The sequence below is a fragment of the Dermacentor andersoni genome, chromosome 7, assembly GCF_023375885.2.
Source record: "Dermacentor andersoni chromosome 7, qqDerAnde1_hic_scaffold, whole genome shotgun sequence".
Classification (NCBI taxonomy): domain Eukaryota; kingdom Metazoa; phylum Arthropoda; class Arachnida; order Ixodida; family Ixodidae; genus Dermacentor; species Dermacentor andersoni.
Window position 1 is genome coordinate 136,967,489 of NC_092820.1, and position 72,089 is coordinate 137,039,577.

Below are 72,089 nucleotides of genomic sequence, written 5' to 3' on the forward strand. Positions count from 1 at the left end.
ATGATCTATATATATATATATATATATATATGTATATCATTTGTGGGTGATGTGTTCATGCAGACAGGTGAGTGTCGTCGTCCCCATCAGCAGCGGCTTTCGTCGTGCTGGTACATCGTGTCATTCGACATTTTCCTCTACGTGAGAAGGCAGCATCAACTTTCATGTAACTAGTGTGAATTACAGATGGGCAGATTTGTGCATTCCTCCGCAAAGAATATTGAAGAAAGTGTGAAGAATATTCATCGACGCAAAATCTGCTATGCGGCTACTTATAGGTATAATGAAAGAAAGCCCCTACAGAGTGCTGGCTCTTCGAAGTGGCGGGCTAATACACTTCGGCAAATCAATGTTACCGCTATATGTTGGTTTAAATGGTTTTTATGGGACTATTATCCACTTGGAAGTGAACTAGGTGATCCAGAAGCGAAGAAGGCTCTCGATGGCTCAGTGTCACTGCTTACAATCTAATTTTCAAGAATGAACACGAACTGCCTTCTCTAAAATGTCATGAAAAGAGCGACTCTAATGCATTGCGACCATGCGGAATATCGCCACAGAAGCACCCAGAGACTGGTTATTAAGTTGCCATTTAGGATACCACCGAAACTTCAGCGTAGCGATTCCAGTCTTCTGCAAAAACATATGCTGCAGCTGGAATTTCCTTGTGCGCTACGTGCACTTAATGCGACCCACCGAGTTTTCATACTGCGCAATGCCGTACGCTATAATCCATGAAGCAGGTGCTACACGACAGCCCTCAATGCTTGGAAGGGCGACTGAGATCTATTGGTGATGTTGCCCGCCTCGACCACCTACCGTTCCGAGAGGACGTTATATCAAGAGGCCCTGGCGTGGTTAGAGATCTCGTTCTCAAGCCTTCCAGGACTTGCTTAAATTTTTCCAGTGTACGGGTCTGGACTGTAGGCTATGAATAGACGTACCTGTTATGTGGTTTGCATCTCCCTTCCAAGAATGAACACCAAAGGGTGGCGGTAAGACATCTCACCAAGCATGCTTGATCAAATGAGGTTTTGCTACATCTATAGAAGTCTAGCATTTTGCCCATCTCGCTTCCTTCGGTCATTTTCATCAACCACCTTGTTTCCTCTTCTTTCCCTTTTGCTTTTCTCCCAGCTCAGTGTAGCTGGCTACTCTGAGCTATATATATATATATATATATATATATATATATAGAGAGAGAGAGAGAGAGAGAGAGAGAGAGAGAGGGAGGGAGGGAGGGAGAGAAAGAGAGAGAGAGAAAGAGAGAGATCAAGCAGCAGCCATGCCAAATCCAGAGGGGTAGACAAGGCGAAGCTCCGCCTCAAAATTCAAGCGTTCGGCCATGACCACGCCCCGTAAACCTCCTCTCCAACCGCTGTCTTGTCTGTCTCAGCCGCTTAGGAAAACTTTCTAGCTGATGTTGCGCCGCGGAGTCTCCTGGAATCAAGTGGCTCATCCGGATGGAGACAGGTTTACATTTTGAGTGACTTTAGCTTTTAGTTGGTGATGATGATGATGATATTCGCGTTCCCTTGGAAAGAGGGTGGCGGCAAACATCACGTAGCCTGCTTGAATAAATTAGGTCCTGCTACACCTATAGAAGTCTCGCATTTTGCCTATCTCGCCTTGATTTTGAAGACAAGGTCTTTGCCGACTTGAGACGGATTTGGCGTATCTGGGATCTGGGTATCTTGCAACCACTTGTAGAAATAAACAATTGGTATGGCGAGTTGTAGATGTCGTATGAACATGACAATGATATTAAATGATACCTCGTCATGCCGAGAACACACAGCAATAGCCATCAACTATAAACACAAGAAAAGGAAACGAGTGTAAGGAGCCGTAAACTGGATTGAAAATAAGCCTGAGTCGATGTCATCCTCTGCCATGACGCCACCAAGTGCGATCTAACTTAATATAGATTAACTTCACTCGTCCGTCTTCGACGTATCCGACTCTGCGTCTAGCCCTAAACTATCGGGCCCGCCAGGAGCCGCAGGACGTCGAGCAGCTTTATCAAGCATGAAGACATAGATAACAATTTCGGGGAGCTGCTAAGTGAGATATATAGAGACAACTGAGTGAAAATTGCGCGGGAAGGCAGAAATTGTGATGAAGTGGTGGAAATTCACCGAGGACTGAAGTAAGGATGCCATAGCAAAGTGTGGGTGTAGGCCAGTTGGTGATTCGTGTTGTTGAACGGCTTCGTGTTGCCCCTTCTTTCAAGTCTTGTGTTTTTCTTGCAGCAACCTCCCCCCCCCCCCCAAAAGAAAAGAAGGATGCCCTCTGTCTCCAATGTTGTTCACCCGCCATGGTTGCTTAGTGGCTATGGTGTTGGGCTGCTAAGCACGAGGTCGCGGGATCGAATCCCGGCCACGGCGGCCGCATTTCGATGGGGGCGAAATGCGAAAGCACCCGTGTACTTAGATTTAGGCGCACGTTAAAGAACCCCAGTAAGTCGAAATTTCCGCAGTCCCCCACTACGGCGTGCCTCATAATCAGAAAGTGTTTTTGGCACGTAAAACCCCATCATTTAATTTAAGAGTTAGGTGCATGTTAAAGAACCCCAGGTGGTCGAAAGTTCCGGACTCCTCCACTGCGGCGTGCCTCATAATCAGAAAGTGGTTTTGGCACGTAAAACACCATAATTCATTTCCGTTGTTGTTCGAGCTTTATGTTACGGGCATAAATATACCATTAGAAATCAGTCAATGAGGATTTGATTTATCATACAGCCGTAATGGGCAAATGGTGTAACAGAAGGATCCCCCACTGACGTATGCGGACAGCAACTGCCGGACAATGCAAGAGATTTACACACAATGATGGCCAATATGTGTGGCAACTCAACGCCAAATCTAGGCCTTAAATTCAGCACAGAGAAATCGGGAATTATCTTTAATGAAGAGACGTGGTTTCGACTCAACAGCAAGTTATACCCTTAGTCAAGTGATATAAGTACCCCAGAACATGAATAAACGAAGGAATGGCTTACTCAAGCACCCACCGAGATAATCTGAAAATAAAATGGAAGAGGAATGCAGCAATAATGAAACATAGGGCCCTTTGGGGTCGCAATATATATGAGGTGGTGCGCGGAATCTGGAAAGAAGTTGTGATGCGAGCGCTGACGTTCGCAAATGCCACTGTGTGCCTAAAGCCGGATGCATTGTCGGGGTTGCAAGTTGGACAAAGATCAGTGGGCCGGTTGGCTTGGGAGCCCACGGCAAAACCAAAAATGGGGCAGTGCAAGGGGACATGGCTTGGGCCTCATTTGAAGTCAGAGAAGCGCAGAGAAAAATTAGTTTAGAAGAGGAACTCAGGAAAATTGGTCAAAATAAATGGACGGCTAAAGTGCACAATTATCTGTCTTTGAAAAGCGCGGACACAGAATGGAGGATGAGATCAAGAAAGTTGGCAACCAAGTATGAGGTAGCTGATAGTGCAGATAAACAAGTAGGATTGATCAGCAAGAAAGGGAGAGCAACAGAGACAGCGAATCGGACGCAAAGAGTGGAAACGAAAAAGACCACGGAGATTTACAAGGGAGAGAAAAGGAAATTAGAAGGGAAAATCGGTAGGATAACACAGAGGGCAGTGCCTTGCTATTTGAGGCTGGAGCTGGTTGCCCAAGGACAAAAACATATCGAAGCAAAAATTCGTAACAGCATGAGGCTTGTGCCTGCTGCAGCAAAAATCCGGAGACGACTCGGCACATTCTAACGGAATGCGAAGGGATTCATCCAGCGAGACCAACATGTAATGTACAAGTTCCAGAAGTGCTTGGATTTAAAGTAGACGGAACTATCAACGGATTAGCAGTCGAGATAAGGAAGAGACGTTTGGAGTATTGGTGGAAAAAAATCACGGAAGAGACTGATACGACCGGATCTATTACAGGCATAGGGAAAGGTACAAGGTAGATAGATAAGATTAAAATATTTTTACAAGAATGCTGGAAGGAAAAGCATTGATGGCATACTTGAGTAACTCATCAGGTTAGGTGACGATTTGAGGCCGCCCCGTTTCAAAGGAGATGCCGCATCATCATCATCATCATCATCATCATCATCGTCGTCGTTTGGGGGCCCTAGCGGAAGACATCCGCCCAGTACAGACGCGTGGCTGCCGAGACATCTGAAGAATACGAGTGTCACCTACGCAATAGGCCGGCCATGGAGATGCGACAGGCATAATCATAATTGCGTGTGAAATACAATACCAGAAGATAGTAATTAAGTGAGTAATAAACGTGAACCATGAATAACATGATTGATAAACACATAGCGTGAATAATAAACATGTAAACTTGTGAACATTTAAGCAAACATGCTAGAGACAGAATAGAGACATAAAATCAACATTTATTCATCAAATCACTTGAACAACCATGTACAACTAAGGTAATATAATTTAGGTATATTGAAAACAATTATACCGAACTTGGCCGCTCAGATGACTATCAGTACGTCGAGTTTCATTTACTTGTCGTCATTAGTTAGTTCACAGTGCAGTTGTAAACGTTACAGAATTCCCGTCTGCTGTCAATGCATGGCCGTCTACGGACGGAGTATGGTTACAAAAACACGGCTGTAACTTTGTTTTCTCGAAACTGTTCCAAAACAAATCAAAATACAATTAGTCGCTAAGACTACTCTAGCATTACGGCGAGTTTCATATACTTTTTGTATTTACGTCGTTGACAGTGAAGTTGTAAATATTGTGGAATCCCCGTCTGCCATGCGGTGGTACTTGCACCCTTCACTACTTCATAAAAAAATAAGAATAAGTCACTCCACAGTGAAAAACTGTATTTTTTGTGTGTGCCCCTGAATAATAATAATAATAATAATAATAATAATAATAATAATAATAATAATACCTATATGTACATAGATGCTACGATTAAGGTAAAACACACCACAACTTCGCTGCTCGTCCTTCTTCACAGAGTGGAAACGCTGATGATAGCTTTTCTGCTATTTAGCCGAATGTGTCGATAATGACTAGTGCACATATTCTATTTCTTCCCCCGTAGAATACGTTGTGGTACTTTACGTTGTACGACCTTTGGGACTATTCACTGCTTCAAGAAAACTTCTCGCAAATTTGGAGAGGACATCTTGCACAGAGAATGTCTTCTTGGGCTAGCTGATGTTTGCTGTATAAAACATTGTTTTTGTAGCGCAGAAATTTACGAAAGTGAAAAAATGAAGAAAACTAGTTGAAGAAAGAGCAGACATAAATGCAGTTGCTAATAGAAGGGTAGGTCCTTTCTTGATGCCTGCTCTTTTCTTTTACTAGCTTTTTCTTTTTCCGAATTTCTGCGCTGCCAAAAACCATGTTTTTTACCAAAGTTGGAAGGGGATAGCATGGAGCCCTCGTGGAAATCTCGCGGGCGTGGTCGATGACATCTCGCAGACACGAGATACGTGTCGTGAGCGCAGTGAGACGGACGAGATTTAAGGCAGCACTAGTTCTGATTGCACTTCCCTCTTAGCGCTTCAAAAACGCGAGTGTTTAAAAGTCTGCGAACTGCAATTAAGTGACGAACAGTACAAAAGTCCCTGCTCAGTGTCGGCGGCCAGCAGGTGGGTATACAGATGTGAAACAATCACTTGCCGATTTAGAAACTCGTATTCCACTTGGACCATTAAACGGTTTAATTAAGGCTATTCATGCGCCCCTGCTACGAAAGTTCTAGTTTGTTATTATTCTGATGCTATATTTTAGTTTCTCTTTTCACATATTGAAAGGTCTACGGTGTTCTACATTTTGTACGTTCTTCGCACAGAAAAACGTGCACTTTGCCAGAAATATGTCTATCCGCTTCGCTCTTCTGTTGTTTTGTGCCGTCGGTAAGGCATTTTATCAGTGACCTTTCTTTTGGGGGGGGGGGGGGGGGGGGGTTCGATCTGGGTTTCAACTCTCTTGCTGCAGCCGGCACTGTTTTTAAACCATGCCTTATCAAGCGTTACGGATTTGTGTATATCAGCATATCGTGTGCGTATCTCAGCAAGTCGCGCAAGTGATTACTTCACTGACTTGGTGCCCTGGTCTATGCTGGAAAGAAAAAGAGAAAATCTTCTTCAGTTCATTTATTTATTTATTTATTTATTTATTTATTTATTTATTTATTTATTTATTTAATCAATTAGATTGCGAACCTTTAGTATTCGTAAGAAGATCAAGAAATGCGTACCCGCGGCTAACAATCGTACACCGAAGTTCACGCTAGAAATTTATGCCTCAGAGACTGGAGACTGTAGCCTTATCAACATACACGATATTAAAATTATCGAAGGATGCCTGCGCAACTATTATCCAAGCAAATTCGTTCTTCGATACTGCGAGGCTCCCGTGCAACGGTACTTTGTTGAAGGAAACCACAGCTATTCACCACCTTCAGACCATGCATCGCATTGCAGCGTCCCTGCAGGTTATAATTAAAGTGCTGAAAACGAACGGGTTGCGCTGGAGCTTACAGGTTGACGTGGTTAGGTTAGTAAGAACGACGAGAAATGTGTTTCTTATATCAGTGTCGCGAATAAGCACTGCGAGAGTCGTATGCTGACAAAAAAAAGAAAGAAAGTGCAGTTTAATGCCGAAAATATACCACGACAACTCGTAACTTTTAACGTTCTGTTATGAGCGCTTCAGAGAGACAGTAATGTCTCGTGTTGTCGAATGGGCAGAAAGTAGCAAATCTGGTGCTTCCTGCATTCGACATTTGAAGTTCATTTGAAGTTCGTGTGATTTGCGCCACTTTTAAAAATATTTCAGGGTCAAAAAAAATATCGCTTAGGCTTGTTTTGTGCCTCGTTACGAGGCACAGAACAAAGCAATGAGGACAAGTGGTTCTCCGCTATCAAGAGCCCCGATGCCGGGGCGCAACTATGGGCTGTCCAGAGGGCCCACGATGCGGCGGTCGGGCAAGGCCTGACTGTCTCAACGTGGGAGCGGCCCGCAGCGCGCTGAGTCGCGTACCTCAGGACCTTATTAAAGTTTTGCATCCATCCATCCATTAGGCCATCGGCTACTGAATTTCAAAAGAATTTTGCCCCCCGAGTGTCGCGAGAATCTTTTTTTTTTCTCACCCTTCTCGTTCAACATTACACAAAGAAATATGAAATTTTTTTTTTTTTTTCAAGTAAGGGTGAAAGGGGGGAGGGGGTTGCAAGTGCCGTGCCTTCCTGGCCGACGTTCTCAGAATGCAGCCTGTTGTGTCTCGCCAAGTTCTGCGGTGACGTCTCGTGCCAAAAGTGACGACGCTATCGTTAAGAATTGCCTGCGCACGAAGTTTAGAACTTAAAATAGAAAAAAAAATCATCACGATTGATGAATTAAGCGTTAATTATGCTAGGTTGTCCGGTAATGGTAATGTACAGTGGCTTCGGAGACTCCTTACAAAGCAGCAGAATATGTTGGCGCTATGAAACCACCTTTTCTTTAGCACCCTGACACCATGCAGCTTGTCCAAACAATTTCAATTTAACGTTCTTGTGTCACATGTGAACTGCTGCAAGATTTTACGAAACACGCTCACCTTGCCTCTACGCACTATTTTCCACGCAGAACTGAATATCTTAGTGCCCTAAACCGAGGAGAACCTTTGTGACTAGAATTAGACAGCATCGATACTCCAACTTCAGTGACAAAAATAGTGCTGTCAGGACTCCAGTTGAGCGCCCCGCAACGCGAATTTGCGTATAGCATTGTTCTTTGGAAGTAGGCTTTCACTCACGAACAGTGGCAATTTTTCTGAAGAAGAAACGTACGGCGTAGGTTGTGAGGATGAAATGTTTACGTGATGTTTCAGTGTTAGAGATAATGATTATGTACAATTTCACAATTTTTACATTGTTAGAATATGTAGACACGTGTAAACCACTTGACAAATATACTCAATGCCCATCAGTTCACTAATGATTGCTTTGACCGTCTCTTGAACGGCGACGTCACAGGCGGCTCCACGGGTGGATTCACTGGTTAGGGCGGAGTAATACCAGTATGGCGTCACTGCTGACGTCAACGCGCACTTCTGGAAGAATCCAGAATCCGAAAGCGGTTGTGTGAAGCGATAAGTGGTTGCGCGCTCTTTCATTGGTGGTGTACCGCGTCTGAAGGCCACATCGTGCGCTATCTGGGCTTTTGATAACAGCTGTACGCTCCAAGTAAAGTCCTAAGTCACTGGTCGAGCCGCTGCATTAGGCATCACTGCCACCGGTATCGGCCCACGAAAACGGTTACATAGCCTGCATGAAGAACCTGTCTACATTTGGCAAGAATGTGCGTCAAAAAAAAAAAAAGATATTGTTCTTTCTCGGTCACAAAAGCCTTGGCGTCATCCGAGTACCCTCGTTATTCAGGTAAGTTGTCGCTGTACGTTCTTTCACCTTCCTTCCATTGAAACCATTATATGGCCCATAAATAGACTTAGCATCAAGTAAAATATAAGCTTTACAATATCACAGCCTAGATTCGAAAATAGCCCGTGTAACCCCCGTATTCAGAGATGCACCTTAACTCGAGGCCCGCCCTTGACTTCATCTAGACGACGCCTGACGTGAACGTGCCAATGTTACTCATTGATTTTCTTTGGGCTCGTTCTCGTCAGGCGTTATCTTGAGAAAGTCAAGTATGTGCTTCAATTTAGGACGCATTTCTGAATACGGGGGTAAGATTTCTCTCGGACTTAGCTTTGTCGCAGGGCCGATACGATGGCAGAAAAAGTTCACCTAACTGTGATAAAAAAGGTGACATCTGAATAGTTTTTACGGTCCAAGTGATGACTTGGTTATGAATTACGAATGACGCCGTAGTGGGATGATTTCATTATCTTTTTACGTAAGAATTCTCGAATTCGCTTCCATCGAAATGAGCCTTTGTACCCAACGCAAAACTGTGGAAGCTATCTCCTTTATATATATATATATATATATATATATATATATATATATATATATATATATATATATATATATATATATATATATATAGTGCAACTGATGGTGGTATTCTCCAGACAACCGGCCGCTGCACTTCGCTCCTCGAAGAGGCAGGAGGTGTGTCGAGCGAGCTCCTGTACAATACTGGAATTAGGATGAAAGTGGTTTAAATCCTGTAATCCGGGACCTCAAAGAGGTGCGACGTGCCGCTTGTGCATTTCTCTCAAATTCACGGCTAAATCGCCGCAGAATGTTTTGCTCATTCTTTCTTCTTCTAAAGAAGGAATTTGATATTGGAAAGGCCGATTCTTTTTACCTCCTGATGAGCAATCGTCGAAAGTGAGTCGTAGTTTCAAGAGGCTTCACGAGATCTTTGGTTGGGACCTTACTGAGTATTGATGACATGACTGTAGCATTTTTCGATATCATTACTTTATTTATACCATCGATTGGATAGCTACCACGGGCTTGACACGTTAACACTGTAAGTGCAAAATGAGCGTTTTTGCATTCCACTTTCATCGGAATGAAGCCACTGTGGCCGAGTATCGAAACTATGGTTTTGTGGTAAGTTCCACGGCGCCATATCCTTTGAGCCATCAAAGTGGATAAAACATCTGGAAACACGAATATTTGACGAAAAAGCTTATGAACACAAATTTTTGAGATATCCTTGAATTCTCTGCTTTGTTCGCTGAACGTTAAGGCTGTTTCACATGCTGCGATTGGAGCGCGAAATATCGGTGCAGTCGCACGCGTCGTAATGCAATATTTATAGGGCTCATTTCACACGATTGCGATTCCAACAATAAGGCGCGCTGGCACGACGCCCAGGGTTGCTTCCGGCCAAGTATTGTGGCATATGCCACAAAATGTTCGAAATAATAAGAAAAACCCTTTGCACTATGATATTGTTGACCTGTTGTTAATCGGAGCAAAAATTACGCGTGTTTTGTCATTAAAAAAACGATTTCAAATTTCAATTTGTTTTGGAATGCGCAACAGCGATTCCTGAAGTTCAATGCGAGGAGACAGGGCGGACGTTCATAGTGGTTCGCAGCTGGTCGTTCAGCGCTGTCCATCGTCTCATGTGCCTTCTGTGCCCGTGTAGTTCTGCCTGCGCTGCAACAAATCACAAGATGACCTATCAACAAGCCCACATGGTTATCCTCGTCGCATATGCAGCATTCGGAATTCGGCTGCAGCGAAATCGTCGAGTCAGCACTAAGAGGCCTTCGCGCTATACCCGTGTTTAGCGTCAGCTTCCTCGGCAGTTATGCGTACTTTGCTCGTAACTGCGCATAAACGGCGCTTGCTCCTAACCCTATTCTTGTACCAAACGCAGCGGCAAGCACCAACCCGAAAGCTCGCGTCTGCCCCTAAAGACAGTCACGAATAATGTGTGCGTGTGTGCGTGTGCGTGTGCGTGTGCGTGTGCGTGTGCGGGTGCATGTGTGTGTGCGTGTGTGCGTGTGTGCGTGTGTGCGTGTGTGCGTGTGCGCGTGTGCGTGTGTGTGTGTGTGTGTGTGTGTGTGTGTGTGTGTGTGTGTGTGTGTGTGTGTGTGTGTGTGTGTGTGTGTGTGTGTGTGTGTGTGTGTGTGTGTGTGTTTACTGAACGTGGAAATGAATTTGTGTTCTGAACTTCAATCTTAGGGCGAGCCTGGTTTGTCCATCACGGCGCGTGGGCTGTGTTTACGCACAGAAAGTCCTCCTTGAATATTTCGGAATGCGTAAAAGCCGACACTAATGTTCTTTACGAGCTGCAGTGCCTTATGCTTAGCATCATGGCATTGTGACGTGAGTGTCGTCTGCTTACTTGCCCATGTGTCTCGCGCATTTATTATACTGCGAATCTGTACCAAGAACCTACATCAATAGGGTGCGGTACGTAGCGATGCGACATATATTTCCCACGGCAGACATGAAATAAGTTTTCAGGAGTGGATTTGTTTGTTTAATAATAAAATAGAGCACTACAATTTCGCATTCATAGTGGCAAGCGTAAAGTAGAGAGAAGAAAGAAGGGAAGACGGAAAGGCAGGGAGGTTAACCAGACTGAGTCCAGTTTGCTACCCTACACGTGGGGAGGGGAATGGGGAGTGAAAGAGGGAGAGAGAGAACTTAGGTGTAGGATGTCTACAGTCGGGCACTCAAGTCTGTTGCCCTCAGGTAGCGAAAAAGCGCTCGAACTGCTTTCTGGGCCAATGAACTGTGAGGCCAGGCTCCCAAGATCTTCGCTTCCGTAAATGGCCTGTCATCCAGTCTATTTAAGGCACACTGGAGAGTCTCGCGTTGATTATCGAAGCGAGAACAGTGGTACAGAAGGTGACTGATGGTCTCTTCACACTTGCACTTAGCGCACATTGGTGAATCCGCCATTCCAATACGATAGCTGTAGGAGTTGGTGAATGCTACTCATACCCACAGCCGACACAGCAGTGTTGCGTCACGTCGTGGAAGGTTCGCTGGTAATGTAAGATTTAGTGATGGGTCGAGGCTGTGTAAACGACACTTAGAGTTCTGTGGTGTATGCCAGCAACCTAACGTGATTGTACGAGCGAGATTCCGAAGCTCTCTTGCAGCATCGACTCTGGATAAAGGTATAAGGAGTGTCGGTGAGCCAGCCTGGGCGCGTCGGGCAGCGTCATCGGCGAGGTGTTTACCAACGATGCCACAATGTCCCGGCAGCCACTGAAATATGATATCATGTCCTCTTTCAGAAGCGCAATGGCAGGTTTCGTTGATTTGTGACACCAGTTGTTCATAATTGCCACGTCGTAAACTTCGCAAGCTCTGGAGGGCTGGTTCGTGCTTGCTGCTGCGTTGACGTGCGTATGCTTCTACCTGCTTCGACAGATTGTCTTAAAGTGGGGCTGAAAACCTCGGACTACCAAATACCTACGCGACTGGAGCAGAGGTCACGGTTCCCTCACTGCAAATTAAAGCAAGCACCGCAATCTGTTAAGCTAGTCAAGCACTTGTACTGCATCAATGTTGGAGCGTGCTAATAGGAGACATTTCGAGGTAGATTTTTCGTTGAAAATGAGAAAGTGCAAAGGAAAGCCTCAAGGTATAATCTAATCTAGTATTCCCGAACGGAATGTATGGGCCAAATATTACGCCTGATTGAATTGCTTGCATTAACCTAATGCTCAAAACGTGGAAGGCTCATTCCGTTTCTTGGTGTCGAAAAGCTGCTTGAATGTCAATATCAAACTACATATTGCAATATTTGCAATATTTGAAATATCATACTACGACCTGCAATATTTTATACGAGCTTTCTTTGTGAACTACAATGGAATAAAACTGCTTACCTTTGCAAGCATTAGAAGCCAAACATTGTGAAATATTTGATGATATCACATTAAAGCTTAATATATGTACAATAAAAGTGCGCCTAAATACAAGTAGACTGAACACACTTGTCTAGAGTGATTGAGTGGCCGGCTGTGGAGAGAGAGAGAGAGAACATTTATTTGTCACGAGATTGGGCGACTTCCTCGCAAGGTGGACTGCGCGAGCGTCCGCAGATGCTACTTCGCGGTAACTGCTAGGCTCCGCGTATGTTTTTTCCTGTAGCCCATAGACCCGGCAAGCGGCACGACCATGCGTGGTGTTATTGCAGTATAGACCTGTACTTATTTTGCGAAATATGAGGACCAATTTGACTGATGTGCGATCCCGTCTTTACATGTATTTAGCATTTGTCTGCATCTTATTATGCGCGTATGTTTGCGCCATGTTCTGACTCTTCTACTTGCAGGGATGTCCCCTTTTTGTTTTAAGTCTGATGCACCACACTCATTGCAACACAGTCATGGGGCCACACAGTAATGGCAAAAATCGCCAGCACTATCGACAAAAGAAATATGATGGAGATCCAATGAGCTTGTTGGAATCGCCCTGAGGCGAAGGTTTGATGCAACCGTCAATTAAATTCTGTAAGACGAACTGCAATGTGTACAGTTATGCTTCTTTTCATCTGATGTGGCACAGCCTCGCATGCGATGCTTGCTTATGCACCACACAGGCCACGACTTTAACGTCATGTAATGTATACAAGGGTCGGTGAACTCACTCAAGAGTGAGCTCACTAAAACTTGGACCGACTCGTGAGACTGAGCTCGTGTGAGCCTGGCTGAGTAGAGTTTCGGTGAATATGAGTCGGAGCAAGCTCGGCTCTGTAGAATTCTGGCTGATTCAGCATCCGCGTGAGCTAGGCTGAGTAGAGTTTTCGGGAGTCTGCAAACATATGCCAATAAATAACTTCACGGAATAAATCAGTACGCCACTGCATCTCAAAATCTAACGAAACGAAGACTCAGATACATAAATGCCATGCAGGCTTCGTATATATATTAAAAGTTGTATGACACTTTAATTACAGAGACAGTAGTGACAAGATATGGTTACACGGGTTTATGCAGTAATACATGCAATTGAAAACTCCCGAGGAACTTTGCTTCTCTGTTGTTGGGCATGGCTTATGCCTCGTGATGCGTCTTCACGCTTGATTAGCTGTGGACATGCAAAAACCACCCGCACTTGAAAGGATGCTATCATAAGCAGGAAGGGATGGAACTGGCTGACCTCCCTACAGGATTTTGATTTGCTTTTGTTTGATATGTGACATACTATTTATAAAAAGAATGTGTTTAATGGCTTCCCGCATTGTTACAAGTGTTTTACAGGAGGTAGAGCTAGAGAAGCAAGGAAAGGCAGGGATGTTTACGGTGAAGTAGCTTCTTAGAATACTGTTGCATGGCGTGACCAGAATAAAGAAAAAAAAAGAAATTTAGTGGGTAAGTGCCGGTGCGGTGAGGATACAAAGTCTGTCGCCATATTGAAGGGGGACCGATTCCCGTGCGGAAAGAAAAATGATACATCCGAAAAAAAGCGATGAGACTGCTTAAATGATGTTTATCGTGCATTAACTCTCCTAAAACAAATTCAGGATGCAATTAATTCCTATTCAAAGCGTTAAATGTGATTTTGTAGGACATTCATTACGATGTATAGTTTGCACGTCCACTTTGCGAGCTCGATAAGCACCCACGCCTCGCAGTGGAAGTAGCAAAACCTTGAAAGGAGACGCTTAATTAACCGTAAAAAATACGCGTGATCGCTGACACGACCAGGCAGTGACTAAATGGTCGCTGCCTCTTTCAACGTCACAGCGCGACGTTGAAACTTTGAATACTATATGCTGTCATGTCATATTCCATCAACAGAGCATTGGACCGTAGTTGCGTATTCTTTAGATTGCCCCGTCCGTAACCGCACACCACACTACAACTGTGACGTTTCTTTTTTTCTCATATTGCCAGTAGCTTGTAAGCACCAAACCAGAATATTGGGTCGACATCCAAAGGTCACGTCTCCTCGTGAGGGACACCTCGTACGATTTCTTTACTACTCGCACTGCGTGTAAGTTAACGAAATGCGCGCAAGAGTATGTACTATCAGCACCCGAAGCGAATGTGAAAAAAAAAAGGAACGTCGCTTGATTAGCACAATAGCGTGTCAGCAAATGCATAGAGACCGCAGAACCGAATATTACCTAGGAGGTTTTGTCTGCCTTGTTAGGGTGTCGGCGCTGACGGCGCGTACCACTTGCGCAATCCATGGCTCCAGTGCTCCCATCCAATGCTTCTACGGCTTCGGCAGCACTGTGAACAGAAAGGATGGAGACGCCATAAGTAATGCTGCCTCTTCCAGCACCGGCAATTGGACAAGCGGCTGTAGCCTGAACAGATGTTGATAGTGCTGCAAGTGTCACTGTGCTGTGCGATGACTGTATGCGGTGACAGTGACCGATTGTGATTGCGTGTCTATGCTCCTTTCTTTCCTTATCTCTACTTTGTTACCACTTTACCTCCCCCTCTCCTCTCTCCCCAGCGTAGGGTAGCAAACCGGATCTTTTTCTCTGGTTAACCCCCCTGCCTTTCCCCTTTACCCTCTCTCTCTCTCTCTCTCTCTCCAGCACCGGCAAGCTGTTCACCCTAACTCTAGCCGACTCGGTGAACCGATCGGCCGTGCAATTACCCGTTTGCTTTTTCCGTTTCTCCCGCAGAACTGTGGGAGCGAGCCCGCACAGCGCAGCGATGTTCAACGGTACGTGACCAGTGAACACAATCTGATATGCGGTTTGTTTATATTCTACGTTATTCACCACCATATCGACCGCTTCACTTAGTTGACAACTGCGACCGCGTTGCCCACCATCACACCTTTCACGGATGTGCCGTTCCCCGGGGAGGAACTGCAGCCGACATTGAGAATATAGCAGGAAGGGGGAAAAAAGCAGAAGGCAGAGAATTGAAACAGATAATAGCCTCGTTCGGTACCCTTCTCATGGGCAGACGAACAGTGGAGCGGAACTATTAGAGAGGGAACGGTGGAAGGGAAGACGCGTGTACGCGAGCAGACGGTGCCGTGCAGTCAATGGCGTTTCTACCCTCTAGCAGCAAAAAGGGGCCTTCACTGACTCGGGGGTGACGTGTGATGGGGCGGTGTTCAAGCAGCGTCTGAACTCGAATGCAGGAAATAGTGCACAACGGCTGCCGGCATGACTGTTGGTCAACCAGGCATCAGCTTCTGGCCCGGATGAAATCAGCTACCATCGCGTGGCCGCAACGGGGAGAGGCGGCACATGCTTAGCACCTTCGCGTCTTCATACGGTCCTGAAGCAGTCACACCGTCTAGAGTCCATACATTTAGAAACGAGATTGCATCATCGCGGCCTACGATATTGCAACGCCGCACCTTCGCGTTAGAATCTCGGAGGCCATCGCATCATAAGTCTTTCGCAAACCGTCAAGTATCCGAAGAAAGTGGACTTCTATCGCCTCATTGCTCCTCTAATTTACATGGGCAAGCACATTAAAAAGGTTATGCTTCTGCGGTAACACTGCGATATAATGAGCTGAGACACCTGTCATCGATTAAGTTAAAATAAATTATGAGTTTTTACGTGCCTGAAAAACAATGCAGTTATGAGGCACGCCACAGTGGGGAACTGCGGATTGATTTTGGCCATCTGTGGCTCTCTAACGTGCACCGAATTCACGGTAGACGAGCACGTTTTTCCACTCCGCCCCCATCGGAATGCGGCCGCCGTGGCCGGGATTCGATCCCGCGACCTCGTGCTTAGCAGCCCAACACCATAGCCACTAAGCAACCACGGCGGGTCGGGGAAACACCTTGGGGTATATTGTCACGTGGTAGTGACGGTGAAGAAAGAAGCAGTACGGTGGAATACAAAACTAGCTTTTATTGGGCGAACCTGTGCCCACAAAACAGGCTACACTTATAGCACAACGAAAGCGGCGAACACAGTCGGCGATCGTCGAAAATCTGATCAGCGGGTCAAGCGCGTCGGCTTTTACAGAGCAGTCATCGAATGTTCCAGACTAAACGTTGGGACCCGCATGCCTTCTACAAAGATCTACACCATTCGTGTCAAGCGATGAAATCAGATAATACAAGGTTCGGCGACAACAGACAGCGGATAGAAGCATCGATAACTTTCCAGAAACTTCGGGTACATGCAGGCGCGTCCATCGCTGTGCGATTACAGTTGTTAAGCGGCGAAACGTGGTCGCCCGGTAAAGATAAGTACACGTGTCAATATTGATAAGCGGGACAGTTTCCTGTGCAAAAAGGTCTTGGAAAGCTGCAAAGATACTTTCATCGATTATATGCTGAGTAAACCGGAAGAATTAGGACAAAATGACACGCGCATGACGGTTTTGTACTGATTCTAATTGGTTAATAAATTCTTGACTAGGATCCCACAAAACACTTGCATAATCCAGCTTAGACATTGCAAGTGTTTTATACAAGATTAATTTAAGAGACGATAGTGCTCCCGAAAAGGTGCGTCTTAAATAAGCTAACGTGCAACTAACATTATAGCAAGGCCGTTCACATGAGTTTGCCCAGGAAAGTTAGCCCATATGTGAACTACGAAACACTTATAGAAGGTCGCTTCGTCTAGCACAGAACTATCAATGTTATAAATACTAATGTTACATGTGGCCGATCTTCAGATGATCTTTTTATTTTAGTCTTTTTAGCATTCAAACGCATTTGCCATGTGCTACACCTGTTAGTTAAGGTGAGTCGAAAGTGCTATAGGGTCACTGTCTGCAGATATTACCCGACAAATTACGCAGACATTATCATATAGCCTAATAGATGATTGAACTGCATTAGTCAGGTCGTTAATATAAGTCTAAGATTAAAGGGGTCGGACGACAGAACCCTGCAGCACACTCGAAGCAACTGGGCAGGAAGGGAATCAAAATTGTTAGATCTCACAAATTGCGTTTTGTTAAAAAGAAAGTTTTCAATCCATGCAATAACGTTAGGATATATGTTTCATATGCTCAATTTTAAACACAGTATTGAGTGAAAGACAAGACCAAATGTTTTCTGAAAGCCTATAAATATGCAACCAATGAAACACGTGTTGTCAAGAGCATCAATGAGTTCATTAGTAAAACAAATTAGTTGCACCACACATGAAAATGATTCACGATACCCATGCCGACTAGTCGTGAAAAATGCAGTAGATCCGCGGAAGTTAACTACACTTGAGTAGATATGTCTTAAGGGTTCGCAGAGGATGCCAGACATGCTATAGTATGCGTGTAGGTAAGAGAAGAATGAGCTTCACCAGATTTGAAGAACGGTTCTTTTTTGCCAACCTTCCAGTGGCCGAGTAACTGAACAAAAGCGATGGACTGTGAAAAATGGTCTCTTCATATTATCGAACTATAAATTTGAGCGTTCTTCAAGAAGGTCGAGTTAACCATCCGTATAAGGATGACAATTTGAAGTTTTCAATTATGTGGAACACATCAAAAGGGTCTATGAGCCCAGGATGGATCGGCAGGTAATTATTTATACAATACTTGCGAAGATTAACATTTAACGGATGGGGAAAAGACATGGCGAACATTTCATTCAATACAGAACAACACTGTGAATGCAGAACAGGGACAACACTATTGTTCAATGCTATTGCCTTATCTTTAGAATCACCCACAATGTTCCAAAATGTTATAAGCTTTATTGAAAAGGAAAGCCTCCTCCGTGTTCCAAGAGGTTTGGAGGGATCTTTATGATCACCATTTTCAAAACTATGGTAGCTGGTTTCACCACGTGTTCGTTATTTTTAATCTTGTGCTGCCCTTATGCTAAGGCTGCATGGCTGGTAGGTAATACGAACAAACCGCATAATTTTAAAGTACTTTATGGTCATACCTGTAATGTTAACTTTGTTCTGTAGTGTTCCCTGCCTTTGCGCCACCAATTCTCCTCCTTTTGGTAGCAGTTGCAAGCCTGCTCCTCGCTTTTCCTTTCCTGTCAACTGTGCATATGTGTTCAAAACAAATAATAATAAATAATAATTCGCCAGCCGCTCTTTACTCTCCTTCCCTGTAACCGCCCTCTCCTCCGCTTTAGTAACCATTCCTCCTGCGACCTGCAAACGCCAAGGTCTCTGGCTGAGCTGTTACGCATTTATTTACCTGCGGATGAATTTTTCTGCGCCTAACAAAAACAATCTCATCAATTTCTGCTGCCCGACCTGCGGCAGATTCCATACTTACACAGATGGTAACTGAAGCATTTCGCGTGCACAGCCAGCAGTAAAACTTTGGAGACCAGAGAGGTCACGAATTCATCATTTTGTAGCCTAGGCATGGAGGTAGAAATGGAGTATACAGAGCACGTGGACCTGTTCGAAAACTGTTGTGCATTGAGACAATTACAGCCTGCATGGCAGTGCTACACAACATTTATATATATATATATATATATATATATATATATATATATATATATATATATGCCCTTAATTTGCTGTTTTGTGTGCTCCGCATTCCAGGACCGCGAGTGCAGTCGTGGACGGAGATGTGTTCCTCACCGTGACGTGACAATTGCGTGCAGGAACGCCAGCTTCTGTAAGTTGTTCGCTCGTCGGTCTGGTACGTTTCTGGGCGCGAGCTTACAAACTAAAACATGTGTGATGGAAAACTTGCGCTACTGCGATAGTCAGCATAAGCTATGGGGAGTTTTGTGTTCCGTACAATACCGCTGTTCACGATGGGACAAGCGTTCACAGGAAACCTCCTGGAGATGTTTCGCCCTGCCACAAAGTTACTCTTGGCTGTTTCGGTACAATCATTCGTGGCGATCTGTATAATCAACGACCGGAGGTTTAACCTAGCGCGTATAGGTAATGTTTCAACGCGCAAGTATGATTTTCGTGCCTATTTATTGAATTTCCATTAAAGTCATTATGCTCATTGTCTACATACCGCTCGAAGTGCTCTTAGCGAGGTAATAAAAAATTAAGAGCAAGTATGCAAATGCACTTCTCCTCGTGATGACGCAAATGTAAGTTATCGCGCGTAAAGCTATAGTCTTGTTGTTAACAAGCAGCATTTCGAAGTGAACAAACACTAAGCATGTGTTAATTTGATCAGTCACATATTATTTTGTTCAGTAGGCTTTTGCTTAACAAAATAAGCAAGCCTCGGTCAAGTGCCTTAACGAAAGAAATACGAGACAAACACGTGATTCTTTTCATTTCATGCAGGCGTCAGAGCGGACAAAGACACCTGCGACGTAAGTGAGACTGGATTCTTCATCACTCTTTGTCTCTTACGAAAGGAAGGGTAACGATCTCAATTCAATTAAACACTTGTTTGCTTACTTTCACGGAGCATGAGCATGGTTCTTTGATCAGGACTATCTCGTCAACGCCCTTGCGCACGCTTTCTGACGCTGTAGGCGAGATGGGGCACTTGCTTCACACCTTTTCTGCGTCGTTCAGACAGTATGCGTGAAAGAGAGATAGAATGCCTTCTTGAATGATGTCAAGGGGCACGGAATGTAGAGCAGATGCAGGCGCCACTGGTAGGCAAAATTTTCTAGCGTGGGCTTTACATTGTCCTCACGCACCCTGTACTCGTATTGCTCACACTGGAGGGGCCTCGCAACAAACGCCTTTAAGCCTAAAGGCCTTCAACTGGATTATACTAAGTGTAGCATCTAATGTCAAATTCATAAAAAGCTTAGTTCTTAAGACCGGCCTGCAATTGTCTTGCCGACCACTCTTATAACGTAGTCGCTACTCACGAGTGTCTAGCAGCTTTAGTATATGAAGGGCTGAGAGGGCGGGGGGAGTAATCACCGTGAATTCGGGCTTCATCTTGCACGCATACGATGATGCCGTTTCTCAAAAAAAGCCAGTGGTGAAACAGTGCAGGCAATGCAAACACTCGTTTTTATAGTTCTCTCAAGGTGCAGCCGACTGTGGAGTCGTGTTTAAGTAATGAGATACGTCACAACCAGCCGCACTAGGCAATCTTTTTTATCCGTTGCCGTTCACACAGGATTTTCTAGCGCTGCAACAATGGGGTGTTTGCCCTCTTGTAAGTTGTCCGTGTTACCTCTGGCGTTCCTCTGTGTCCAGATGCAAGCAAGCATCGAATGTACTATGAGAATGACATTTTGCTGGTGCTCAGTGTTCCCATTCTCCGCAACGCCGCTGTGACCTCCACACCGCGTAGGTGATGACGCAAGACGAGCAATAGGTACTGCCTTAGCAAGCTCCCTGAGCGTCAAAACATCAACTCTTCAAGATTCTCCTACACCTGCATGAATGCGTGTCAACCATGCTGGTGATTTTGGCTTAGACACCATATCGTAAGCATTGCCTTCTATGTATTCATTTCCTTTTCCTTCTCTCGTACCCGTCTGCTTATGTGGCGCAACAATCTAAGGGGCAACATGGTTAACATCTCTATATTTTCTTGCTTTATTACTCTCTCTCTCTCTCTCTCTCTCTCATCTCCCCTCTATTTGCTCGATTTCGTTATACATAGGTGCTATGGGGACATTGAGGTAAAGAGTACCCGGCTTTTCTATTTTTCTTTATTCACAGCAAAAAATAAAGGAATAATTGATAAAAGTCACAGCCCTGCGCGGCCCACGCAAGACAGTCACAGCGCAAGCTGGAGGAATGGCTCTACAAGAGTTGAATTTTTGGCACCAAGCACTAAAATATATGTAATACTCAAATATGTAAAGACATAGCGGTTGGATGCCCTGCGGAGCAGAGCTCTTACACAAAGGCTATTTAAGAAATACTGGAGAAAGTGAATGTTTACGAGTTTTAATTTATTGTTCGTGTATATTGCAGCCATATGTCTAAGTGCGTTTGTGTAGATTTCACCTCGTTTCCACATTCGTTCGCACTTTAGAACCTTACGCTGTCGTTCAACTACAGGCTCCTTGAGCGCGTCTAAGTTTTCATATCATATGCATGACGAGGCAGTCTCGCCATTTCGCACGTCTTCCGCACGACAACCGAACCCGCGCACCAAACTATTTTTTTTTAAAAGAAAGGTATCATCGTAACGGCACATATATGGCGCATTTACAGTGCCTGACCGGTTTCACCTGCCGACGTATGAACTGCAACAAGACGAATTTCGAATGTGAGTTTCTAAGTAGTTGTTCAAGAATCGCAAAGAGCTAAAGCTAATATACTGCTTTCGTAATGTGATAATGCATAATGTATAGCGTGCATACTGGGTGTCCAACGTAACTTGAGCCGAACTCTGAAAATATGCTGATGTCATGTACCTGGTCGGAACCAAGGTGATGCTGTTTACCATCGCTTTGGAGATAAATTACTTCTCGCATTCCACCTGATTACATAATTAGTCTTAATTTATCAATTTCTCAAATGTTATAACCAGATGAAATGTGTCAATGAGAAAATTGTAGTGCAGCATGGAATACTGCCGATACAGCTTTCTATCACTCAATACGGGCTACATAAAAGTGTTATTCCATGCATGAGAGAAGCCCGACCGCGCATGCGCGCCAAGGCACGAGCGGCCAGTCACGTGGCAATTTTGCGTGTGTTCGTGGGCTTCTTTCATGCTTGAAAAAAAAAAACATTTTTTTATATAGCACCTGTTTAGCAACAGGAAGATACATCGGGAGTTTTTCGGGTTGTTCTACAATTTTCTCATCGAAACTTTTCAAGTTGATTAATTAATTAAGATATTTACGCAATTAGGCGGAACGCGAAATATAATCTGAGGTTCTCCAAGCGACGGTAAACAACATTACTCTGGTTCTGTCCAGCTACGTGGCATTTGCATATTTTCAAGGTTTGGCTCAAGTTACGTGGGACGCCCTATTTATAACACTAAATGTATAGACATGCTCAGGAATTTAGGACATCAACAAGAATTCACGTCAACAATTGTCGTCACATATCTGCCGATCAGTGGGTATAGCATAAAAAACGACTCTTCAGAATTGTAGGCTGCCTGCCCTTCATGCCACTGTTTTGCATAATGCTAAATAAAGCCGTGTGGCTTTCCGTAATTACGCAACACGTTTGTCATCTTTTCTTGCAGAAATTAAGGAAAGTACAACAGAGAGGAAAATGAGAAAGCTGTGTACAACCCATCATTTGCGCCTGCTGCTCCCAATTTGAGAATACACAAAGAGGAGGCTCGATGAGAGCCTGACGGGGGAAAGTTAGTGGAAAGTCCCATTGACAACACACAGATACAACAGACCGTGCAATGGCCATCACTGACAGCCATGACACTGCACCGCCAGACTTGAACATGTTTGTTGAGAAGGGTTTGAGCATGTTAGTCCGGATGAGTTTCTTAAGTATGGCATGAGCTGCTTGCAGCAGAGCAGGTTGAAAGGTTATCACGAACTGGTGGGTCACTTTGATTGCATAATCTGTAGGCTATATTCAAGTTTGGCACTCCTGTTCGCATTAAGTGAGAACTCTTTAGCAACATAAGAGAACTGAATAGGGAGGCGGTTGCGCTAAAAGAGTTCTAATGATGAATGTTAGCCATGTAACCCATTTATTCGGTTTCCTGTAGTAAATGTGTTAAGGACATAAAAAAATAAAACACTTTAGCTGGTGCTGCATTTCAAAGCAGTGACTCAGTGTAATAGCTTTGAAAATATATTTTAAAATTTTAATTTGAAGACATTACGTGCCAGAACTACGGCATGAATATGTGACGCGAGCATTCGGTTGCAGACGGAGACAAACATGGTCGTCCGCACACTGCCTTTAGCTTTCGTCTTCCTTCACTTCCAACTACCGTTCATCTTTACACCATTACTAATATGCTTCCTAATGGCCGTTTTCGTCCCTTAATATTCAAGCACTCTTAAGATGCAACAAAGCCTACATTTACCTGTGTAGTTCTGAGCGCTGTTAATATATTGATCAGTGGAGGATCCTGTCTGCTGTTGTGCTAGCTTATGCTGCTGAGACTGACAAACGTAATCCTAATACATAAATTAAATCAATTGAAACCATAGCGCTGGATCGACACGAACATGAAAGACGACAGGACGTGCGCTAACTATCAACTGAATTTTATTTCAGAAAAGCATGGTGTTTATACCGGCCCATACGAGTGCAAATTATCGCACGCGCAACCCAGCGTTTTCCAGATAGTCCGTTTCCTTTCTGCTCAGAGAGATCGCCGGAGCGCTGACGCCGTTTGCACCTTCTTTTGCAATCTAGCTAACTTCTACATTCTTTCTCGAATATTTATCTGTATTTCTAAAAACGACTACACAATCCTTAAACAGTGGTCTACACCCGCAATCATCACAATGCACTGAGAGATGCCCGTCTCGATAACAGTTCAATTTTCGCTTGCGTTCCCTTAGCCTATCATTGAGGCATCTGCCTGTCTGCCCTATGTACACTTTGCCACACGAGAAAGGGAAGCGATATACGACGCCTTGCGCGCAATGCACAAACGGCGGCCGATGGTTCTTCGCGCAGCCTCGGCACGTCTTTTAACGGATCGGTGGCCTTACATATGCTTGATAGCTTTTGTAGAGCTGCAAATACGACGTCCACTTCCACTGTTCGAGTCACCTTCTTTAAACCACGTGATATCCCATGCATGTACGGTACAACCACCTTCTTTCTGGTTTCATGGCTGTGCTCGTCCTTAGCACCCGGTTCCGCTATAGTTTTCTCAGCGCATTTTCGGCCACTGATAAAGGTAAACGTGAATAGGGTAGCTTTCTTCCAGTAGCCGCTCTTCTTGTCTCAGAAAACTCCCAGGCATCCGGTGGGGGCATGATTTGCGGAGCGCATTCACAAAACAGAGGTTTGCGATTGTTCGCTTCACCAACTTTGAATGTGACGAGGCATGCGCAAGCAGCATCTTTGTTTCCCTAGTGTGGTTTTCCGAACAGCAATGATTGGCGGTCAAATTTAGTTTGATATATAAAAACTGGATAGCATCATCGTTAGGTAGCTCATCTGTAATAACCAGATTGTCAAGACATTCATTGAGCACGGCAACAATGTCATTCTCTGTTTCAGCGTTATTTGAATTGAAATCATACGTCACGAAGTAGTCGACCCTGTATCTAAAGGTTTTTTTAAATATTTAGCGTCGCGAGTTTTTTCTTTAGACGTCTGTCGTGATGAGCGAGAAACAGGCCGCTCAAGGCAGGGGCCAAGCATGACCCGATACACCAGCATCATCTATCTAGGAAGAAGTGTATTACACACACGCGCACGCACGCACGCACGCACGCACGCACGCACTTACAAGCAAACACGAATGTATCAGGGGCAGGCAGAGTTTCCCATGGTATCCGGACTTTTAGTGGCGCAAGAATGATTGATAAAGTTTCAGTGATTCCAAGTTTCATGGGACAGGATGTCAGCAAACATAATAATTGCATAAGTTATCTGCACGAGTCTCAGCGCTATCTCGCTTAGCAATCCGTGCTCACTGACCGACGCGGTAGTCGACCGTGGCATTCCTTCGTCCATTGACAAAAATTGCTCTATGCGCACACGATCACCGATTGAGAGAGCCGCTAGCGAATTTCTAGAATTCACTCCTCTCTTCCATCACGTAGCCTGGATTAGATTCAGTGATTTAGTAGAGATGGTCATTGGTCTCAAAGAAGAGGGTCATCACGGGTCACCTGCTTCTTGCGTCCAATTTATGCGTCTTTTAAGGGGACTTGCATTTAAAAAAAAAATTCCCGACACTGCCCTTGCTCCAATTTCCCGTTTAATATTTGACTTGCACCGTCCTTGTAGAGTTCTTAACAAGCGTTTTTATTTCCGGTAAGCCAAGAACCTGAGATACCAGTATGGCGTACTGCAGTGATGGACGTTCTTATAATCTAACTTTTAACCAGGACCGTACACTTGACTTGTGTTCGCCCAGACGTCCCCACAAGATGGCTGTTTCTTTTTCCTTGTTTATGGTGGGCTGTATTGAGATAAAGCTCGTGACATGATTGTTTAAAACATTACATGGTTTAACATCCTGAAGCCGCAGAGCGGGGTCTGTCCAGGGCGCCGAAATAGGGAACTGTGGTATAATTTCAACTTCATTGGGTCCTTTAACATGCACCCAAAGAATGATACATGAGCGGCTTTACATTACGTTTCCTTGGAAGGAGTCTACCGCGGCCGGGATACGACTCCACGACCCCGTGCTCTGCAGCTGAATACGATAACCACTGAGCCAGCCCCGCTTCCTTTCTTTTAAACCTGTATATGACTAACCTTCTGTAGTTTTTTTCAGCGTCCGGCAAAAGAAACAGACTTAGCGATTTCTAACAAACCCATACGGGTTCAGTGCGGAGGCGCAGATGTCAAAATGCGGAACAGATTAGAACGCTCGCCGTGAGCAATAGCGTGACGTCACGGTTATCGCAGTATATAAGCAGAAGAGGTATCGTCATTAAAAACAGCTACGTTATGGATGGGGCGGACACGTATGGCTCGTACACCCGAAGAACAGCATGCGTACGAGGAGCGACGGGGGGAACAGCGACGAAAATGTAAACGTCTCCGGCGCGAAACGACCACCGACGAAGAACGTTCCCGCGATGCTGAACGAAAACTACCGCCGCGAGCCCGGGCGACCACTCCACTCTATGAAGACGGAATGTCACGGAAAGGACTTTGCTTTTCGTTTGAGAGCTTTGACTGTCGTCAGCTTCCGCTGCCATTCTATCTTCACAGAGTGGAATGGTTGTCTTTTTCTTTCTTAATTGCCCGTAAAGCTTCAGTGCAATCCATTCGCAATGATAGAGATATTTTCATACGAGTGGCTTTCTTTAAACACACCGTCAGCAATTAAAAAAGAAGCAGCAGAGGAACTTGACATTCCTCAAACATGCAAACTCATCTAATACAGTGAGCCAGTGTGGTGGCGGGATGGGTATTGTTTCTTTTTCTAAGTTCGTCCAATCTTACCGTTGGAAACGGTCAGCAAGACCAGTCTGTGGTTTACCGCAAACGGTTCGCTTCTCTAGTATCAACGCACTCGTTACGACAATGTTATTTCTTTATCTTTTTCCCCGAATAAATAGGGAAAAAAATGCCAAGTGGGCTTTACAGATTGATTACAACAAAAAGTACAATAGCGTTGCCAAACTTCAGCGAAGCAACACAGCAGTAAGCTCTAAATATACTTTCCAAGTTCTTGAGGCTAAGTAAACATGTTTGCAGTGGAGCTCCCGGCTCATACATTTATTTCTGGTGATAGAATTAGATATATTAAGAAACAATACAGCTTACCTCGCTACAGCGACAGTTAATTCCTAAATTGAAAGTTCAAAGTCCTTAAAATGACACCGGTAGCAATATACTATAACATTTATGAGCATCCCCGGTGCAAATTATTCAAAAAAATAAATCACGACAAATATATTTGAAGGAATAGCGCGTTCTACAAAGGTTCAATACGCCTCGGAAGTTGATTCTTGAACAATAATCGCAAAAATATAATATAGCCTCAACTACAGGCGAAGAACAAAAGAAATCTAAACTTGTCTATCTGAAACTTCACCGCAGGCATAAAAGTGAAGAACCTGGAGACACGCTGCCATTCCTACAGGGTGAGTTTCGGCGACCACGAGCCCTCTCCCCCGTCTCAGCCACCGAGTTCCGTACTAGGACGCGTACAGGGAATTACGGCGCTGTAGTTTCCCAGTCACCGAGGATAAAAAAAATGAATGCGTGGGTAGTTCTAAAACGGTTCAAAAAACACGGCGCGAAGATTTACGAGGCTCCGGGGATTTTAAGTGCTGAAACCACGATATCATCACGAACTGATGAACACGAGGTCGCGGGTTCGATCCCATCCGCGGCGGTCGCATTCCGATGGAGGCGGAATGCAAAGAAAAAAATTGGAGGCTTATCAAGGTTAAGCCCAGTGGATGCGAAGCATCCACTGGGCTTAAGGCACTGGGGATGGTGGCGCCGCCGCCGCGTCGCGCGCGACGGCGCGAACCGAAGCGTGGAGGCCTCCGCCGGGCGACGTCCGACGGCGCGATATGAGGCCCCATCTGCAGCCGGTGTGACGTCATCACGTGACGTCACATCATGTGATCTCACTTCAGGGTCAATGGTGGCCACCGCCGGGAGGCGACCGACGGCGCGATATGAGGCCCCATGTGCAGCCGGTGTGACGTCATCACGTGACGTCATGTCACGTGACCTACTTGAAGGTCACTTGAAGGTCAATGGTGGCCACCGCCGGGCGTCGCGCGAAGGCCCGAAACCTACGTTAATATGCTTCGCATAAAAATTTTAAAAGGAGAGCTGCACCGCGAGCCGTGTTACGCAGCCCTGCGCGCGTAATCTGGTAAATTCAACAAATAATTTCAAAACCAATTAGTTTGGCTTACGTGGCCGTTTCTGAATTGTTGAAGCGCTGAACAGACGCTTATGACTATCTCCTTCAACTTTTCAATACAAGGTTGTGCCGTAAAGCTTGTAATTAAAGCAGTTAATTATTGTAATCAGTTTAATTAGCGAATTCATTGCGTTGTTTCTTTCGTGAAAGTTAGGTCCGCCTGCTGCATAATTAATCTGTAGTGACGTAATTCGAGTAACTTTTGTAGGCGTAAAAAAAGTGTTCGAAGTAAGAAAAAAAGGGAACTGTAAACCGGATGGTTTATTGTAGGCGTAACTTGTACAAAAGAACCTACAATGCACCAAGTCGGCTCTGCATGTGGTTCTAGAGACTGCTTTTATCCCACCATCGCCAAATATTTCAACAAAGCCGTGAGAAAAACAATGCTTTATACCTTATTTTCTTTATAGCGATTCGTCTTACGTCACCGACAGGTTTCCTCGTTCGGCAGGCACAGAAATGCTTACGCATTTGAAAGAAAAACTACAATGGGCAGACGAAGCATAACCTTAGCGTCACCCCCTCGTTCACATCGAAAGCTGTTTCCTCACTTATATTCCAGCGTCGCATAAGGTTACCATTAGAACAGTGTATAATCATAACGCCAATTCACTGCAACTAGAAATAAAATCAGTTATTTGTGAATACACCCGGGTGAAGTAGCTGCTGCTTATAACCCTCGTTACACAAATACTGTTTTGGTAGCGCTGTTTGACTATTATCGCTAACACCTTCTTTACAGGGTCCATACTGTAGCCGAGATGAGATCTGTGCATATGAGAAGACCGAACTGAAGTGTATTGTCAACTGCACCTGCTACGGTCAATACAAGGCAGTGTGTGAGTAACGTTTTTGTTAGATTAGCGACACTTCTGGAGCGAAAATATTGAAGCCGTAAGGTTTGACCGAGTTCGTACTATACTTAAAAATATATATTTTTTTTTTGCATTTGGTTTTGGTAGGGTAACATCAGCGTACGGTAATGAATGAAAGGAAAGTGGGCAAAGTGGGAAAGAAAGGAAACCTGATATTACGACCAGGGAATTGTTCAAGATGCATGCGTCACCGCACGAAAGCGACCATAGGCTGAGCATGAGGATGTGAAACATCAACGCCTAAAAAATCGTGAAATTTACTCTCGGGCTTGTATACATTAAAAGTCCGTTGAGGTCGGGACGGAAATTAGATAATAATAAGTTTTCGCAACGAACGTGAAGCCGTATCCCTTTCGACATGGCCGCTACTAATGTCGTCTTACTTATTTTTTTAATTTTCTTGCGTAACAAATCTCCTCTGACAAAAAAAAACATAACTCCAACACAAATGTCTGTATGAGTGGCCGCTGCCGCTACGTAGCGGTACTGCTTTTTCTTTGGGGGGGGGGGGGGGAGCACCCCACGAGAAATTCCGACAGACTAGAGGCTAACAGCTTCGCTGTAAAAGCCCAAACTAAACGAGCTAGTCAAATGACTCCGGACAATGCGTAACACGAGAACAAGGTGAAAGCAGGAGCTCCAGCTTTCACCTTGTTCTCGTTTTGCTCATCGTCTTGAATTTCCATCTCCAGCCTTCCCCGTGTTTTCCCTAAAGGACTTCGATGTGATCAAATCGGCATCGGAATAACACTATGCACAGGCTTGTATAATAAGGGTTCATACTAATGCGGAGACAGCGTCTTTTTTCCTTTTTTTTTTCTTTTTTTTGTCGCTTACTCAGGCGCTCGTACACTGGGCCAGGAGCCGTGCAATGATGGGAGTATCGCCATCGTCACACCTGGTGTCCCCGGATACGTGTGCGACCCCTGCCGCTCTGAAACCGAGGTGCTCACAGCTGCGCGTGGTGACTGACTCAACGGCTGGCAGGCTTCTCCTCCTCGGGGGCGCTTAGATGCAGTAATGTGTAGCAGAAGTTATTTCGCGAATCTGCAGAGCGTTCAGGTGAAAAAAAGAAAAGAAACGAAATATCCTTTCGTATCGTTATGGAGCGTTGGTTATGAGGATCATACAAGACAAAATTTTGTTTACCCTAAATAATACATGTGCCCGAACAATAACTTTCCTTATTAATGTCGCACTGTCAAGAAAAAAAAAAGTCTCATTTTTAGGAAACCTTGCGGAGTTGTACTAGACAAGACGTACAACACACGCAGACCCTATAGATAAAGTACCGTGAGGACGCACAAAACATATCAATGGCGAATGTTGAGAAATTTCTTCCAGATCTCTTTACATTTTTCAACGTGCTGAAGAAAATGTTTTTCAGTTAAATACGTGTCATTATTACAACAGCAGTGGAAATGTTGGAATTTCGTCTCCTGCACTGCCTGTACTTACTATTAGTAATGGTATCTAGTTGATTGTGAGTGCCATGGGAAAATCTGCCATTCAATGTGCTTCGCGCCTTGTCAAGCCCTTATAGACATTCTGCAAGCCCCTTGGCCCCGTGTTGGTATTGTAAGGAATACTGTGATTACAACGCGCTGCGCACTGGAACAGCTTTCATGTGAAATAAAATGTGATTTGATCGCCAACCATCTTTGTTCACGGTCCGTAGGATGTAGTCTAACAAAGCAGGTAATAAGCATGGAGGTCGACAGGAATGAACAGTAGCGGCAACTGAACGCGTGATGAGGTGGCCTTCCTCTCGCCCGTGAATGGAGCGCTGTTGCCTCTGGTTACCGCGTCTCTCGGATGGTGCCGGGCATAGAGTTTTGTAGGAAACTCTATGGTGCCGGGTCTCTCAGTTACCGACCGACTGACAAGGAGCAAGGGTTTTGCCACAAAGGGAGAGGGCGGCAGGAGAACATGAGAGAGCTGTCCTTGCCGGACGCTACAACACAGCATTCAAACTGATCCAAAACTTCAGTCGCCACAAAGCTCACCCGCGACAGCGCGTGCGTCTCAATGAGCTGGATGGCGTTTCGACCAAAACCTCCTTGAGTTCGACGAACGCTTCCCGTAACTCGGTTTCGCGGGAGCGTGCACAATTTCCATCGGCGCCTTTGTATCGGCGGTGAGTATCCAGCGGCCAACCACAAAAACAAAGGGCAATGGAGGCCAAAAAATTTCATTAATTTTAGAACAACAGTAAAGTAGTTGTAGCCTACATGCATGTTATTATTTACGCACAAAACGCGCACACCGGTGACTTAGGCTGCTGCTAGCCCAACTCATTCGCAGCACATGAAAGAAGAGCATGGCTATCAGCCAACGAACTATTTTGTTTAGAATAACAGACAGTATCTTGTTTCAATGGCATACCATATGCCGAATGTAAGCAAAGCTTGTAAACAAGCTTAGCATGAAAAAAAAAGACATAGCATGAGGCATCACACCAGATATTGAAGTGAGCAATTTGAAGGGGATGTTGACAGCTCGGGAAGGGTCATTGTGTTCATTAACTGGCCTCCTATATGGTGACTAAGGCTTAAATACAGTGCAGTGATCTAAATATAGCCAGCGCGAAGCGTGAAGGCCACCACCGTAGGCGGTGAATTACCGAATTACTCCCCAGGAGGAGTAAAAGAGACGGAGAGAGGCTGTTTACTGAAAACTCAGAAGTGCAAGCCATGGAGTTCGTAGAGTACAGACGAGGGGTGTAAGTTCACGATGATGATTCCGGTCAGAAATGACGCGAGCCCACATATCAGAAAGTGTCACGAAGATTGGGTGATGCAACGCTACAATAATAGGGATAACTAAATATAAAAAAGAAACCGATAATAAGTGAATTATATACGAGGGCGTAATTTAATAACCAACATTCCTAAAAAGAGAAGAGGCAAAAAGTGAGAGGAAACAAAAAAAGACGAATAACTTCGCGGTCTGATTGTCCTTTCCGCATATATCTTTAACTTTACAATATTTCATAATGGAGACAAACAAAAAGCAAACAGGATCCTTACTTCGCACTGTGCCCGCGCGAATAACGATCTTGGCGCGAGCTTGTGCAACCACAAAGCTTGACAAGCAAACGCGCGGAGGTATACATCTTTATTGCCGGACTTCTTGCGCAGCTTCCACAGCTCTGCGCGCTCAGACTGTGAAACGTAGTATACTGCTGACGTTCATAAAGGCATTTCATGATGACGGCACAAATTATTTTCGAGTTTTTTTTTTTTTTTACTAGACGCGGCCGGACGGCACGACGACTGCAGTGGTGGCGTGACGACGACGACGACGACGGTGTGACAACGATGCAGTGATGGTGACGGGAATGATGACGGCACTGCGACGGTATAGTAGCATTACCATGCAAGACGGCACAATGGCAACACGATCGCGCGAAGACGACCGCGGTAACGGAGACAACGGAGAGATGACCGTGTGATAAATGGTGCTGCGCAGCTGGTGAGTTTCTTCGACGCGGAGTTACCCCGGAGAGGCCAGATACCCTTCCAACCAACCGCTTTAAAAAAGATCTGTGTATACAGCCGAATGACAAACCTGCAAAGGCAGGGCAGACCTTCAGCACATGGTTTGGTCGTGCACCCTCAAACGTAGTCATGTCCAACAGAAAGATCACTCTTCTTTAGAAATCAGGCCTGTGGAGCAGTGTGAGACCGCGCTGCTCAGCTCCGATCCGGCAGAGAAAGTTCCGACTCGCCCGGATAGCTGAAGATGCCGCCGGAGCCCAAGGGCTCCTGACTGCCGCCTAAATGGGGAAGAAGACAGAAGAGGATCTCCTGTGCGTGTGTGTGCGTGTGTGCGTGTGCGTGTGCGTGTGTGTGTGTGTGTGTGTGTATGCGTGTGCGCGTGTGCGTGTGTGTGTGTCACTTTTCTTGCACTTTCGTTTTCCTTGCCCTGCGAAAAGGACGAGCCGGCGCCAATAGTGGTGCTACCGTCTTCTTTTAGTTTCATATGGATTAGCAAACGACGCATCTCGACAAGAAAAGTGCAGCGGGCTGTGACAACGCAGTCGTCCCGCAACCGTCAGCCCATGGCGGCGAAGAAACGCTTCGCCATTGGCCGCAACATCTAAACCTTCAGACGCCGGAAAAAAAGAGAGAGGAGAATAAATGTTTATTGTTAGTCTCAAATGTTCGGGCCTCGAGTCCTTACTCCTCAACACCTTTAAGAATTTCTTAGGAGAACTCGACCAAGGGTTTCCAGAGCAGTGGCTCTGATCCGCTTCGGCATACGTACCCACTCTTCCCACAAACTTTGTTAAAGGGGCGCAGTCAACCCAATGATTGTATTGTCTCTTTATGTGTTAAGTGACTGCGCATTCCCAAAGAGTGTGTATGTTATTGGGGTACATATCTTCCACATTTCGAGCACTTATGTACTTTGCAGTCTCTGAAAAAGATGCAGAGCAGCAGGCTAGGGCAGGCTATAGTTCAGGTCGACCTCTCTGCCTTTCTGTAAATAAATCCTTCCCTCCCTCTGTCACTCTTGAAATATATATTGTAGTTTTACGTTAGGAGTTCACCAGTCTGTGCTTGCCTTATGATTACTGCTTGCGGTATGTTTAGTATATTGGATGGACTTGGGAGGGCGGCACCGAAAGTTGTAGCACATCAGCACGCGCACCTTGACGTTCGGCGATGAACGCGCTCCGCAGCTTCGTTGCGCCGGAGAACATGCCTTTCCATTGGCATTGGCAGTACGGGCGATAGAGCCAAAGAACGCTATTAGCTTTTCAAAATAATTAGCAGTTTAACCTAGTTACGAAACAGTGAAAGTGATAGCATAGTTTTGAGTTGGGTTTCGAGCATCTTGGACGTGGTTCTAACAATACGCGGAGGCTACCTGGTTCGACGCAGCACGCGATACAACTGTTACTGCGCAAGAGAAACAGTGCCCCGATATATCAACCAGGTGCCTCACAATGGTGGTGCGATGGGAAACGCCGGCAGCGGCGCTGCAGCCATCGTACCTCGATGCCGCGTGAGATTAAACCAAGATAATGTAGTCGGCGTTCATCAACGCCCAATGTAAGAAAAGCTTTAGGGAGTGTTATTTTATCTTTGCGCTTACTGTCCGTGCCGCTCAGGCCAACGTATACGCGCATAGCTGCTCATCAGAAATACCATCCTGGTGCGCACAACTCCAATACCAGGAGTGGAAAGTTTTCGTGCTGTTTGGTTGCGCTGTGCACAAACCAAACCTAAATTACACTTTGACTTGTCTTGAGACTTTCATTATTACTCTGTGTATAGTGGGGGTTTTAGTTCGTTAGCAAACAGGCGCTCCATCGAACCAGGACCGCGGTCATGGCGCGGTGCCTCGGCTGAGCGTTAATTTAAGGACAAGTGCCATGGAAGTGACAGATGTCGTTTCGAAGAGCACAGCGAACGGGAGGGGAAAGCAGAACGCTGCCCTGACTTTGCCTCAGAGCCGATTGAGCGGAGCGGGGCACCGGCTCTGGCTTCGCTGTCTCTCCCGCTCAACGCACTGCGTGTCTTAAAAGACTGCTGATGCGCTGTCGATGCTGTGAGACAGCCTGGCGGCGGCGGCGCGAATGGGCCTCGCGGGCCCGCATAATTGTTATAGCCATCACAAAATGGGCCTTCGTGACAGATAGCGACACTAGCTTCGAAATTTATTAGATTCCGCGACATGCGGTGGTCTGCCCAGTTGTGGACGTTCCGCTGAATACGGTCGTGACTATCACGATCTTCATCACCATCACCATCACGGGCTGAATAAATTTTTTCTCTTGTTGAGTAATCTAGGTTTAACTTAATCAATGTCAAAATTATTGCAATTTGGCGCACGTCATTAGGGCGCCAGCAGAAGTTCCATCACGGTAGCAAGTTCGTTGAAGCCTCCGAAAGGATACGCTGCTATAGGTTCGTGTTATTTATGGTTCATTTGTTTAATAAATATGCATGCTCAATCAAAATTTTGATGTCCTTGTGTCCCCCAATATTTCCCCATTTTCCTATTGCCTATATTCCTATTGCTCCTTCTACATCCCTTTAGTTCAAAGGGACACCATGCTGTCAATATATATATATATATATATATATATATATATATATATATATATATATATATATATATATATATATATATTGACAGCATGGTGTCCCTTTGAACTAAAGGGATGTAGAAGGAGCAAATGGGTGTTACCCTCAGTCCAGGGCTTCAGTGGCTTCCGCCATTTGCTAGTTGTGCCTCTCTGCCTTCGCTGGCAACTCGAGTCTCCAACTGCTCCCGTTGAAAGATGTTTCCCGGCAGGGCCTGTTGGTTGATACTGGGGGGGCCGAGATTCGCCGAGATTCGTACTCCCACACGATGTGGGCGATAGTGGGCCTGCCTCCGCACCACGGGCACATGTTGGGGCAGGCCGTGGAAGACATGTCGTGTAGTCGGCGTAGATTTCCATACGTGTCTGTCTGGATTCTTCGCGAACCGTTGGAGTCCCCGCCATCCAGATCCGGATGGGGGAGCGAACACTCCCATCGCTCGCGACGCTGGTTTTCTAGGATGTCACGCGGTCTTGAGTAAGTGAGTGAAGAAACTTTTATTGCAGGTCCGGCGAGGACGCGAACTCGTCGCGCACCTGGCTAGTCCCACGTCGGGACCGGCAGGTCTAGCCCACCGGCCCGGTCGCGGGCACGCCGGACAGCCAGGATTTGCTTTTCTAGAGCGGGGCTACGCAGAAGCGAGTCCCACTCCTCCTTGATGAACTTGGGGTATGTCGACCCGCACTCCCACAACATGTGCGCTAGAGTGGAGGTCTGCCCGCAGGAGGGGCAGGCGTCGTCGCGATACACGTCCGGGTAAGCCTCGTGAAGAACGGATAGACACGGATACGTACTGGTCTGCAGAAGCCTAAGCGAAACAGCTTGCGCCCTATTCAGCTTGGGGTGAGGAGGTGGAAAGACCCTTATAGACATGTAGAAGAATTTAATAATCTCGTTGTGAGTAGCGGGAGCGTCCCTGTGGCCGTAGGGAGGAGGGGAGTCGGTGCTTCTTGCAGAGGGAGCGCGGTCGGTGAGTTCACGCGCAGCCTCGTGAGCAGACTCATTGAGGTTCGGGGGAGCACCCTCGACCGACCCTACGTGAGCTGGAAACCAGTGGATTGAATGATGCGTGAGAGCATATCGACTCGAGCTGCTAAGAAGACGAGCAGCTTGCTTGGCGATGCAACCCTTCTGAAAAGCCCTAACTGCCGTTTTTGGAATCGCTATATATCTCGGACCCACGACCGCGGTCTTTGACTCATGTTATCTCCTGCCACCGGATCCTTGGCGCATCGCCCTATGCGGGTACGTGCCGTGGTCTAGAATCATCATTAATAAAAATCTCTGAGCAACGTACAGTCCTGAAACGCCGACCTGTCTCTCGGAGATGCTCGTCTACGCAGCCCTTGCCTGGTGCCTTCCTGCACTGCGTAAGTTACTCGCTTAAGCTGTCGATACGCTAAGGTAAACTTACAAATCTTGCTTACGCACAGAAATGAGTTGTGCATGCGCAAACAAAGGTGCTTCAGCCAGGCCTAGTTGCCGTATGTCCCGTCCTTGCTGTAATCGGCAAAAGCAAAAGACAACAAGTACTAATAAATCTGATAGCCGAACCTACACTCAGTTAATGTTTCTTTTTATATTCTATCTTTGCGTTTAGTGACCAGTCTCTTAGCACAAACGATATGACTCGATTCCACCACCAATAGTTTGATGCTGCTGCATGGTCGGCAGACATGTGAGTTTCGCTGCGATGCAGTTGCTGTGGGACCAGTAACTACAATACGGTATTGACTTCATGGATATTCACTCACCTTAATCGGAAAATTAAACATGAACATCGGGCTTAAGTAAGCATCACTTAATTGCGTCTGCCAATTATTTCAATCAAGCGTCGAAAGTCACGCTTTTGGAAAAAACAATATAAATAATTGCTTTGTTCTCGCTCGCCTCTCCTAAATGGTACAAACGAGAACTCGATGTCTGATAATGAAAGAAACGCTTGTGTCTTAGCTCTGCGAATACTTCTTTGTCCAGTGGCAGTGCCTCATCGCTGTGACGACGCCGTTCCGTGCACAACTGTAAGTAGTTGACGATATGAATGTTTCATATGTTTGGCCACAGGGAAAGCAGCTGTCGCGGAATGGTTCATTCGCACTGGCGACAGCCAGTTATGATGTCATTCAGTCCTGTTTCGTTTTCCACCAACCCTGGCTGTAGCGCTTGCCAAGTGTGATTACTGAGCACTGTATAAAACACCCCAAGAGAGCTTCCAAGACTCCACAAATTTTCCAAGACATGCACAGTCTTCAGAGGAATTCGTTCATAACCCGTGTTCACTGGATGCAGGGACGTCGTACGAACGAGCACAATGAGCTAGCTGACAGAAACGCGCACTATGTTTACACATCATGGGGTGTATTCTGCAAGAGTCCACATAGTGGACTGTCTATTTCGGCCGCTGCTCATTGGATGCAGCTGTACGAGAGAGGAGGAGATGAGCGGCCCGAGCCAATCAGCAGCGGCTGAAACGGACCGTTAACTAGGTGGACTCTTACAGAATACCCCCCCCCCCCCCCCCCAAGAAATCCTACCTGATAACGCCCTCCCTGTCCCCTCCCCCTTCAGAACCGGGCGCTATCCACTTATCCCAAAAAATTACTTCTCTGTCGGGACACACACGCGGCTCCACAGGGAGGACACGTAACACGCCTTCCGTGTGTCGGCTCCATTCCCCGTTACCTTGATCGGGTGGAGGAAGTCCCTCTTTTAGAGAATACGGTCAGCGCCGACCCTTACGTTTTGCGTCGGGGCAACGGCCTGGTGTGCAACAATTGAAGAGCGCGTTAGTTACCCAAAATGTGCTGCTCCGGCGTTATACACCGGGCGATCGCCACCTGTTGTGGTTGTGTTCTAGTAGATAGTGGATAGTAAGAGAAGCAAAGTGCTACCAACGACATAAGCTGGCACTCATGGGTGTCTGCTAATGGGCAATAACTTGCTGCAAATTTACATGACGAGGATTTCGATGCCTTAGTTCGAACGCACACCTATATGGCGCAGGGGAAACTGCTCGAAAAGATATGAGCGCAGGCGGAGAGAACATGACTCACTCTCTCATCTTCTAATTTGTTTTTTACGAGCAACGTCTTCATGCTTACGTTTCTGCAACACGCTTGCAGAAAAGACGTCACGACGTCGCGAATTTCGAGGCCAACATTGGTGTCAAATTTAAATATCTTGCGTGCTTCTCACCATTCAGACTTGCCAAGTGTCACTTATTAAAGGGCGTAGCTTTATTTGGATCTTTCCTCCACATTTATGGCGTACTTAGATTTCTGGGCACTTATGTGACCTCGAGGATGAAGTTCAAACATGCTAAATGCATCTATATTTCTTTAGAAGAATCTTATGAGGTCTGGTATGGTACGTATAGTATGGTATGGTACGTTTCGGTGGCGGAAGCATTTATTGAGACTCTTCCATACATATATTTCTTCTTACTTAACAATATATATATATATATATATATATATATATATATATATATCGTGCCTGAGTTCGCCCGCCCAACGAGTCCCGTGACTTCTATCTTCATCGTTCGCTAGAAGATGCGCGAGCCCACTTTTCAAAAGGATTAACAGTGTAGAGGATAGCGCTATACTTGGTGTTCCGTGATGCAACTTAGTTGTAGGTTAGCGCTCACGCATGTCGTTTTCCTTCTGTCTCGTTCTTTGTTTCCGCACTACCAAGTTGCGTCATTTCACAAGGAAATTTTTGCGCGACGCCCCAAGCGTCTCCAAACGCCGGCTTGCACGTGGAAAGTCCATAGTGTGTTTTATTCTGTCTTTTTTAAGGATGCGTCGGGTTTATTTCTGTGCTTCTGCTACAGATGTGTATCCGCCAGCGGAGAAGCCCAATGCTCTAAACCTTGTAAGGTCGAGCGTGCGCATGGCCGAAACAGGCGAAATAAAAACGCATTTTACGAATTTCTCTCGTGCAAGCTGGCGCTTGGAGGCGCTTGAAGCGTTAGCTGGGTCGCTTTGCAAGAATTTTCTTACGAAAACTGCAGCACGGCGCCGCATCTGCAAGCTGGCGATGAAGACAGAGGAGCTTCGGGACGCGCTCGTCGCCGAATTCACTGCGTTCGTCGCCGAATTTACTGCGTTCGTCGCCGAATTCGCCGCGCGTGTCGTATGGTGAATTCGACAAATTGCTCCGGTGCGCAGCCCGGATGCGCCGTTTCAATCAATTACGGTCACACCAAGGTACCCCGATTCGGCCCGGTGTGCGTCGGTGCGATTTGCCGAACTCACTATTATTGTACTGGCGCGTTAGGGCGCGTTTTTTATTTTTCTTGCAAGGTGAACCACGTGGTGCGTTGCGATTCAAACCGCCTTCTCTGCAAGGTTCACCATGGTGACCGACGGATGCGTTCGTCACTGAAATCGGCAAGGGGTCTCTCGTCGTAACGCGCCATTTCGCCCTCGCTGGCTCATGAAAGTTTCGCGTGCAATTACTGCCGCAGTGCGGGCACATATGGGTACTTGTTCCTATTCTACTTGCACGAACCATGTGGTAGAGTTTCAACTTCCACAATGACAAGAACGTTTATTGAGAAAGGATGGTGTTTTGGCCAGCTGATCGGAGGGAATAGAGGAACGCGGGTGCATCGGGTATTTCGTCGTCTTCGCAACAAAATTTTGCACTCCGCGTCTCTGTATCGACGCCCTAAACCTCCACAAGGATGGATAGGTGGGCCATTTGGTAATTCCTAACAAAATAACTTCGAGCGCTAAACACTCACAGGACGTAAAGAAAGGAAGACGGCGTGTGGTGTGTGTTTCTTTTTCCACGTCCTGCGTGCTTTTAGCACTCGAAGTTTTTATTATATTACTCTAAACCTTTGTTCGTGAGCCGCGCATGTGTTTTTGATAGCGTTACAGCACGGCGGAATGCAGTGGCCGCGGCGCCTACGGCGGAAATGTCCCTCGAGCATACGCATAATCGTCATCGTAATGAAGCCGAGGTTATGCCGCGCAAATTGCGCGTATTACGCGAAAACTCGTTTGCGTTGAGCCAGCACCATTAGGATAATCGTACCCGCGCTTGACAGATCAACGAACGCGATAGTAACCGAATCATAAACTGCGGGAATCCGCGCGCGCAGTTCGTCGAAGCTTGAAAAGGCTGCAGCCTCAGACGCGGAGAAAGTTACGGCATTGAGGATTGCGCGGCGCGTATTTTTCACGCACTTTAGGAGCCTTGAGAGAGAGAGAGGGAGAGAGAGAGAGAGAGAGAGAGAGAGAGATCGTGAAGAGGAAAAGGCGCTATTTCCTGCAACGCTTTATAGGAAGCACAACTACGCGCCTTGAAAGCCGTGATACTCACGCCGAAGAAAGTACACATGCCTGTGAAGGTCCACCTGTCCTGCTCTACACGCCACCACGGAGAAGGCACATGGACAAGCCACAACAGACAGTTTATTCCAAGGATTTGCGTACCTTGCCTTTGCGCATATACTCTGAAAACTTTAATAAATTGAAAGAAGGGAGCTGTGATTGAAAAACTATTCATCATTGCTGCAATATTCCGCACGCTGGATTAGCGTGGACAAACTATTTTAGGCTGAAGCAACAATGAAAGTTGGAGCAACACTGATGGTCCCACGCGGGCGCCATGCAGCTTGCTTTATTCGAAGCGCGTTCGGAATTACCAGTAGGCGTTGCTGGCTGAACTCTCGTGTCAAATGCGCGTTCATTGTGTAGTTGCAATGTTTCAAAACTGCGCAGTGGTTTATGAGATTATGAGGCGCGTCTGATGCAGTGGACGTCTCCGCAATAATTTTGACTTCCTGCCGGAGCTCTTTTCATTGGGATAGAAATTGTACAGATAGTCCAGACGAATTTTCGGCGTCGCTGTAGCTATCATGCATATGTATGCAACTTTTGAACGAGGACCGCCTGCGCATCGCCACAGTGCCTTCTGGGGGAGGTGAGGAGGGTATTCTGTAAGAGTCTACCTAGTGGTGATGTCCATTTTGTCTGCTGCTGATGTGCGGATTGGCTGTGACGCCTCGCTGCTGCGGACGCGCAGCTGAGCACAGCCAATCAGAACTTCAAAAGCAGACGAAATGGACATGTCCACTAGGTGGACTCTTACAGAACACGTTACGTTCTTGCGCTTTAACCCCCGGCGAAGAGGCATAGCAAAAGGTGCTGCGTGTGCCTTTTTACTTCCGCAGCGCAGTCCAGAGAGGACGCGTTTGGCAAAAGTTTATCTCAACAAGAGACGATACGAACACTGAGCCACAAACACGGCCCAATTCCACCAGGATGACAACATATACAAAGTACGAAGCATTGTACACATGGCAGGTTATCAAAGAAGTGTCCGAGTCCGCACTCACTAACGCATTACCACATAGACCCACGGAAACGCGTAGTTACACATGAAGTAATTGTCACATTAAACGAAATGATTTTCAATATGCACAGAATGGTTATTTTCAATGATCAAGGGACTACTCGCTCTCATTGGTGGAAAACGTTCGCGCTACATATTTGTGCTGCCCATGCAAGGTAAATGCTGCACCATACATCTGCCATTGTTGCTCAAATCTGGTCTTACATACTTGACCGAATTCTTCAGCATTGCAGAGAATTGCCGCTTTCAAAACAGAAGAGATAAAACATTTCATTCACAGCGCCCGCCTTTTATCCTAAACCTTTTCTGACTATTAGAGAGAGTGAAACAACATTAGTGTTCACAGTCTTAAAGCGACGCCATTTCTCGGGCGCCGCTCTTTTCGGGCAGTTCAGTGGCGCCTGTGAGAAGCTATCCCCGGTCCTACTTGCGAAGCGTTAAAGGTTTTTTTTAAGGCTGCCGTAAATTCTGGCACACTCGCGCGTGCACGTACATTCGCACATTGCTATAGTTAGACCATGCACCGTCCGAGGAGTTCGTGATCAACTCTAACTCTTGCTATCTCTGTCATGCTGGGTCTTCCGTGCAAAACTGCCATTCTTTTTTTTTTCTAGGGTCGTCTCAACATTGTAATTTTGCGATAGCATTTCTATTTATACCTTCGGGGCGCGTTCGTGTCGCCGCACTGTCATCGTTGGCAGTGCTGTCTTCGTGCTTTCACGGGCGCAAAGTTTTAACGCGAAGCGTTATCCGGCTACTCACACTGGGGTCCGAAGATGTCCTTTTTTTTCGGTCAGCCTCAAAAGGACCACTAGAAGTGTGTCCGGAGTCGCTAAAAACGTACTTAATACATAAAATATGCGTCATGAGGAATGCATTAGAGAAGTTTCACCTTCCCAAGTGGCCCGCGTTAACTTTCAAGAACGAAATAAAAATTTAGTTAACGCGAAAAATTGGCTTTAGGTGAGGAGCGTGTGGCGTGGGAGTCAGTTATCGGCTAAAAGGTATGCGCTCTTCGTAACCCTGGTGTGCGAAAAACACATTTTGTGGCGATTCGGGGTCGCAGGGTCACCTAGAGGGAGCCTGTGCCCTCTTATCGTCAAGCTCTCATTACAGCGCGAGTTTCGAAACGCAGCAGGTGGTTGTGCGACGCACTCAAGTTTCTCTCAGATGTACAAGCGGTGTTGGTGTGTCGCACGTCTACGTTCGACTAAAGAGTATGGGGTTGTCTGAATATATGAAACTATCGAATAACTAATCGAATAGCTAGTGTTTCGTTCTTCGAATCGAATAGTCGCTATTCATAAGTGTGAATATTTTTTTCAAATACTTTTCGAAGTATTCAAAACGTCAAATGCGCCCGATGAAATACAAAAACTGGAGCAGGTGAATTTTGACTTCCACCCCCGCCATGGATACGCATGACTAACGCCTTTATCTTGGGGGTAAGTCACTTTGTGTGCACACTCTGGGCGAGCCGAGATGGCTGGTCGCTTCGTATGCGCTGTCCTTCCGCGAGGCCTAGTGTTGGAGGGCACGTAATCTCAAGTGGTCCTACGGGCGTTAGAACGAGAGCCAGTCCGAAGCAATAACATGCTAGCGCATATGAATGATAGCGTTGTAACCGCTAGCGTTCACTGTCATCGAGTGAAATCTGTTCGTGTTTTTCAATGCACGCGTGACACCGGGCTTGTTAATTTAGTTAGTCAGCGAATGCTTACTGTGCAAATTCACACGACCGCTTGAAACTACGAAGTTTACTTCGTGTGGCTGTTTACAACCTTGCATTACTATTAATTTTATTTACTTTATTTTATTTATACATACTGCAGCCCCTTTATGGGGCTATTGCAGGAGTGGGTTAGGCAAAAATAGGTCATACAAAAAACGTAAACAATCACATATTAAATATTCACAAGAATAAGGCAGATGACACAAGTGAAACTCAAAATAACAGCAACACTAAGAGTCAGTACACAAACGAGAATGAGTCAATACACTGTAACAACAAGAAAATACATAAAATCAGGTGTGGTTAACTTTTAACAGGAAATCGTTTAATGGCAGTGACCTAATTGTTCCGGGAATTAAATTCCAGAATTCAATAGTACCTGGGAAAAAGCTCTATTTAAATTTATTAGATCGAGCAAAGTAAGGCCTAATATTAAGGTTACGGTGACTCCTACTTGACCGAGGAATGTCTGAAGGAATATATATGGGATGTGAGACACGATAAGAAAAATTGACGATGCCATGCAGAAACTTCAATGACTCAATGTGACGGCGTATGGATAAAGGGGTTAGGTTCAAAGAAGATAAGGCACGAGAGGGTGAAAAATAGTGATCCTAGAGACGATATATGAACCGAATAGATTTTCGTTGTATGCTCTCAATGGAGATAATGTCGCACTGCTTATGGTTCCAGACAGGAGAAGCATAATATAGGATTGGGCGAATTAAAGTTTTATACATTAGTAACTTAGTTTCCTTTGGAGAATTGTTAAAATTGCGCCTCAAATACCCGAGCTTACGGAGTGCTTTAGTGCAAATGAAATTAATGTGTTTTGACCAGGACATGTTAGTGGTAAATATGACGCCAAGATACTTGTATTCTGAGACCCTGTGCAAGGATAAGTCATTGAAAGTGTAATTGGTCAATGAAGGAGAGGCACTATTAGAAAATGACATTATCACAGTTTTAGTAAAATTTGTTTTCATTTGCCAAGTGTTGCACCAGGTAGAGCAAACCTGTGACTTTCCTTTCTTTCTTTATTTTTACTGTCGTAATGGAAGTGCCACAGGGGTTTTAATTGTATATCTGAGACACGAGCTCGGTTCGGGCTGATGTCATCATGTCTCAAATGTAGGTGAGTTGCGTAGCCTCGTCCGCTACTTCTCCTTTCTGGATACGCGTAGGTTCATACGTAGATCTCACATTGTCTGGACGTTGCGACGGAGCCCATCGTCTAGCAGACTCTACCGCACCCCCGTGTCCCACACTTAAGCTTCGTACGTCTCGAGGTACAGAGTCTTAACTTCACCTTCTTCCCTCCTTCCTGAACAATGAAATCATGTACGTAACTGTAGACATAGAGAAATATTAGTCGTTTAGAGACAGACACAAGAGAGACAAAGGTTGGCAAAATAAACATAATTCACTCAGACCCACTAACAAATTACCTTTTGAACTTAGAACTCGCTCGGACTTGAACTCGTTCTGCTCAGTCCAGTCTCACTCGGACTCAGACTCCCCGAAATTCTACTCAGCCTGTCCTCGCTTGTACTGAGACTTGACAAAAGTCTACTCAGCCGGGCTCACTCACGCTAATATGATCTTGAATTGTAGCGCGAAGTGACACAGACAGAGACTATGAGCAGACAGGACGTCTCTGTCTGTGTCACTTCGCGCTACAATTCAAGATCATGCTACCGTACCGACTCGCCCAACTTTCTATCCTTTTGCTCACTCAGGTTAACGGGTCGGTGTGAGTCTGAGTCGGTCTGAATATACGGGGAAGGCGGGTAGATGGAAATTCCAAGACGATGAACGAAACGAGAACAAGGTGAAAGCCGCAGCCAACGTTTCGACAAGTGGACTTGTCTTGAAAAGCACAAGTCCGCTTGTCGAAACGTTGGCTCCGGCTTTCACCTTGTTCTCGTTTTGTTCGTCGGGAGTGAGCGTGAGTGATTCGACTCATTAGTCACTTTACCGACCTACGACTATAGGCATTTGTGAGCTGCATGACGTCCGCTCGCCCTCTAGCTTGTCATGAGCCTTCCGCGCCATATAAGTAGGGACCACGGCCCAGATAGCGTAAAACTGTTCCAATCTGAGTTTATTCAATATCCGCCACTAGTTCTCCGTGACTGAACATCTTGGGAGAGTTACTACCACGTCAGAAGAAAAATAAATCACATGAATAGGATGAGATTTTTTCATAAGTTTGCTACGCATATGAACCGAATTTTGACACTAGTTTACGAAGCAGGCGGGAAACTGCAGCTGAACATAGAGAATGCATTGACTCCTTTATTTCTATTTCTGTTTGCTATTCCTCGTGAGCCATTTTTATTCTTTAAATGTTTTGCGCAGGACGCCGACTGCAACAACCAGACAAGATGCGTCGCGCATCGTAACTACGCTACAAATTCGATCTGCGAGACTCACAAGTACTGTAAGTATTGTAGAAGTACTGCGACGTATTTTTATTTACTCCTAGCACCTTGGCCAAGGAATGTCATAAGTACAACTGCTGGTTGCTCATATGGGACCAAACTCACAAAGCTTCTCGTTCGTAATAGTTTTTTGCCGTCGGTAGAACGACTCAGGTAAATAATATACCCAACATTACGATTGGCTGTCAACCGTTTATGTGTGCAGTTCTAGCGTAAGAACATTTTCGGTCATGTAGGCCCTGCTGTTTATCCGCAGATGAAGAGAAAAGCTGTTTCACTTAGGAATTATTCGAAAATTATGGGGGAAAAAATCAAGACACTCCGACGACAAATTGTCGAAAGCGCGACATGGATTCAACGAATAGTGCCTTCCTTGCTACCTTGCTGTAACTACTGATATTTTATGCCTGTAAGATTTGCATTTATGCTCTATATCCACTTTTCTACGATTGGACATCAAGTCTGTGCTATACGGTATCTGTGAGAGTTACGTATTATAACCTACGTCCAGTTTGCTCTGAGTATACACCAAGTTTGTGGTGTGCAATGTCCAACATAAGGAGCAATATGAGTCCCGTTAAATGGATGCCCACTTTCTATGACTCGCGAGCAAAAATACCGGTTCCTGTTCGCTAAGCATATGCAAAGAGGCGTTTAAGGCATTGAAGGTGCTGATCGCAGAGGCAATGAGACTTTCTAAATATTGAGAAGCTAAAAAATCTAAATAGATATTTCAGTGCAGTGAGGGCCCTAGAGGGTATTAGACAGGCACATTGAAAATACATGACCTACAAAATCTGGTCTAACAGAATTTGCGTGTGCATCCTTCAGTTGAACTTTTAGAATATCTTGCATTAAGTTCTGCTCATCACTCTGAATCCGCACTATGCATATTGTGAGCACACATTCCCGTAATAATGCGAAATCACTACTCCGTACATCCACAAGGACAGTTTGAAATGCCCAGAAGCATTCGGAGTAACATGAAACGTGGCACGAACACCGTAAAGGGGAACGGGGGAGAAGGGCGGCGAAAGCGTAGCAGGATTTCCTTGCAGAAAATGCAAGCGCCTCCTAATAAACAGCATGATTCGGCACGCCGAATTTGGCCTTGAACATGAGCTCACCTACACGGATGGTAAAATGGTATTAGCTCAGTTTTGTTTTCTCTTTTTTTTTACGCTTACGACTTGGTTGAGCAAGTCGGTAACGTTAAGTGGTCGTCTCCAGTGAGCATGCTACGCAAGCTGTCTACGTACACCGTCTGGGTATATTGGTGTATATTGCTCTTAACTTCAACCCACGCTTGAATTAGAAAGCACTACCTCATACAGAAATGGAATTACTAGCCTGTTTCTAGCGGTGAGAAGGTAAGAATTTTGCAAGAAATGTGTTCAGGTGTCGCACGTCGTCTAGCCCATGGGGGTGGTGTCACGGGAATGAAGAATATGTGAACGTTTGCTCGGATTTCTACGATGTTTCCTCGTTCTAATCACTCGATACCATACTTTTACGATTCATCTCTCCTTCATAAAATTATAAACCTCTAATACCCCAACGGCCAATTAAATTAATAAACAAATTGAGTTCAGAATCTGTGAGACATTCTTTACGTTCATTTTCTGCTTCACGTTATTATTATTATTATTAAGTTTGTTTTTATGTCTTCTTGTTTACTTACTATAATGTACTACGCGTTAGTCTATTTCATTTATAATCTGCTTCTTTCGTATTTTAATTCCTATTTTTGTTATCATGATACCACCTAGTTCTTGGCCTTCCAAAACAGGGAGATTGCGTCATTCTTGAAAGAATGTCACCGTCAACATCAGAACAAAGTGAATAACTTTTTTCCAGCTCCAGGCGTCTGCTCGGTCTCGCGACTTGTCTTGACTGCTGCTACAATGTCTGTGCGCGGACTAGTTAATCGCAGCAGTTGTAAACATATATTATCGGGTACCAATGTGAATACTATCTGCGGCAGTATGAGACAGCAATAGTGGCTCAAGCTAGGGGGCAGGAATCTGAAACGGTGCGAAGTAGGAGTCTTCGTTCTAGATGTGGGTAAACAGGTAATGACCATGGCATGCTCCTGCCCTGGGCTCGGTTATGTTAACCTTTGCTCGTTTTTTTTTTTGCGTTCGGAGGTTGAGCACCAGAATGATCGAATGGTGCCATCACACAGCTTTATTCTTTTTTTTTTCAGGCGTTGGTGTGACGGACACGTCTTGTTCTGTAAGTTGTTCGTTTCGCGCAAACGATAGTGAATGCACGGAAGACAACTAGTCGTACGCGAGACAGATACCACGCGAGACTTCCCGGAATACAAATTTCCATAATCTAGAAGTATGTCGAATAATACCATAGGTTATTTATTTATTTATTTATTTGTTTATTTATTTATTTATTTATTTATTTATTTATCGCAGCGTGCGCGTTAATACCAAATGACCGACAGGGCAGCGAAGACCCTGCTTTGCAAGAAGATGCTTCCACTAGACGCAACGTACACCTCTAGAGGCTCTGGTAAAGCGCGTCCGTTCTTCTGCATGTGAAGTCGGCTGCTTTGACAAATGTGAATCACTGCTACGGTAAGGGGTTGGGAAGGTCGCACATCTGGAAAGTTGTGCTATCAAAGCATTTCTGCTAGCAGGCATGATTTGCTACTTCTAGGCTTCAATTTGGCGATTACATGTAGCCCGTAAATGGGCAATTGAAGTTTTCATTACCGCGTTTTCGGTAAATAGCCGAACTTAAGTCGAATGTTTTTTTTTTCTAGCTGCTAATGTCCGCTTTGCCACGTCGCCTAGCTGAAAGAATGGCGGGTACCTAGATATGATGGTCTCTTTTTTAAATGAAGTGGTCCGCATTATCTATACGCTTGGTATATGCAAATACAGGACGACTTCTGAGGGCGGGCAGGGCGGGCCCATGGAAACATTTATAGCCGTGGAGACTGAACATGTCATGGCAACAACGTTAACCTTCACGTCGTTTACTACACACACGCGTTTTGTAGTAGCACATTCGCTCGGCTTGGATGACCATGGCTTCCGAGTTATCCGGGTTCCGCTCGTTCTCGGGCGCCACTGAACACGCCAGGTGATTTATGCGATGAGAATGCCCTTTAATTCGGCTGCCTTCCGGCAGACGTTGCAAGTTCCTTATCTCGGATTTCAGACTTGATAATAGTATAGCATTCCTACTAAGCTGTTGTATACTAGCTCCTGTCGAGTAGGGACGATACATCCCACTCAATAGGGTTGAAGTGCGTTTCTGAATACGGTGTGTCAAGGCACAACCAGATGCATAAAGAAAACATGGCATGTGAATACCCATCGTCATAACTTCAACTAAGAACGGTATGAGTGCTTGTTGTATCAATGGTAACACCATTAAATGCACATCGGATCATGCTGATACTGAATCTCTGGGTCTTGTTCATCGGGAACAGTAATTTACCCGTTTTGGTGGCTTATGGAATATGGCTTTGCGCTACTATAGGCTCGAGGTCGGTGTTTGAAATCCTGGCCGCGCAGCCGCATTTCGATGGGGGCAAAATGCTAAACAGCCCGTGTACCATGCATCGGATGCCCGTTAAAGAACTCCAGCTGGTCAAAATTGATACGGAGTCCACCAATACGACGTGCCCCGTATTAAGAACGTGCTTTTTTTTTATTGGCACCCAAAATCTTAGAGTATTTCATGAGAGTAATCTTTTTCTGTTTAATTAAGCGACTGCTTTCATAGTATGATGACGTACCTTGCCATTTTCTGTTGTAGTTAGTGCTGTTTTTTCTCGAGAAACGGCTTAAGCAAATTAAGATCCCCACAAAATAAAAGAGAGAGGGTGTCTGTGTGAGGATGCTCCTTTTCCCACTTCAAATAACGCGAAGCATTCTGCAGAGTACTGCAAAGATTGTGAACAGCTTTACCGGTTCCCCACAAAAAAGTCAGTGATTTACGCCTATCCAGGATATTCATAATTACGATAAGTGAAGGCGCTGGCTCATACAGTAGAAGGAAGCCACCTTAAAGTCACGTTCAGTGCTCCGCAATGCAAGTTTTCAGCTACATTCTACTTTTCTTCTAGCACTGCCCCTTTCTCTGTGTGTATTCCTTACAGGCCATGTTATACAGTGAAGCCTCAAACGCGTAACGTTCAGTGTTGCGAAATGAGCGAGCTTTTCGTCATGTGTATCCCCTGAATAATAGTAGTAGTAATAATAATAATAATAAGAAGAAGACGAAGAAAAAGGTAACATCTATGCGCAGTATTTCCGGCCCTCTTTATTACGAGAAGATCGGAAATGAATCAGTGAGGACTAATATTTGTTGTGCAACACACGTCGCACTTTCAGTGTCATGGCAAGTACAAGTGCCGGTTGACGGACTGCCAGGAAACTCCGTACGAGTGTAAGTTTCAGGAACTGTGACTTCCGATAAAATCTTTTTCCCGGCAAGCGCACTCACTCGGCTATGAAAAAAAAATTTTCCCCTTGGGGGTAAATGCGCGTGAAAACACCTTTACCACAAGTTGCTTCCGTAGATGTGGAACAAATTCGTGAAGACAACGCACTAGGCACTAAAGAGAATTCTTCGTCGGCGTAACATTCGATGCCAGAGCCATCATAAACTGGGATATTCACACTGATTACGCATTTGAATAATGTCAGTTAATTTGTGTTGTAATTGTGCACATCCGGACATATAAGTTACGAACTGCGGAAGAGAAGCGAGTGATGGATAATGACACGTTCAATACAAATTCAAATTTAAATTTAGATTTGTTCAAAAAATATACATCGTAAATACAGATACAGGAATGTACAGAAGGAGACTCCAAGGTAGATCACCTTGAGCTGGACCTCTTGTGCAAATAAGATACAGAAAGCAAAAAGCCTTGACAACGAAACGGACAATGCAATATAATGAGGAAAGTTACGGAAACGATAAATCAAGATGTGGTTAATTGTAACTAGATGAAAATATTTTCAATCTATTGCTTTCAATTCTGGAGTTAAAGCGTTCCGCAGCGAAATTACGTAAAAAGGCAGAGTCTACCTGCCGTAATTGCTATAAATTCTAGGTAAAAGCAAGTTGTGGTAGGATGCAAGGTATGTAGAGACGTATATTAGAAACGAATATTGCAATCCATGTGTTTTGCAAGTATGCCTAAAATAGGCTAGATACAGTATTTAGGCACGAAATAATGTACGGACTAAGAGTATACACAGAAAAGCACACACTCGCGACCGATGTAATTTTCCGACGCTTAAATACATTGAATTCTGGATACATGCGCACAGACAATCGGAGACATGCGCACAGCAGTACAGCGGATGACTTAACACATTGACTCAGCAGATTAGCATCAAAATTGCCTTTTCCTATCCCCAAGAAAAAGAAATTAGTTCGCATAAAGCGGCGACGAAGGAAAGCAGATGCACCTGTCACTAAATTTTATTATAGAAAACGCCTCCACCACTTAACGTTCCACGTTATCCCTGCTTTAGCGCAGTATATCTGCTTCGCGTGTCAGTGATTCTTAGTGTTTCACAATACTGTTGGAGACACATTGGCATCTAGCGTAATAAGAAGCATTCCTAGCGCACTACCCCAAAATTCACGGAAGGCGAATACATTGCGCTCACCTGGGACTCACAATTTTCAACATATTCGTCCCCATGGTAATGTCATTGGTTTTCCACGTAGTTTTCTGCAACATTGTGTCGCGATGACTGTCGAAATACGACATGTGAGATGCCAATTCATCCTTCCGCAAGTTTGTAGTGGGGGCGATCACTTTCGGAGACTCACTTTCGCCAGATTTCGCTAAAATCGGCGCCAGACGTGACCGTGTTGCACCCTTGAAACATTTGCACCCTTTCAGGTGTACATTTGCCCCACAACGATCATCATCATCTGCCTTGCTTGCGTTTCCTTTCTTGAAAACGCTGCGCTCGCTACTTTTCTGTCTAAAATGCTGTGTCAAGCTGATAACGTGCAAGCCGTTTGCGACTTGGAAGTACCGGGTTCACAGCGTTAACGAAAGAAAATACGGGCAAGACAGATGGCAGTTATCGTTGTAGGACGAGATAAGCCCCAAGGTGTGCATATGTTTTTGAGTATGTATATCTGAACGACAGCGTTTGTGGCGCTGTGCCTTTGCAGTGCCAACAACGTTGTCGGCCGTGTACTTGGACGCGTTGCGTGCTGCATCTTGCCAAATCTCGCGAAAGTTAGACCAGGCATTTAAGGACCCTGGTAACGCTATTGCCGAAAGTGATCGCCCGAGAATGCAGTCCCTGGTCTTAAGTCTTTCCGAAGTACGACTTAATGGCACGTCGCGTTAGAGAGCGCATCTGCGTTTCTCTCTTTGCTGAGCAAGAGTGCACAACCAGCGTGTTAAAGTCTCGAGCATTTCTGAAAGCCCTGACAAGCACTGCGGAAGCCTGTAATCCTGATTCTAATTTGTGCTTAGTGGTACAGTGCTTCCAACAGTTATAGCCTGTGCCGCTGAACATTCACCAAGGCTTTTGCTTTGACGCAGGCTTGATCCTCGAAAACCAGGAGACGAGGTGCGGCGGGGCAAAGGTAATGTGTATACGGGAGCTGTGGCTATATGGAAGGTCTTAGCACGTACCATCATTACCATCGCGCTAATCTTGTTACGCATTCCAGCAAGCAGCCAGAAACCCATAAGAGACAACGCGCCACGCATGCGTGATAAGCGCCCAGCAGAAGCATGAGCAGTATAGGGCGCCGTAATTGATAGCTGCACATATGCAGCGTTATTTATGGCTCCGACAGCTGATACTGCCGAACTTGAGTGAGCAGGAACAGAGAGGTTCCCGTTAAGTCGAACTTGAAGAAACCCTGAAAATATGCTCGCGTTAGTAGTTCTCCCTATAGCTTCAGATCTTATTCTATGCGCAGCGCTGAAAGTCTGCTTTTCATGGTACGTCGAAATATACGCGGCGTAAAAATAAACAAAGCAGCATTAAAATCAAAATGAAGACATTAAAATACACTTAGTTAACTTGCGCCATACAAAATTTTGCCTCGTATATCCTCGCGTAAGTAGCTGTGTAATTGCGTCCTTGCGACGGTGTGCAAATCTGCGTGCTGTCACAATGGCTGGCACTTCATCTAGCTTGCCCGAAAGCTTTTCGGTGCCCTTGTGGTGCTGAACAAAAAGTGCACCGAGGAACCCAGGGCTATTTCAGTTGCGTTATCGGGGAAACTTGTTCTTGTGGCTTCTGGCCAGCGTCCTAACCTAGCTGCAAGCCTACAAGCATACACCCAAGACCTTTGAAACTTCTGTCTCTTTATATATACGCATGTGTTAATGCGCCAAGTAGACCGCGGCCGTGTCTAACAGTGCTTTTTTTTTTTTTTTTGCTTCTCCGAAACAGATGCTGAATCGACGCAGCTTTCACGTGTAACCGGTTTCGTGTTTGCCCAGATTAATGATCCTAGATATTTTCGCCAAAAGCAAAAAAAAAAAAAAAATGACTAGGGACTTTATTAGCCGAGACGCGGGAGAGAACAGCGGGGAGAAAGTAACTCAAATTTAACACTCAGCGGTGTGTTTTGTCTTCTGTAAGTAAGCCGTTTAAGTTTTCTCTTCCCCAGCTCAAACTAACGGGGATGAAGATGTGATTATGTTTTTTTCAGGAGTCATCTCGCTTGTGCCTCTTATTGCCTCCGTAGCTTTCACTTTCATTGCCACGGAAAGTCGTCCACGAGTATAGACCTATATCTATACCCTTCTTTGGGTGCTCTCAAACGCAGACGGTTTTCCTTCGGTGACATCTCGTTCGCCACCGAGGGCCTACAGCCCACTAGCGCCGCTGCCGGCATTCATCGGCACACTAGCGTGGTGACAAGCCTGGTATCTCTGCCAGGGCGCTATTTCTTGCAGCGCAGAAGCAGTCGTCCCGCGTGCTGAGCCATGTCAGGTCACCTCCGTGCATACGCTTAGAACACGGCGCGAAAAAGCTCCAGCACAACGTTTCACATACCTATCGCTTTCAATGCCTCGCCTTAGGGCGAAAGTGCAAATTTTTTTGTTTGCACTGGGTAGAACGCTGTAAAAAATAAGCACGAACACTAAAACCAACCGCGCACTTCGACGTTCAATCGCTTGTTGAGCCACCAAGTTTGGTTTCAACTGCGTTGCGTATGCGGGAACCCTCCTGTGTTTCCTTCTTCCACGCATTTTTCAATGTCCGTGCCTCTAGAGTTAATGTATTTGGCTGCCTAGGACTCATATTCTGTATGCTCCCTGCGAGAGCCCATATTACGGTATTACTGTATATGGCTCCCTGCAAGCCATATACTGTACATGGCTCGAATTATGGGAACTACACGGATTTGCCTAAACTTCGTCCGTTTGGCTGTAGTCGTCTCTTCGACTTTGTAAATTCGGCATTTTCAACAAAGTACTCGATGATGAATAATTAAACAAACATTATTAAATATCATTGACCCCTGGCACAGAAGCCCGACATTGAAACCATTGCGCCACGAACGCATTTTCTTTTCTTTGCTGTAATGTCACGGACGCATGCATCGACAAGCGGCCATAGAACGTCCTTATAAATTTCTCAAGATCAAGCCAGCGACTTGAGTCCCTTGGCGCGTTTCAATTTGGACTCCTCGACAGGTTGGGGCGCTATTCACAGCGACTGTGCGTGTTCGCAGAGTATTCCACAGAAGCGGAATAGAAAAGCCGCAAAATAAGTAAACTTTTGCACTCAGTGGTGTGCTTTGTCTTTTTTACAGCTCCGCTAGTAGGCCGCATTCACAGAGTAGAATGGCTCCAAATTTTTCTCCCTCTCTTCTTGGACGTGTCAAACAGAGGTTTGAAGTGGGCAAACATAAATTGTTTGAATTAATCTTTTTTTTAACGATGAAAAAGTTTCGTGATATGAATGCTGATCGATTGATTGATTGATTGATTGATTGATTGATTGATTGATTGATTGATTGATTGATTGATTGATTGATTGATTGATTGATTGATTGATTGATATCACCTTCGCGTGTTCAATCAGACAAGTCGTTTAGCAATAACGTCCGATGCTCATCGCAGGGCCCCAAGTGTGCGATGAACGAGTACTGCGCCTACGGATACGTCGGCTCAAACTGCAAGAAGTGTCCCTGCTACGGATCGCATCAGGCAACTTGTGAGTAGTTCGTCCCAAATAATTAAGAGAACGAGAGAGAGAGAGAAAGGGGGGGAGGGCATCGCTGTGTTCCTGTACACAACTAAGCTGGTACGCGATCATTTCACGTAACCTTGGTCAAGCTGTCTTCGTCAAAAAAGAAATCAACATAGATCACGCAGCGGCAAGGCATTCTGTCCCACAAAATTCATGATACAATGTGTAAGCGCGACTGAACAAGGACGTAGAGAGAAGCAGGTACACAAAGACCAGCGCTGTTCTCTGTGTCTCTGTTTCTTTCTACGTCCTCGTCCTCGTTGAGTAACGCTTACATATTCTATCAGTGTTAGTTTGGTTAGTAAGCAAATGTATACCAAGTTTATGCGGCCGATAAGACTACTATCCTTACTGCGTACAGCTATCCACTAATTTGCTATCGGAATCGGTGCTTCGGCTTTCGGGTGGAACTGCGAATATTTTTTTTATTCTTCGGTCTCATCTCGGTGCACTACCGAGATGCGACGCTACCGGCAGCAGTCCACAGAATGTCAGCTTTGCAAGAAGCGTGCTCCCTGTTTCCCAGAAGAAGTTACCTTTAGTGCTGTGTCGCGCCGACATGCCTGTTAAGCCGCCAATGCGCAAGCAAGCTTCGCGTACTATGCATCCGTGCAAGAAACCACCCAAAAGTGTAACTTTGAACTTCAATGCGGCCGCGGAATCCATCTTCGCACAACAGAGGTGGCGAGCTATCAGGCCGGGGGAAATGAAACGCAGCAGATAAAAGGAACATGCGAGATATTGCAGATTTCTTCAATTGTAATTGAAAACGAACGAAGAGACAGCTAAGAGACAGCCGTTCACACGGACACACTGGTGCTGACGATGACCATATTGGTGGTCTCATAAATCATGGTAGGTGTGCTTCAATGGGTCAAGAACAGAATTGGTATACGCACATATATAATAACCACAGTAAGGATTCGAGCAAACAGAGACTGTGAAACTGGGAACAAAAATACAGTGTATGTGATAGTTCTCGCCAAAGGAAGTCTCCATTACATTCTCTTTAAATTAAGAATTCAGTGCCGACTTAGCTGTAAATGCGAGATAAATGTATCAGGATTATGTCCTACTTTTGAGGACCCGGATTCATTATTTAAAGCGCCTGCACCACATGGTAACGTGTTGTGAAAAAGCTCACTCGACCGACCTGCGTGGAACCACTGATGGTGGTTCCAGTTTCAACCGCAGCTAATTTCCCCGATGCTTTCCTTGGTTTCATTGTCTGCTGGCTTTATCGGGTTCTAATTAACAGAATCGATCCCCTCGGTACCCCTTCTTCACTTTATATCAATAGAAGAGCGTATATCTTGTTTATAGAAGAGCGTATATATATATATATATACGCTCTTCTAACTAAGGTATCTCATGTACCTCTACCATATGCGACCGGTTTTTCATAAAATTATTTTCTATATGATACTCCTAATGCTGAGGTATTAAAAGAAGCTTCACTGAAGCAGTAAGATGGCAAAGAAAGCGGAAAAATTACGATATAAGGCTAGCAAGAAAAGCATACATCAGCATAAGTGAGCGTTTTGTTGCTTGAATGAAACCACACGGTAACGTCAAACACCATCCTGGGGCTATAATGCCGAGTCTGCGGACGCGACTTCGTCATGCTATAACTTTTGTGTCCCCACACACATGCAGGCATCCAGAAGCAGTCCAAGAATCTGTGCAGTCCCGACAGCATCGTGCGGCTGGACAAGGATACAGGCTACACTTGTGACAGCTGCACCACGGCCGCCTCGGTTCTTACCGGGTCAGCGTAAAGGCGGGCCTCGTCGATGAGAAGGAAACAAGAAAAAAAATGAATACAATGCTCACGAGAGGGCGCAGAGAACTCTGAACGTGTGCGCGCCGCTTTACTTCTCGTGGCTATGTTCTCGTTCCGCATACAGATTTGCGTGGAGAGTGTGCAATTCAGCCGCATCAAGGTGCTCGCATTCAGAACGGAGGACGGGAGTGTCTGTGCACGACAATGCAAGGGCGTTGTGTACGGGGTGTTTCACAAAATTCACTTGAAATTTCTGAAACACAGGATATACATATTAGATGTTTCAATGATTTCCTCTGCACTACGTTTACTACGAAAGCATATGCTTGAAGGTGACTGGGCGTAATAACTAAACGAGTAATTATGCAAATTAGACTAACATTTTTTTTAACCAATAGAGAGCCCTGCGGCTGGTCCCAATATGAGACTTGAAGCGCGCCATCTGAGGAGCTTATACCGGTTTTCTAAATTGCAATAAAACCTGACGTCGCTAATTTTGACAGGCTAAGAAATTCCGCCCAGTTTCACACAGGAAAGCGAAACTCAACAGCCAAAAAGCACAACTGTCACGTCCTTACTACACGTACATGAGTGACGTACGACACCGCATGCGCCTCAGTGTAGGGCAGGCATGAAGCGAGCGCGATCTCGGCTTGAGAAGGACGCTAGCTTGATGGTGACCCACCGGTGAGGTGCAAGCAGGGATGTCACTCATGAACCTCTCCTTGGAATCGCAGCCCCACCTACAGTCGCACATGTCACACTCTTCCTGCTTACAGGGAAAACAGAACACACTATACAAAGAATTCATCTTGGGTACTAGGCGCGAAAACACACATGACAAAAGGAAGGAGACGGGACAGAGCGCCTTGTGTGTTCTTCCTTGTGTCGTGTGTGTTTTCGCGCCTAGTACCCAAGATGAATTGTGACCAACTCGCCCAACAAGACGTCCTTTTAAGCTATACAAAGAAATCAAACAGCACTAGACCACTTATTCTTCGATTCGAAGAAATGTGCCACAATGTCCCGAACGAGGCTTTCAGGGTCGTCGCAAGACCAAACAGACCGGCCACGTGATATGACGTCGCAATTTTTTTTTTTTTTTTACTCTGACATGCCACAACAAAAAAAAAAGCACCACGCGAACACACAATGCCAGACTTCGCAGAAGTGCAAGTAAAATGACTACACTGAGCTATACATTGACGGGTACAACGCAAATGAACATATCGGGAGCGCAGTCGTATCGGAACGGTGGGAAAGTTGTCCCTCGTTGCCGCAGTTTGTGGCAGTTTTTAAAGCCGATGTACATGCTCTTGTTATGGCTTTGGAAAAAATAGTAACATGAGATTCTAAAAAAGCGGTGGTCTAAAGAGATTCTGTCATATTACCAACCTCCCTCCATGGAAGATCAGAGTGCGAACCTCTTGAAAGTGACATCCTGAGGATACTTGGCTTAAGTGAACGCAATGGTAAAGTAGTTTGTCTCTGTTGGATTCCAAGTCACGTGGGCATCCCGGCAAACGAAAATGCGCACAAACGCGCAGAAATGACAACCGATAAACGACTAATAGAAAGAAATGTTCCATTCAAGGACTGCGTCCGGGTGGTCCGCGCTGCAATCCCCGCAAAGTGTCAAATGGATTGGCACTTTATTGTTAGCAACAAATTCCTAACAGTAAAACCCGTACTCCAGGAGGGGAATACATCATACCACCAGCAACGTCTCATGGAAGTTCTATTATATCGTGTTCCTATTGGGCACACACATCTCGCATATAATATTTTACTGAAAAATGAAGAACAAGTGGTGCGTAATGAATTCCAAGAACCTCTTACTACGAATCACATTTTAATAACATGTCCTGCGTTGAACTAGATAATACAGAAATAATTTTATGAACTTGACAAAACGCTAACACCACTTCATCTGTTTTATTTTAAGCGAAAATGGACTATATCTAAACGATGTTTTTTTGGGGTTCCTAGACGAAAGAGAATTTTCAAGCAAACTCGGAAATAATAATTTTTGTTGCTTCAAGCGCTACCATCAAATCGTATAATCTCATATTGTGGCTGGCGTATCATAGCCTTAGTTGACTGTTGCGCCATAATACCTTACAAAACTAGTCGTTTCATCAGAAGCCAACAAACCAAGACACCAAGGACAATATAGGTGAAATTACTTTTACTTACTAATTGAATTAAGGAAATGATAAGTTTATGGCAGTGAAAGTGGATGAAAAAACAACTTGCTGCAGGTGGGGAACCATCCCACGCCTTCGCACTACGCTTGCGCTGCTCTAACCAACTGAGCTACCCTGGCGCCGTTTCCCCAACCACTTTCTTGGGTATTTATGCGTTACTACTAGAACTAACCTGGGGAGTGTTAGCCAGCGCCACCACTCACAAACCTTGGAGGCGGATGTGAAACATCCTTTCTGCCGCAGGCGTCACGAGTACGTGATCTTTCTGGGTGAAGTCAACCGGTCAATATACCCGCACATGTTACCTGAAGGCATCAATGTTGCCGGATTCAAGACCCTCGCTATTTAAGAACGAGAAGAAAGGAGGTTAGCCGAGGGGCCCTATCTTTACTAATGTAATCATGAGAAAGACAGGGAGCTTAGCCAGTTCTCAGACCGGCTGGTTACCCTGTACTGGAAAGAATGGTTACGCACTATCTGACAAATCGCACTAGAGAGTTCCTACAGTAATTTTTCGCAAGTTAGCAGACATAAACAATAGATACAGAGATAATGTGTGCTTTTCTTAACTTTTTCTTGTCGCCAAAAGCGGGCGTAACGTCGAAAAGGCTCTTCCATGCGTCTTTCAGACGGCTCGAGGCCCCTTTCATTACTTCGAGTCGAAGCTGTCTCATTGGTTGTGTACGTAGACGGCCTCCGATGCTGGCCTGAAGTAGAACACATCAAGTATAGCCTTAGAGGCGTTGTACCTAGATGGCGCCTCAGATGAGACTAACGGTTACTTTCCGTTTCTCTCTGACCAGCTAATGCATCTTCATCTACAGAGCAGCTCCGCAGGAACGCCAGATTCAGAATCAGGTTTATTACCTTCATAGCAGAAGCAACGTGCAGATAAATATACAAAAGGAGGTCCGACGGCACTAGGCTGCAGGCGGACCTCATGTCCAAGGTTACCAACATGTGTAGTGGCTAAACTAAATCATCATTACAACAGCAGTAAACGTAGTTGAATTAGTGCTAATCGTGTCTGCTGGGCACAACGCTCATGCCCGCAACGCAAGCCAGAACGCTGGCCTGCCTCCACCACGAAGCCGTTTCAGTGGAGCGGGGGGGAACGCTGCGTTCGCCGAAGAGTGCGGACGTGCTTCACATGCGCTCCGTGATTTTGGGGTCCTTTGACCCGGTTAATCCCATCGGACTACCGAAATTCTGGTCGGAATCGACGTCGGAAGTGAAGAGGACCACGAGGATACCAATTTCAAGCCGGTGGGTCCCCTTTTTTCGGATTTTATCGGCATTTGAAGTTCCCACGTGGTCGGCAGGGCGTTACGTACGGGGCTCCGCGTCCTTCCCGGCTTCGGCCCGCGGTGAAGACGCATCGGAGCGATGTCCCGAACGAGCAATCCGAGCTACGACCAACCCGTGACCTTAAGACCGACAAGATTTTCGGCTGAATCCCAGGAAAACATGGAAGAAGACTTCCACGACACCATCGAAATGGCCCACATGCAGCAAGACCGAGACGGCCTCGCTGCAGCAGAGATCCAAGCCCCGGGAAGCAGCACCTCAACGATCCAACGCTCACAAGTAAGCGGAATCGACAGAGAAAAAGAAGACGACTGGATAGTCGCCATGTCGAAGAAACAACGGAAACGCCAAGACGGCGGCGGCAAGCAGCAAGTCTTGGCGGGAAACGGCCTAGATTGCGCGCCTTTTTCAGGGGCGACGAAGAACGCAGCTGGCGCGCCAGCCGCGGCGGAGAAAAAGGAGAGGGAGGGAGCGCCGAGGCGACGCCTGCCTCCGCTCCCCAGAGACGACTTTAAAATCGTCCTCCGGCCGAGAGGACTCGCAGTCAGAGACTTGCACCAACACCACGTGGCGCGGGCGGTAGTCGCGGCTACCGAGCGGGGATGTAAGGAAGAAGACCTGATCATCCGGCTGCGCATTGGATCGAACATCATAATTGTGAGCACCAGCAACGAAGAAGCGGCCAAGAAGATTATGCGCATCAAGCAGCTGAGCTTCGGAGGCAAGAACTACGCCGTAAACGCACACGTAGCGGCGCCGGACGGCACGCTACGCGGGGTGATCCACGGAGTGGATCCGGAGACTTCGCCCGAGGAACTCAAGGCAAGCCTCAGAGTTCGCACGCAAGGCGTGAAGATCCTAACAGCCAGAATGCTCGGGAGATCCAGCACGGCCATCATCACCTTCGACGGCCCCACCCTCCCGAAGCAAGTTCTCTACCACAGCGGAGAATTTTGGTGCTACCCGTACCGGCCCACGAGGCAGGTATGCTACACCTGCGGCCAACAGGGGCACCGAATGGACGTCTGCCCGAATCCGGAGACTAGGGCCTGCAGACAGTGCGGTCTCCAGAACCCGGCGGCAGACCACCCATGCACACCCAAATGCCTGCTGTGTGGCGGCGACCACGTGGCGGGCACGAGAGACTGCAAACAGCGACTCAAGTCGGCGAGCGAGCTGCGGTGGGGCCCCCTGCAGCAGCAACGCCGTAGCCGGGGCCGCAGCCGGGGAAGAACACCAAGATGGTTCCGTGACGAGAGTCAGGAGTCGGGCCGGAGCAGCCGCGGGGGCAGCCGGAACCGGAGCCAGAGCCGGGGATCCGAAAAGGACGAGTCCTTCCCACCCCTGGGCGGCAACGACAAGCAACAGCAGAAGCAGACGCAAGGGCAGAGACAGCAAAAGAAGAAGAGCGGCGGCGTTAAGGTGAGCTGGGGAGACGGCCCTCCCAAATCACTCTTTGCTCCGCACTCGAACACAAACAACACACAAACCGCACGCGAGAAACAGCTAGCGGAGGAAAATACGACACTTAAACGTGAACTTGAGCAGCTTAGGAAGCAGCTAAGCGAGGTTATCAGAGAACTACGTGAATCGAGGACAGGCTATGCCCCGCCTAGGACTCTGACCCCACCGCCTAGGGCGATGGAGACGGGGCAACAACACCACGAGGGAGGGACCTCCAACGATGACCTTAAAACCTTCATGATGAACATGCAGAGGCAGATGCAAGAGCAGATGCAGCAGTTAAAAAGCGAAATGCAGCAGGGACAACAAAAGTTTGCCCTGTTAGAACAGAATGTCAGGACGCACATCAAGAGCCAAAACACACAGAGAATAACCAATGATGCTAGAGACAGATTACTTAACGAACGCAGGTTCGGCACAGAAACCCCCAACGCAAATAATGGTAACCCATCATGGCAGAACGCCTCCAACAATTAGAGATGTGGCAGTGGAACTGCAGGGGGTACAGGCAAAAACAAGGCCTCCTGCAGCAATTCATCTATGCCAGAGGAACCCCACCAGACGTAATTATGCTACAGGAAACAAACTGCACCCCTACGCTTAGGGGCTACACGTGTCAGGAAAATGGCCGTACGGCAACTCTCATTAGCAAACAAGTAGTAGCCATAGCACATAACGAAATAAAGGACACCCGGATCGAACACGTGATCACGGAGATAATCCCCAAAAAGAAAGCACGATCTAAAAGCACTTATATTATAAACCTATACAGCCCGCCCAGACAGAAAGATGGGGACTTTATTAGGCTCTTTACGGAGGCGAAAAAGTTCGCGGGGAACAACACCCTAGTAATAGCAGGTGATTTCAACGCCAAGAGCCCGAGGTGGGGCTACAATAAAGACGACAAGAAGGGACGTGGCATTTGCGCTGCAGCAGAACAGGCAGAGTGCGAATTGCTAACCGACGAACACCACCCAACTAGACAGGGGAACAGCGTCAGTTCAGACACGTGCCCTGACTTAACCTTCGTAAGGGGCGCCAGACAAGCAGAATGGGAGAACCTGCTCGAGAACCTTGGAAGCGACCACCACATAATAAGGATCAGCACAACCGCAAACAATATCAAGCGGAAAATAGGCAAGGTCCGCCTAACGGACTGGGACGCCTTCAGAGCACACTGCAAGCAGATCAAGGGCGACATTGTATCTGCGGAGGAGTGGAGCCAGCAACTCAGACAGATCCAAGAACTCTATACTAAAGAGGTGGATAGAACCGAACAAACTCCGGAGGTGGACAAGCGGCTCCTCAAGCTATGGGAGGCGAGACGCGGCCTCACCAAGCATTGGAAAAGACAGAAGTTCAATAGGAAGCTAAAGATTAAAATAGCCGAAATAACTAAACAAGCGGAGGAGTATGCAACGCAGCTGGCTAGGCAAGGATGGCAGCAATTCAGCAACGCGCTGAACGGCACCCTCAGCACGGCCAGGACGTGGCAGATCCTCAAGTCCCTCATGGACCCGAGCAAGAACAAATCAGAAAGCGGCAAATCGATTCAGAGGCTGGTGCACCAGTACACGGGCACGGACGAACAGCTACTCGAGGAAGTCCGGGTCAAATGCTACGGCAGAGACCAGGTCGAAAGCTACCAAGAAGAGTACCAGGGCGAAGAGAATCCCACCATGGATCGGCCCATAACGAGAGAGGAAGTCGTCGAGGCGATCAGGTCGGCAACAAAAAACACAGCAGCGGGGGCGGACAGAATCAAGAACTCGCTCATACGAAACCTCAGCGATGGCGCCATAGATCAGCTCACAGCCTACTTCAACAAGCTCTGGCACGAAGGAAAAGTGCCGGCCGAGTGGAAACACGCGGTAGTGGTAATGATCCCGAAGCCAGGCAAGAAACTCCAGGTCGAGAACCTCAGGCCGATCTCCCTCACGTCGTGCCTGGGCAAGATGTACGAGAAAGTAATCACAAGAAGGATCCAGTCGCACCTAGAGAGGAACCAACTGTACCCAGACAGCATGTACGGGTTCCGAGCCCACCTGTCTACGCAGGACGTACTACTCCAACTCAAGGAGGAAGTACTCGAGAAAATGCCGAGAAGTGGCGAAAACGTTGTCATGGCCCTCGACATAAAGGGAGCCTTCGACAACGTGAGCCACGCCGCCATCATGGAAGGCATCAACAACACCAACTGCGGGGGAAGAACCCACGACTACATCAGGGCCTTCCTGAGCGACAGAACAGCGACCGTGGGACTAGGCGAGCTGAGAAGCGACGTCTTCACCACGCCTTGCAAAGGAACACCCCAAGGCTCCGTGATATCGCCCGTCCTGTTCAATATGGCGATGATCGGGCTAGCAAGACGCCTCAAGGAAATCCCGGGGATCCAACACGCGATGTACGCCGACGACATCACGGTGTGGGTCACCCAAGGATCGTTAGGGGAGAAGCAGGACAGACTACAAGAAGCTGCGACCTGCGTAGAGACCTACGTCAGGGAGAGAGGCCTCAGATGTTCGACGGAGAAGTCGGAAATCATCAGGATCGGAAGAAATCCTACCAAAGCCTCGCTGGAAGTAGTTCTAGAGGGGCAATTGATCCCAGAGCAGAACATGGTACGAATCCTAGGCATGTGGCTGCAGAGCAGCCGAAAATGCAGCCATACCATCAGCCTGCTGAGAAGAGCCGCGGAGCAGGTTGGCAGAATGATCAGTAGAGTCTCCCAGAGAAGGTACGGGATGAAAGAAGAAGATACCCTCAAACTCGTCAACAGCCTAATCGTTAGCAGAGTTATGTACTCCTTGCCCTACCACGCAACAACAAAGGCGGAGCGAGAGCAAGCCGACTGTATTCTCAGGAAGGCATACAAGATTGCTCTACACCTGCCCAGAAACGCATCAAACGAGAAGCTACTCCAACTCGGAATCAGCAATACCTTCGATGAGCTTGCCGAGGCTCAATTGGGGGCACAACTCATCAGACTCAGAGGCTCCTCTACGGGAAGGGCGCTCCTGAGAAGGTTGGGTCGGAACACGTGCGGACTGGTAGACAGATACGCGGACGTACCGGACGACCTTAGAAAGACCTTTAATGTAGGACCCCTGCCTAAAAACATGGATCCTAACCTACACGAGGACAGACGAACAGCAAGGGCCGAGCAGCTAGAAAGGAGGCTAGGCCGGTCAGAGAACACAGTCTATACGGACGCCTCCATGTACGTACATGCAGGGAAGCGCTTAGCCGCTACGGTGGTAGTTAATAGCACAGGAGACATGGCCACATGCGCCTCAGTGGAGGTCGTGGGCATAACGGAGGCCGAGGAAATTGCCGTCGCGCTGGCGGTAGCAGAAGGCTATAGGAAAGGCCGATCCTTAAACATCTTAACAGACTCGAAAGACACGTGTAAAAACTATACGAAGGGCAGAATTAGCGGCATGGCCCTCAGGATAATCAGTGGGGCAGCAGCCTCTGCTGAGCAGACACCCATACAACACATAATCTGGGTCCCAGGCCACGCAGGAGTAGCGGGGAACGAAAGAGCAGACAGCCTAGCTCGAGGGCTTACATACCGAGCAGGCATGTCAGATGTTCTGGAGCTTCAGCTACTAGCATGCGAGGGGGGATACACAGAGACATTACAACTATACAGGGGGACTAGATTCAAGTACCCACCACCACACAAAGCCCTCACTAGGGAGGAAGCAGTCGGGTGGCGTAGGCTACAAACAAACTCCTTCCCCAACTTGTACATCTATAACAAGATGTCACCAACACAATACAGAGCAAACTGCCCCTGGTGCGGCAACACACCCACACTATACCACATCACATGGGAGTGCGAACGAAATAAAGCATTCCACCAACACGAATTCCCGAGTGCGGAGCAATGGGAGAGCCGGCTCACCAGCAGCGAGCTCGCGGCCCAAAGGGCCTTAGTGCGGCACGCTGCTGATGCAGCGCGACTCAGTGGAGCCCTGGACTAGGGGCCCAACCTTGCTGAAGAGAAGCCTCAAGTCGCCGGCGCCAAGAAGACGACGGAGGCTTCGAATCCGCGAATCTCTTAAACGATCTCATTAAAAGTTTTCTACTACTACTACTACTACTTCAGTGGAGCGTTTACAATGCGTTCACTTCGCTTCGCCGTTTATGCAGCCAAACGCTCTTCGCATTCTGTACAGACCCTCTCAACCCTCCTAGCGCGGTCTGCGCATGCGCCCTAGACTGCCGGACAGCGTGACAACAGTGGGTAGCGTCGAAGGCGTGAATGCGCCTCTAGCGTCCTTATGATTGCAATTCCAATAAAATGCTCAACTCTGTACACCATTTTATTGACGACGACGAACGTAGCCTCGAACCACCGCACCGCGCCGCTCTCCTCCTCGCACTGGTATGTGCGGATCGCTGTTGCTCCCAGAGGCAGCTTGGAACGGTAGCGGTTACATTAGTGCGATTCTAAGGTGTTCCAGCTGCGATTGCTGCAATGTGAAATGACTAAAAGCCAGCGGGCTACCACTCTGCTGTATTTGGGCCCTATAACGTAAAACTATTCCGATCTCATGGCGTCAAATTTGCGTAACCGCTGACGCAAGCATCAGGCCTACAGGGTTGTCTGAAGAGACCAATCAAACGATCTCCTCATTCATAGGAGGTCATTTCTGTTTGCTTTAAAAACGAATAACGTTGCCTACACTTAGCGGCTTGTCTTATCGAATTGGCTCACAAGAGGCAAGGAGCACACTCAAGTGGAGAGGGATCAGATGGGGCCGGGCCAGTACACTGAAAATCGATAATCGGTTGAAGGGGCTGGTGCCCGCGTCTGTGATTGGTCCGCTTTCCCTTACTTAGCTTACGGTAGCTGGTCGAAAATCGCAGCGGCATGCAACTGAAGGTTAACAATACTGCTAAAACGGATTCTCAGCAAAAAATAGTAGGCAGAGCGATGTTGTAAGCGTGCCGAAAGGGCTCGAAAACGTTATACGGCTACGCAAAAAGTTTTATTGTACGCAAATAAACCCATGCATGCTCTCCGGCAGGTGCGAGTAGCCAGTACTTGGGTGAACCGCGGCAGCCATCTTTTATTCCTTTCGGAACGGGGCAGCCTGCGGCTATTCAGAAAAGAAATTCAGTTTTGTTCGGCATATTAAGGAATCTTTAACGCGTACACGTCACTTTGAAGCGGTGAGTTTTCGCGGTTTTGTGACCCCTCGTGACAGACAGGCGAAGGGGGGGTGGTCCAAAAAAGTTTTTGACCAATCGCGGAGTGATGATTGGAGAATTGGAATAGAAAAGTTTGGAATAGCTTTACGTTTAGTGAGGACGCTAGAGCTTTGCCTTTTATATATATATATATATATATATATATATATAGTGGAACGCGATAGCATTCATTATTCCCAGGGCTTCTTACGCTTCCCATCAACTGCACCTTATGTAACCGTAATGTTTACCGTAAAACGGTGGCGGCGAACGCTATGCACGAAGGTGAGCTTTTTGGTTCTTTTTTGATGACGAGCAAGGAACCGAGGGGGCCGGGCCGCTCCCGCTCGCATGACGCGCTGCATTACTTCGGAAAATAATGTTGGTGTTGCGCAGAGTGGTAGTTGGTTTTTCATCTCTCTGAAGTCGGCGAGGTGCCCTTGCACAGGCACTACTCGCGACCTGTCGCCAGGTGATTTTATCGAATACTCCATGTTAACGGCCCTCCCGGTCGAGTTATCTAAGCTCTTTATTCGGTAAAGCTTGATGCACCTGGTGCCAGGTAAACGACGCTCAGAAAATCGAACCGCGAAAGTTAGGAGCACGAATGCCAGCAAAATGTGTGTGCTTGGAGCTTCGCGGGTTACCTGTATTGAGGTGTGCGCTGTTGAGGTAAACCGCGCGGCACACTTAAGACACGTGTGATTGTAGCAACCTTAGCGATACGTCAATATAGTGCAAGGGTAGACGTACAAGAATAACACGTTGCGCGTGTGTTGCGTATCGGCAATTTTAGATTTCACTGGCCTATTTTGATAGCGGGCAGAGCTGTGCCAGCACCTCTAGGTCCATTGCCGTTGGAAACTGCGGCCACATCTAAGATCAAAGCTCAGCAACGACATGCTAAGAAGTGTCCCAATCGCAAAAACTTGTTGCGACCTCTCAGGAAAACGCGAGAACTTGCCGTTCGTCGTCAACACTATGTAAGCCGTGCACCCTCCAACGCACTCCCACACACCAACATGGCGCCGGACGATGGACAGTGTCACTGATGGCAAAATAATGGCCTTTGATCGCTCTGACGAATCTGAGTGCAGTTAGAGTCCGGTAAACGTCACAGTAAGAACGTCGGTTGAAATTTCCTTTCCAGTACTCTGCACACATTCCTTGCTCTTGCGGCGCCGTGGTGCAGTGTTACGAGGTTCACTATAACAATTTTCGGTGTTCTACTACTCGGATGCAACGGCTAGTTAAACGCATATGACAATGCACAATAAATATTAAATGTTAACACCCAATGTCATAGAAATTAACTGAACATGTCAGACTTAAGAAATCATCCAACACTGCAGAGGCTTCCATAAGCGGCAGCATTTCATGACCGAGCTGCTTTATTCCGTAAGCAAAATTCGGTCAGCCGCCCATCACCTTTCAGCAGCTACAGGAACCTAGAGCTGCTATAGATGAGCTAAAGGTAGTTCAGCTGGGAAGCAGACTCCTTCAGAAGCCTCCCGCTGCCGTTGACAATAAGGGGGCAGCTAGAAAGCTGAGGCTGGTGAAGGTATGTGCTCGCTTTTGCGAACAACAGAAGCAGCTGATATCCTTGGAAAATCAGCCGTCTAGGCTATTAAATGCTCCGAGACACTAAGTGCAAGTAAACAAAATAATACAAGGTTGCTCTCGCGAAAATAATGCGCTTATTTTAAATAACACTGTGAACAATTAGCGACAAGAGTAAATCATAAGTTCCAACTCAAGTGCACATTCTGTCCAAGTGGCGTGACAATATCAACCTACCCAACAAAAGTTGAACGACAGAGACAATACGCGACAAATACACGCGTTAGACCACCTACGGAGCTTATGCAACTAAGCAACAGTGACGCTATCATTAAAGAAAAGAACCCTTCCATAACTACTACTTTTGCTTTTATCTTCAGTTCGTGCATCAGCCACGACGTTTAGGATATTGAAACAAGAGTTTTAAGCGGTCCAGGGTATCGTTGCTAAACATCATCGTCGAAATCTTACGGACAGCGTTTCTTACTATTTCTCCAGTAAACAGAGAGCGCGCCCCAATTTCGGGCGTCACTGCACAACCCGACAGTGCCCTGGGGTGCATATAATCCCCAGGCATGCACTGGAAGGTGTTGCCGAAGTGCCACATGCGTCGAAGAACGTCGTTGCACGTGTCGCTGCTGGTGTCGTTCCTCGCGCAGCCGCGAAAGCAGAAGGCGAGGAACAGCAGCTGGTTCTCGTTGAGCGCCTCAAGTTCTCCTGGCAACCTCAACGGGTTCCGCTCGCGACCCTTCATACTCAGCAGTTGAAGGAGAGCTTCCAGTGCTCGACCAGCGGGACCGGACGTGTCGTTGCAACCTGCGGTTGGTGTCGAAACCGGTTTCACCGCTGTAATGCCGACAGCATGCTCGTGCTGAATCTCAAGCTTGAACCCGGATCGAACCAATGCCTCGAGAACGACGAAGCCAAGGCCAGCATAATTGAAGCTTCGCGGGAATTCGCGCGAAAACCATGGCCGTGTGAGCAGAGAGGTCGGTACGGTGAGCCGGTCGCCTTCAACCACTGCCCGGTAGGATAAAACGTCTTCAGTGCTGAGAGCGGGATCGGAAGAGTCCAGGCCGTCAAGCTCTCGTTGCCTGGACGTCATGAGGGCTCGGACGTAGGACGTCAGAAAGGAATCGCTTTCGCCGTCTTCCACGCCACTGGTCTCGCCGTCTTCCACGCCGAGAAGACGTTTCGGGTCAAGCAGTCGCAGGGTGACGTTTGTGGCGCCCACGTCCTGCAGAAGCGTCTCCAGAAAGGTGGCAGCAGCGAGGACGGTGTCGGTGCCGACGTCCTGGGCCATGACGACCGCGAGAGGCGCGAGGCCAGCGACTTCGTACACGGCGCGAAAGCAGCGGTCTTCGGTGTACGCGTCTGACTCGTAGGGCACCCGCAGACGGAAATCGGCGAACGGACCGAGCTGCCGGACCACCTCCCAGGACACGTACTGGGCGATGGCGAGCGACGTCATGTCTCGGAAGATGCGGTTCAGAAACGCCGCCACGGGTGCGCCCTTCACGGCGACCCGGTTCCAGACGTGACCCAGGTGGGTCCTCCACTCGGGACGGTCGAGGACTCCGCGCTCGGTGAGATTGAAGAACACCAACGTGCCGTCGTGCTTCTTCATCCTGGAGAAGAGGCGCAGGACGATGTCTTCCGTGTGCCAGACCGACCCGACCATAAATGTTATCACCACGCGGGTCGTGATGCCCAGCAGGGCGAACGTGCTTCCGAGGTACTCGTCGTACGTGTGGTTCTTGATCAGCGCCAGACGCCGCACCGCCCAGTCGGCGAGGTCCCGGCGGCGGCGTACGACGAGGAGGCGATTTTCCACGGCTAGTTCGAACAGCGTCTTGATGTCGTAGCGAACGGCCAGCTTCAAGATGACGTCCAGGGGATCGGCGCTCGGTTCGTGCTTGAAGACGTCGATGCGGTGCTTGCGCATGAAGTGAAGGAGGTGTCTCATGCCCTTGATCTGGTCCCTGGCGACGGCGACACAGCGCTGGTAGAGAGACGCGGAGACCTGCAGCTGAGTGGGTGTCCTGTACTCCAGCGCCCAGTCAGTCATGAGCGTGCGGACCCTGCGGAGTAGTTGGTCGGGAGGGTGGCCGGTTGGCAGGGAGGTGCCCGTGTGGTTGTAAGCGCCGCACGAGAAGAGGTAAAAGTCGTCGCACGGGTCGGTGCCCATGTCCACGGTGGCGACAATCTGATCGGCCAGCCGGAGGCAGCTGGAGGTGAAGCAGACGCCCCGCTTTGCCTGCAGCCACCGAAACATGTCCTCGCCGAAGTAGAAAGCGGCGCACGAACCGGACGCGGCTGCCATCAGGAAGCACAATACGCAGGTGGCGTTCCACACGCACGATGTCCGGATTTCTGTGGTCACCTGATACTGCTGTAACGGCGGAAAGCGGGTGCACTTTAAATGGGGAAAAGTGGTGAATTATGCACACAGAGTCCGCTCGACTCCAAGAGCAAGCAAATTACAGGATGCCCACGCAGTTCCTGAAACCAATACGAAGTACAAATCCACTGGCATATCCAGGAATTACATTCAGGGGAGGAGAGCACCCATTTGACCGAGGTCGGGAGGTGAGAGGGCGCTGAGCACGCGGCATGCTGGTACACAAAAATTGGAGTTGGGGAGGGGGGGGGGGGGGGGGCGTTCGCCTGCCTAGTGGGCCCAACCCCCTGGCTATGCGCCTGTATGTACTCTTCTCAGCTCCTCAAAACCTGGCCGCTTATCCTCAGCAGTATATACAGCTTCGCTGTAAAAATACAGTTCGTGCCTTCTGACGGACATGCCACGATAGTGCTTATCGAACACTTGAAATAAATACGCCTGCTTACCGTAGACTCGGGCAAAGGCGAGTCGTCCCGAACCAGAGCACTTCTCTTCCGTGGCATCTCTTCTTCTTCTTCTTCTTCGAGTTCCTAGCAGGTGCTCAACACGAGGGCGTTGGTCCTATCTTCATCTTCGCCGACCTTAGTTAGCCAAAAAAAGTGGAGCTGCACTAAATGGTCGATGTGCGCTAAGCAATTCCAGGTATTCGAAATGAAACCTTTAATCACGACCATGATCTGATCACGAACCATAAAGATGTCTAACGCAAACATTTATTGCTCTGCAAAACATACAAAACACAGCGAAAATATAGATACGCAAAGAAAAATATTGTGGAAACTTTTTCAGCAATAGGTTATTTGTGGTCAGCATCAGGTAGCCAGCCCACTGTGTTGTCACTGATATAGTTGAGAGCATTTGGTCGTTTCATTACATGTTTTCGCGTTTTCCCCCCGCAGTACTCTGGAGGCGAGCTTCATTCTAAATCTCCTATGGCTTGGCTTGAAGCTTGTAAAGATACGAAATGCGAACACACCCGTGTACTTAGATTTAGGTGCACGTTAAAGAACCCCAGGTAGTCGAAATTTCCGGAGTCCTCCACTACTGCGTGCCTCATAATCAGAAAGTGGTTTTGGCACGTAAAACCCCATAATTTAATTTATAGTCCTCGATGGAGGCTAAACAGAGGTGAACATTGCATTTCGAATACACTACATGGGCGATACCACTACAACCGGCGATTTCACTATTAAAACAGTTACACCCTTTGGAGTTTGCATTTGTCCCACGAGAATAATTGTCATCTGCCTTGCTTCTGTTTTCTTTCATGATAATGCTGCGCTTGCTACATTCCTGTCGGGAATGATATATCACGCTGATAACGCGCATGCTTAAATAAAGGAAATGTGGCCAAGACAGATGACGATTATTGTTGCGGGACAAGATACACCCCAAAGGATGCAAGCTTTTTTTAGAGAGTGTTCCATCGCTGCCGTTCTCCTCTAATCACGATTTCAAAAGAAAGTGAGTCACGTGCCAAAACTTCATCTTTCTCGTCCACTGTTCCTGCTCTAATCCAAAAAATTGAGACTTGCGGCCTGTCATTCAGTGTTTGCCGAAGAATTTAGCCAGAAATACTGGCTCCCTACCCTTGGCAAAAGCTCAGCAAAAAAAGTTTTTCTGAGGTTTGTTTATTGCCTGTAGGCAACATTCCTTTATAGAGATTAAACCTGACACTTGCAACTTGCTGTTTGT

At 46.7% G+C, this 72,089-nt stretch overlaps 1 protein-coding gene across 2 annotated transcripts; it reads left to right on the forward strand.

The window, feature by feature from the left end:
* The first annotated feature begins 5,817 nt into the window (after positions 1 to 5,817).
* Positions 5,818 to 56,377, forward strand: LOC126534619 (uncharacterized). Of its 2 annotated transcripts, none has more exons than XM_055072334.2 (14): positions 5,818 to 5,864; positions 15,031 to 15,071; positions 18,853 to 18,928; positions 19,567 to 19,595; positions 21,418 to 21,472; positions 26,881 to 26,924; positions 28,467 to 28,563; positions 29,441 to 29,544; positions 45,157 to 45,238; positions 47,446 to 47,474; positions 49,601 to 49,655; positions 51,793 to 51,836; positions 54,340 to 54,433; positions 56,126 to 56,377. In XM_055072334.2, exons 1-14 carry the CDS (start codon positions 5,825 to 5,827, stop codon positions 56,245 to 56,247), a joined length of 912 nt encoding a protein of 303 aa, XP_054928309.1. In that variant the 5' UTR covers positions 5,818 to 5,824; the 3' UTR covers positions 56,248 to 56,377. The 2 variants fall into 2 exon arrangements, with proteins under 2 accessions (XP_054928309.1, XP_054928310.1); XM_055072335.2 differs by lacking the exon at positions 29,441 to 29,544 and adding an exon at positions 36,675 to 36,718.
* The last annotated feature ends 15,712 nt before the right edge of the window (positions 56,378 to 72,089 follow it).

Excerpts from the sequence above, each read along its gene's own strand:
- LOC126534619 (XM_055072334.2), top strand. The coding sequence starts at position 5,825 with ATGTCTATCCGCTTCGCTCTTCTGTTGTTTTGTGCCGTCG. Across the intron at positions 19,596-21,417 it reads CGGACAAAGACACCTGCGAC|TGCCTGACCGGTTTCACCTG; the intron begins GTAAGTGAGACT and ends GCGCATTTACAG. Across the intron at positions 54,434-56,125 it reads CGGATCGCATCAGGCAACTT|GCATCCAGAAGCAGTCCAAG; the intron begins GTGAGTAGTTCG and ends ACACACATGCAG.